This window comes from Zootoca vivipara, chromosome 1, assembly GCF_963506605.1.
Source record: "Zootoca vivipara chromosome 1, rZooViv1.1, whole genome shotgun sequence".
NCBI classification, from domain to species: Eukaryota; Metazoa; Chordata; class Lepidosauria; order Squamata; family Lacertidae; genus Zootoca; species Zootoca vivipara.
In genome coordinates this window covers 23669331-23741419 of record NC_083276.1, presented here as the reverse complement: position 1 = coordinate 23741419, position 72089 = coordinate 23669331, and the positions used below count along the sequence as shown (strand labels likewise).

The window sequence follows — 72089 nt, the reverse complement described above, 5'->3', positions numbered from 1 at the left end:
ATGGGCACTTATTTCCCCCACGCCTGACAACATTTGGGACATCGGATATGGGACAGAGATGTGGCTGCAAAGGTATTGAGAAACTTAAAATGCACCCCCATTGTTCCTTAGCAAGCAAGGCTAGGCAAAGCAGGACTTGCTCTCAGCACCAATCAGCTGAACAGCAATTAAAGGAAGCCCACAAGGATCAGATAAGAGTCTAGAGTAAAGCCAAACAGGGCTTGCTGTAAGCACAATTCATCAATCCTAGTGCCAACATGAACTGAACAGGGTTCAGCAAAGGATCTTCCTCTGCAGGTCAGGTTTAAGCCAAATCTACAAAGGAAATAAATTACTCTGGGTCACCCAATGTCATGTGATTGACAGGTGGGCAGCTCTAACTGCCTGTCGCATACCCTCCAACATTTCTCCGATGAAAATGGGGATGTCCTATTCCATAATGATAATTTTACTATTTATACCCCACACATCTTAACTGGGTTGCTCCAGCCACTCTGGACAGCTTCCAACATATATTAAAACATAATACAACATATTTTTTTTTAAAAAAAGAACTTCTTTATGCAGGATTACCTTCAGACAGCTCAGGGGTTACATAACTCCATACCCTCCAACATTTCTCTGATGAAAATAGGGACATCCTAAGGAAAACATTCCAGGATCAAATCAGAAACTGGGTCGGATTCTCTAAATCAGGGATGTCCCTAGAAATTAGGGACATTTGGAGGGTCTGGGTCAATTCAGCCCCACCACACCCTCAGGACAACCCGGCCAGAGCCAGCCCTACGGCCAGGCTGGGTGGCGCAGGGCGCCAGGGTGCCGTGCCGCCAGGGGGGCGCCGTGCAGTTGCACCCACCCGCCCACCGCACAGCTCCGCCCACCCGCCGCGCTGGAAAACGGGGCGGGGCGGGGCAGGGGCGCCGGAGGGATCTGTCGCACCACGGCGCCAGGGCGCCAAATATACTTAAGATGGCCCTGAATCCAGCATGTGTTTCCAATAGGTCTTCTGCCCATCTGTACCCATGGTAGACAGAAGTGAAAGGTCTGTACTGGCAGAATGACACATACTTTGCTCTGTCAGTGGAGACCAACCAGAGGGCAGCTGATCTGGTGAAGCAAACTGAAGGATGCCTCCACTCAATTCAACCCCCTCGCTACCCTGCAGGGTAAAACAAAGGAAGGAGTTAGCATTGAAGCCTCAGAATGAGCAGAAAGACAGCATTCGAGATTATCTTGACAGGCTGTAGAACGAGGCTAAAACTAAGAAAATGAATTTCAGCAGAGCTACTTGGCATGAGATAAGAGCTAAATGTGAATTTATCAACAGAGACAAATGTAAATTTCTGCATTTAAGTAGGGAGAAAATGCACAAACGATGCACAAATACAGGACGGGTGACACACAGCTTGACAGCAGTACGTGTAAGAAAGATCTAAGGATTTTAGTAGACTAAAAACTAAATATGAGTCAGCAATCAATGCAGCGGCTTAAATGCTATGCAATTCTAGACTGCACTAGCAGAAGTACAGTGCCCTGATCACAATAAATTGTACCACTCTGTTATGCTTTGGTCAGACCTCTCCGGGAGTTCTGTGTTGAGTTCTGGACACTGCAGTTCAGGAAGGATATTGGAAAACTGTTACATGTCCAGAGGAGGGCAACAAAGAAAGTGAAAGAGATCAAGTCTTGCGATGAAAGGTTAGATTGACTGGAGACCAACTCCAAGAGGAAAAGTTGAAGGAGTTTGGTAGCTTTAACCTGTGGTGTGATGGCATTTTTCAAATATTTAAATAGCTGTCACATAAATGATGTAACAAATTGCTCCACAGGGCAAAACTCAAATCACAAGAAAGGGGATTTAGACTAAACACTGAAATAGAACGACATCATTATTCAAATGAGCCAACATAAATCTGGTGTTCAAGGTCAGAAACAGAATTTTTAAAGGAACCTCTGTGAATTTAGCTCATGCTGGGGTTTCCCAGTAACATTGTTACATCAGATATGGATATGAAATTGGCATTGGATAACATTAATCAGGTACAAATCACTGCTTGACCTGATAATTCTGGGCTCCCCTGACCATTCTCAGTTCTTCTTCTGTAAAATGGGAATGTTTCAGCAAACTTGAGTGTGGTAGGTGTCAATGATATAATTAGGTTTGAAGTATTTTGCACATGGTGGGGGAAAGCTACCGAAATTATGTGCAATCAGTATGCTTGGCAAATATTTGTCTTATGTGTTAAAACAAGACAGCTTTTGTAAGCCCAAATCTTAAATAGGTAACTGTAGAACAGGCACCCCCAAACTTCAGCCCTCCAGATGTTTTGGACTACAATTCCCATCATCCCTGACCACTGGTCCTCTTAGCTAGGGATCATGGGAGTTGTAGGCCAAAACATCTGGAGGGCTGCAGTTTGGGGGTGCCTGCTGTAGAAGATACAGTCGCTGAGGTGGTGAATAGTTGGAGATTGTTGTTTTCAATGAGATTCACAAGTCATGTAAAATGAATGGGTCCTGTTATTTAGCAGATTTGTCAAAGTTGTAAACAGGGCCATTTTAACTATCTGCAGAATTCATACTGCCTTTTAAATGTTGCTGTTTTCATTGGCTCATGTTGTATTAAAAACATACAGCCATTCTTGCAAATGTTTTACATCTTTACTAACGTTTTGTATATGGCATAATGACCTATGAATAAGTTGCCATTTTAATAAGCTTGAAGATGCTTTCTTGCTCGAACAAATATTTATAAACATAACTGGATCGGGGGAGGAAGGAAAGAGAGTTGTTGCGTCAAATGAGTTAAAACCATCTTTACTGCAAAACCCATAAAAAGTAGTCTTATATAATGATAAACGAAAGCTCATTTCCGTAAACTCTCCCACAATATTTTGTACTAGATTAAATTGCTGCAAACTATTAAATCCAGTTCTTTGTTTCAAAGTCATTAATGTATGGGGAGACATTTCAAAAGAGAGAAGGGGGGAGACAACATCTCGGTCTGATGCAATTAAATCATTTCCATCACAGTACTTGATTTATCACTTTTAATAAAGTATCTTCAAGGCCATTTCAAAACACTCCAGAGATGGTTTATTTCACTAATTTGTTCAGGTGCAAAACACAACACTAAAACATTCCTTCCATTCGCTCTGAATGCAAGGGGGATTGCTATAATATACGAATACACTCACAAGTGGTAATATTGCTACTAATATTAAGGGGGTTGTTGTGTTTTTCCCGTTCCGTCTAATCTTGGAATGAAACAAACGACAAAGAATTTGCTGGGTGGGATCCAGAAAACCCCAGCACAAAATCAAAAATACTTCCACTTCTGCAAGAAAAGGGTCTCTGGTTCTCACCAGGTAAACCTGCCATCCTCATCCTATCCTATTCCAAAAGGCAGGGGCAAAACTAGGCTTTATTTCACCCAGGTCAAAGACCCAGTTTGGCACCTGCCAGGCGCATTTGCATACACACACACACACACACAGTCTGGGAGCCTCAATGGCACCCCTCTGAAGGCTTCACCCAGCGCAAAAACCCCAGCTAGCCCCCCCCCGGTAGCTATAGCACTGCCAAAAGTCCCCTCAGTCTGCTGGAGCGGCTTCTCAGAATATGCTTCTGGCTTTCCTCTTGACACTTATAGGAATTGTTAAGTCTATATGCAAACTTCTTTGTTGCGTCATTAAGATGAGGGTGGGCTATTGAGTTGATAGTTTCTTACAACTAACCAGATTCCATTTTCCTTTCCGCCCTCTTCTTTATATATTTATCTATTTCTTAAATTTCTAGACTGCCCTTCATGCAAGGATCACAGGGCGGTTTGCAATATAAAAAACACAAAAAGCACATAAACATTGCAACAAACCCAGTTTGGCACAATGTTGAAAAGGCCATAGATTGTTTAATTAGCCAACCACCTTGGAGAAGAGGAATGTTTTTGCCTGACACTTGAAGATACATATGTAATGAAGGCAAGACTCCCTGGGGAGAGCTTTCCGCAGATAGGGAGCCACCACAGAAAAGGTCCGTTCTCGTGTTGCCACCCTGCAGACCTCTTGTGGAGGATGCACATGAAGAAGGGCCTTAAATGACGATCACAAAATTGGGCCGGAACTGGCCCCCGGGCCATAGCTTGCCTACCCATGGACAAGGAGAACCTTCTAAACTCCTTGGAGGGAAGGTGGAATGAAACTGCATAAATGAGGTTTCTGCAATGCATGGTGGGGTGGGGGAGCTCAGGGAGCGATCCCTGGTGGGAGAATGGAAGCAGGACGCAGGTGGCTCTGTGGTCTAACTACTGAGCCTCTTGGATTTGCTAATCAGAAGGTTGGCAGTTCGAATCCCCGCAACGGGGTGAGCTCCTGCCAATCGAGCAGTTCGAAAGCACGCCAGTGCAAGTAGATAAATAGGTACCGCTGCAGTGGGAAGGTAAAGGATGTTTCTGTGTGCTCTGGCTTCCATCATGGTGTTCCGTTGCGCCAAAAGCGGTTTAGTCATGCTGGCCACATGACCCGGAAAGCTGTCTGTGGACAAACGCTGGCTCCCTCTGCCTGAAGCGAAGTGTGTGCTACAACCCCATAACCACCTTTGAATGGACTTAACCGTTCAGGGGTACTTTACCTTTTACCTTACCAGTGCAGCTAACTATTTCTGTTTTTACCAGTGAAAGAGCGCAGGGTATGAGTTCTCTCGCAGCTTGGTTGCCTCAGTTCTTCCTTAAGCAAATTCCTCCACTAAATAATTCACCCGGTGCATCTCAGATGGCCTAAAAACCTCACAAGCACCCGCTGCCAGGCTGCCTAATGGTGCTGACTACACAGGAAAAAAATAACCCACTATAATCAGGAGTGGTATCCTGGTGTTATCCTGCTTACAAAGAGTGAGCTGTTTTTCACTTGCCTTGGAAATGCTTCTAAATAAGCATTCTTCTCTACAGGTCCTAGGACGCCTTGGGATCTCTTCCACCTTATTGCATATTCGTCTCTCACCTAAGCTGTTCCCGTAAGCAATTGGTCTTGCAATGCAAAAGGAAAACCCCCATCAAGATTTAATGATCATATTTCAGAGCTTCCCGGCTTAATGGGATTTTTTGCTTTCCAGGCACTTTTGTACTCCAAGCCAACAAGTCGCAGAAAGTTAGAGCAGGTTTTGTGCTCGAGAGAGAGGGAGAGAGATGGGCAAATGGTTATCTAACATGCTTCCCAAAGAATAGGTATGATCAATTAAAGAAAATAAAAGAACAAACAGGAAAGGAGGGTGAAGGGATATTTACAGATGGGAAGGGCATTAAGCAACAGAAGGTGAATGGTTCTGGAAAACAAGCAAGCAATTGAGGAGAGCTTTATAATTAAGTAAATAAAGCTTTTTGCAAGATTGGTTGTTCTTAATGTTTCAAGAAGCTTTGTGAAATTCAGTTTTTCCCTGAAAGGTGTTGTTTGTGGGGAGAGAGTTCAAAAACGTTCACAAAAACACATACCTTCAACATTTTTACATACCTATTTACATTTGTGGTTTCCTTGGTCTGCCAATACTTGTGAAATAGTAGTAGTAGTAGTAGTAGTAGTAGAGGAAGAAGAAAGGGCTCTTTTTGCCATTGATACACTTGCTTTTGATTCTGCTATTGGAATAAGATATAGGTTATCTTCATGGATTTGAGTTATCTATCATGGGTTTCAAGAGTGTTTAACCATCAGTCTCAGTGTCCACTGTCTATAAAATGGATCTATTAACTGCTTGCTCAGTGCATATTCAGGGTCTTGTGTTAAACTCTCTGATCTAAAGATCTTAAACGTGTCTCTTGAAGAAAAAAGCAGACATGGTGGGGGGAGCAATCAGGATTGCAATCACAGCATGCAGAGAAGGGAGGTTTAACCATTCCGTCCCCTGCTGTGATCCTACAAAAATGTTCTTCTATCTATAGCAAATAACACTAGAAGAAGAAGAACCCTATTTTATTCGTTATTATTCCTATTTGCTGCATGGGAGCAATCTTTTTCAGGATTGGAGTGTTGAGAAGGAAGGGTTAAACCCGTGTTCTGTAATCCTTCCATGGGGACAGTTGCTGCAGGGAGTAGCCTGGCATCTCAGCAGAGCTGGTGGTAACCTCCATTAGCCTGCTCCCCATACAAACAGATTCCCCAGGATCCTCTGTTATCTTTTATGAGATTTCACAACACATTTAGCTCATGCAGGGATACTTCCACCACGGCCAGCAGAGTACTTTGACCCATTCATGAAAATACCCATCTTTCGTTGGAACACTCCTCTTGCTTCCAGTTTACTACTGAAAAAGTGAATAGGGAGGAGGAGTATCTTAGGTGACCAATTGATCTGCTGAACTACTCTTATAGTAGAAGTAGGGGAAGCTGTGGCCCTCCAGACATTGTTGGGTTACATAAGAGCCAACCAGATCAAGTCAATGGCCCATATAGTCCAGCATCCTAGTCTCACAGTGGCAAACCAGATGTCTGTAGGAAACCCAGAAAACATTACAACCCTTGTCTCTCCTGGCCATGCTGATGGCAGTTGGAATCCAACAGCATCTGGAGGGCCACAGCTTATCATAGAATCATAGCATTGGAAGGGAGCCCAAGGGTCATGGAGTCCAAGCCCTTGCAATGCAGGAATCTCAGCTAAAGCATCCATGACAGATGACCATCCAACTTCTGCTGAAAAACCTCCAAGGAATGAGAGTCCACCACCTCCTGAGGGAGTCTGCTCCACTGTTATACAGCTCTTACTGTCAGAAAGTTCTCCCTGGTGTTTAGTTGGAATTTTCTTTCTTGTAACTTGAAGCCATTGGTTTGAGTCCTACTCCCCAGAGCAGGGGGAAACAAGCTTGTTTTCTTCTTCCATGTGGCAGCCCTTTAGATCTTTGAAGATGGCTATCTTATCTCCTCTCAGTCTCCTCTATTCCAGGCTTGTCCCCATCCTTTTCTGAAAGTGGGAGCACCTTCTCCTGGGAAACAAACCTTCCTTCATTTGAAGACTTTTTTCTTATGGATAAAGTGAGCCATTATTATTCTGTTCTTTCTCGTGCAACATCAGGCAAAATAGTAGAGAAGAGTCACATGCAGATTTTTCCAACACAGCAGAGGCATAGAATAGTTGGAATAGTTCTTCATTAACATAATTTACAAGATGGTATACAGTGGAAATTGAATGAATTCTCCTCTTTAAAATCTTGGAAACAAAACTTTGGTCTTTCTAGCTTTAAGGGGAGACCTCAGCTGTGTACGCACTATAAGGCACATTTTCCCCTCTCCCCCCAAATGCTGGAAACTGCAGCTTCCCCTCACAAAGCTATATACATAACACTGGTCCTGAGAGATCTACACTGGCTCCCAGTACGCTTCCGAGCACAATTCAAAGTGTTGGTGTTGACCTTTAAAGCCCTAAATGGCCTCAGTCCTGTATACCTGAAGGAGCGTCTCCACCCTGACCATTCAGCCCGGACACTGAGAGCCAGCGCCGAGGGCCTTCTGGCGGTTCCCTCATTGCGAGAAGTGAGGTTACAGGGAACCAGACAGAGGGCCTTCTCGGTAGTGGCACCTGCCCTGTGGAACACCCTTCCAACAGATGTCAAGGAAATAAGCAGCTATCCTATTTTTAAAAGACACCTGAAGGCAGTCCTGTTTAGGGAACCTTTTAATATTTAATGCTGTATTGTTTTAATATTTGATTGGGAGCCACCCAGAGTGGCTGGGGAGACTCAGCCAGATGGGCGGGGTATAAATAAATTATTATTATTATTATTATTATTATTATTATTATTCCCAGCAGCTTTAACAAACTACAGTTCCCAGGTTTCTTTACAGGGGGATGTGCTTTAAATATACGATGTGTACTTAGCCATTACCATCATCCTCTTAATAATTGGTTGCATGACATCTGGTTCTCCATCAACATAGAGAAGTGGCCTGTTTGACATTTCTCTACTTGGAGATTGGAAGAATGAGAGTTTTTTTAAATGGATTTCTCACATCATAGCAGCCTTAACTTTTTAATAAAAGGGGGAAAAAATCTACCCACAAAAACAAATTAAGGAAGGAACACATGAATTGATTCTGATAATTCAGATCTGGTACAGATGAGAATGCGGTTTGTGCATTCATTCACATTTTAAATTGAAGGCTACAAATAATAATCATTTTATAGTGCCTTTGTTGGGATACATATCTTGAACAAAGACGGAGAAAAGAAAATGTTTATTCTGGCTTCTTTTAGACTAAGCAAAAATTCGTTTTGAAGCTTTCAGAGAAGGCTTTTCAAACATCTGAATCTCTCTGAAGTGATTAAACAATGCAATCTCCTCCTCTTCAGCCCAGCCCATCTTCTTTTGTCTGTTTCCAGATCTGATATTCCTTTGTGCTTCAACCTCATAATGTAACACATAACATTTCACAACAACTCAGGGGGTGGCAAGGGGAGAAAGAAAACCTTGAGATTTCTTTAGTCAAAAGTTGCCACAAACACTAGCGAATCTTTGCACATGAAATTTGCCTTTAGCTTTGTTTTCTTCTTGGATGGTTTTCAGGGCCGGATTTAGGTTTGATGAGGTCCTAAGCTACTGAAGGTAAGGGGGCCCTTTATATGTCCAGTTGTCCTTTGTCAACAACAAATTGTCACTGGTTTTTTTGTTGAATATATGTTAGGTGGTAATTTATGGACAGGTGAAGGCGACCAGTGGCAAGTTGGTGTTGAGGGGAGGCGGCCAGTGGCAATTTGTAAGGGCGGTGGGTGGCAGAATGGTGCGGGGGGAGGTTGTGTCCTAATTTGCCCTCCCAGGATGTTGGAGGGTGTGTGCGTCTGCTCTGCATATAACTTAGTTAGATACAACTCAAAGGATCCAGAGCTGAGGCAGACCATACAGGCCTCACACAAAGGTGATGCTTGTCATGGTTATTGCCTGCATTAGCAGAACTGGACAAAGAGTGAATAATTAGGACCAGAAGTCTTAATTGCCTTAATTTGGATTCATCAACTACAGCTTTCATGGACTGATCGGTAAGAGTCATTTTCAGCCACTGAAGGCAGATTGGAGCCAGTGGAGCTATGAATTGAGAGTACATTTGTTTACGTTTTGAGGCTTTCCCTCCTTTTTGTTATGGCAATTAGATATTTTTTTTAATGTATGTCTTTCATTCTAACAGAGAATGGTGGCCTTTTCAAATTAAACAATCATGTATCTTACATTTCCCTTTTATACCTAAAAAGCGACCTTTACTGAGGTTGATTTAGAATGAGAATTGGCTCCAAGTTAAGGCAAGATGGCCTTCCACCTCCTCCACCACCCTCAGAACAGCTGGTCATAGGGGGGCCTTGCCACACTGCTGAAGCCTTAGCAGCTGCCCAAGGACACTGATCTCTGATGCCAGGCTTGGAAAATATGCAAATGTCTCAATCAATTTAATCAACAACAAGAAAATCACCTGACAGCCCTGCAAGTTATTTGGCAAAACGTTGGCATTTATGAATCCTTAGCATCACTTGCACTGAAGTATCTTACATGGACAGAGCTGTCCAGAAGTTGTTGAGCTCCAACCTCCTGACCAGTCCATCACCCCTAACTATTGGTTATGCTGGCTGAGGCTGATGGAAGTCCAACAACATCTCTAGGGCACCACATTGCCTACCTCTGTCCTAGTAATAGAGGTTAATTATATAAATGTATGTTTCCTTTCTTTCTTGGATCTTTCCAAATACATGTGGAAGGCAAAGGGACCACAAGATTCAGTCCAGTAGTCTGTCTAAGTCAGGATTAGTAATCCTTATCCTCTTGGTGACCTGACTAGGTAACAACTAGTTTTCTTGATGCCAGAGCCATTGAAAAAAATGATAATCATTGAGAGACCAGAAATGCCTTTATCTTAATCTTTATCTTAATCTCTTTTTTAAAAAAGAAGAAAATTCTTGTTTTTTCCAAAAGGTAGGCAAACTTTATTCACCCCAGAAATTATATCACATAAGTAGGGTTGCCATATTTCAAGAGGTTAAAATGCAGGCACACAATGCTGTTGAGCATTCTGTATAGGAAGGAATAAGACTTCAGCATGTACTTAAGGGTATTGGTTTTGCTTGAGTCCTGACAGACTCTTGACCCCCATAATATATTGACCAAATTGCAGGTGGGGGAAACCTTTGGCTGTCCGGATGTGGCTGAACTACAACTGCCATATTCCCTGGCCATTCCTGGGGCTGATGGGCAATGTAGTTCAGCAACATTTTGAGGACCAAGTGTTCCCCACCCCTGGTCTACAGTTACCACCAGGCCTCCTCCTTCCTGTCAACCATTTCAGACTGACATTTAGCTCCAAAATGTGGTGGGCAGTAAGGCCACTGACAAAAACATGACGTCTCAAAGCAGCCATCAATAAAATTGCTTTCCCATGCCTGAGAGGAAGGCAGAAAAAGCTCAAAAGATGCAACATGCTTCCTTAGCCATAGTATTACTGCCATCTAGAGGTATGTTGTGCTCTTGTGAGACTTGTCAAAAAGTTTTTGGAAAGAAGGAGATAATAAAAATTCATGTCAAGCTTCTATTTTCCATTCTGCAGACTGATCTTTGCGATAGCTCTATATATTTCTTTCTTTAAACGTACAGATCAGACCTGCTGAAATAAGTTTGGAAGGGGACGCTTTTAGTTTTGTTTGTTTTTTTCTTAGACTGAGGTAGCACCATTAGCAGGCTTGGCACAGTTTTCAAAGACGGGGGTCAGTCTCACTCAGTGAACTGCTTATCTGTTTATAGCTGAGGCTTAGAAGTGTCTCAGAAGGGAAGAGGGCGACTCCTAGCAAGTTGCCGCGATAAACCACCTGTGATATGACATGCATTCATTAACTGCCATAAAAATAGACCACGTGCATCAATGTGTCAAAAGAGGGCCTGTGTGTTTGTGTGCTTCGGTGATATCTTTGCTCGTACACAGTTACATAATATGCTTAACTGTTTCTGTTGCATAAGTGATATTATTTACCCTCCCCATCAGCCAAAGAAAGTTTGAAGGTGTTATTATCTTTCTTTATTTCTCTAACTAAAGGCCACACACAAATACAAGAGAAGCTGCTGATTTGAGGTGCCATGAAAGGGTAGCAAATGATTAGTCATATAATTTATTGTTGTTGTGTTTTTAATACCAGAGAAGGGAGGAGTTGCCTGTGGAATTTTAGAAGAACTTTTTTTCAGATGCAACTTGCTGGAACTCAGATCTGGCACCTCTCAGGTGGGCGCCATTGTCATTATAAGAGAACAAGGGAGGTGTTCATGGTGAGTTTTGGCACCTCTTTTTCAAGAAAAACAGCACTGCGTATACTGATTCAGACCAATGGTCTGTCTAGCTCAGCATTGCGCAACAGCACTACAGGATTCCAGATTTCCCTGCCCAACCTGGAATTGCCCAGAGATTGAACTAGGATCATCTGCTTGCAAAGAGGATGCTCCATAACTGAACTACATCCTTTTCTTCCTCAGGTGCCAAAATATCATGATCGGCCTTGGGGATTATGCACTGTGATGGGTGGAGAGAGCAATTTGCTGCCTCATCTCAGGCAGCAAAATGTCTTGGCCTGTCCTCAAATGAACACACACCTTTCTACCTGAGAGGTTCTGTGTTTAAAGACTCGTGGAATTGTCTCCTTCATCTCTCAGATTAAAAAGAAAAAATAGAAGTGTCATGAACCTTAATTTTCCACATCCACTCCCCCTACACATGCCTGCCAACCATTGACTAGGTCCCAAATTCAGAGAATGGAACCCGTTCATTTTTCCACATGTCATGGAAACAAAATGATTTAAGACTTGGAATCTAACCAGTTAAATACAATTTGTATTTGTGTCTATGCTACTTTTTAAATTAGCTATAAAATGGGCACCCTGTTTGGCAGGCACACCCTCCCATCAGATGTCAAGGAAATAAACAATTATCTGACTTTTAGAAGACATCTGAAGGCTGCCCTGTTTAGGGAAGTTTTTTATGTTTGATGTTTTATCGCTTTGTTATTATTATATTCTGTTGGGAGCTGCCCAGAGTGGCTGGGGAAACCCAGCTAGATGGGCAGGGTATATTATTATTATTATTATTATTATTATTATTCCTCTGCTTTATGTGTGCATATAGGTGTGTTTGTGTGTAACCCCCCCCCACACACACACACACAACTAGAGTGTTGCCTCAGTGGTTAGGATTTTTCTTCTCTCAGCAAGCGCTGACTTGCAAAGACCAGCCAAGTAGTGTGATAAGTTTCATGAACGCAAATGATATAGCCATAAATTTACTATGGCGCAGGACTTTGTGGTGTAATAAAGCATGGTCACTTAAACACCACTTTGGCTATTTGGGACTTCATTCAGAATAGCTCCCTTGAAAGTAACTTTGAGAGGAATGAATCAAATGAATGAAAAGCTTGTCTTCCTGTAAGAAAGTACTTGTTACCACAGGGCAGCCATTTTGAGGAAGACAAGTGGCATGTCTCACTTAAGCTTTCCATGGGAGGTGAAGGGGGGGGAGAGACAGAGAGGGCAACTTCTAGGAAGGGAAGGAGGGTAGCTCAGAATTATTTCACTTTGAGGAAGTGATATATCAAGAGGCAAATGAAAATAGCAGCTTGCTCTGATGGAGAAAGGGGTTTGTTGCATAAAGAGTTCACATGATGTTGTGTTTCGGAGCTCTCCTTTTGTTTAGTAACCCTCAGAATCCCACCCTTCCTCCAAGGAGTCCTGGCCACCTTTTAAACTCTCCAGAAATCACGTGAGGTATTAGACCGAGAGAGAAGATGCTAGTCACTTGTTAGCCATCCATGCTGATGTTATAAATACATACAAAGGGGAGTGGGACTCATCTGAAATTCAAACATTTGGAGGGCCACTGACTGGACATCCCTAGAGGGACTTGTCCAAGACTAGAAATGGGTAAATCTATAAATTTCGGTTTATTATGGCTGAGTAGGATTTGAGCCTCATTTCCCCACATCTCAGCCTACTGAACACACTTACTGCTGCACCACACTGGTTCATTTGCCTCCAGGTATAGGGCAGTGTATAATAATAATAATAATAATAATAATAATAATAATATTCAGATTCAGATTCAGATTCAGATTCAAATTGTGATTGTATGTGCGTGTTGTGCAGGGAAATGCCTCCGTTAAGTTACTTTCCCCCCTGTCATCCTGATGTGTTTATTTCTATTTATCAGTGAGGTGGAATCAAGATCCAACCACATTCAGTATCACTGAACCACATCCAATCCACCGGAATCTGATACTGTATTACAGTACACAGGAAGCAATAGAGATGGGTGAAATAGTCAGTTCAGTTTCTCATTTCTTCAATATTAATTATAATTATAATTATAATTTATTATTTATATCCCCAGCCACTCTGGGTGGCTTCCAACAGAAATATTAAAATTCTGCAATGCAGAATTTGGAGAAGTGGAAATTTAGAAGGATGTCTTTCTTTTGCTTCACGTATTGTTTCTGACAGTGCAAATTAGAAAGCTTTAAATGCAAGCAACCAATTTCCTCCTCCCCCCCCCCATCCCTAGGGAGCATCGATTTGACCGGCAGCAGATGAAAACTCAGAAATGAGAGGAATAACTTGCCCTTAAGGAAAGGAGATGGCCGCATTTGTCTTTGCAACTTGGCACTTACTTGTCATTTATTTATTTGCCACATCAGCATTCTGCAGCTTTCCCCAAACTGGCTCCTTCTTTCAGAGGTTGTTGGGGGCTACCATTCCCATCACCCCATGCCATTTATTAATTTATTTGATTTATATTCTACCCTTCCCCCTGAAGGAGCCCAAGGCAGCAGACACAGCAATGATAAAACATCAACAGGGGGGGTACAAATCTACTAACCATGAAGGCTATGCTCTACATCCCCAGTCAGAGACAGTAGTCTCCTGAATACCAGTCACTGGAAACCACAGCAGGGACAAATGCTTTGTTGCTCAGGTCCTGTGTGTTGGTTTTGCAAAGGTTGGCTGTTGTAAGAACGGGGTGGTGAATGAGATGGAGCATTGGTTTGATCCAGCAGGCTCTTCTTCTGTTTATGTTTTCACTTTAATGGCCCAGTGTTGGGTTTTCTTGGCATGGAATACCACCACACACCTTGACCCTCACCCGCTTTAATAAATAGCTTGCTCACCATAGTTACAGCAAGGGTAAAAGGAAATCTATCCAGAATGGACATGCCGAGTTGATTTGTGGCATTAAATGAGACCCGCTGCTCAAAAGACAGGCTTGCCTCGCATGACGCCAGAGAACTTCTCGAAAGTAGCTTGCTTTTGAGACGAACTAATAAGACTAAGTACCCTACAGCAGGAGCATCTGTGGATGCTGAAAGGCCTCATCAGGGAGGCTGGACAGCAGAGAATTGCTGCAATCCATCTTTGTAATGAAAAACGAACTGCAGCACCCTTTCTGGACTGAGCTCTGTTAAACATGCTGTGCTAGGAGCTCGTGAAAGATTGCAATGGTGGGAAAGCAGAGATAATATACCAAAGCCAGATATGAAAGGGGCTAAAGAAGACCCCAGTGATTGATACCTCAACACACTTGATTCTTTGGAGAAGACAGCGCTGTTAATAGTTGAATCTGAAGATTGGTTCACATATGTCTCAGGGCAGTGAAATGCCAGAGCTATCCCTCAGGTCCACTCATTTACTGTGTTGTAGAGCATTTCCAGAAACCCACAGGGTGGTTCTTTTCCATTTTGTATGCAAAAGCGTTTCATATGAACGGCTGCTTGGAATCTCCAAGATTGACCTCCAGTGGAATATGAGGTTGAGACCTGCAACATATTCCTCAGTGCAATTGGTGGCATTGTTTGAAGATCAGTCAGCCATCTGGGCTGCTCAACCTTCAGAAGCACAATGTGGTAATGAGACTGGGGGAGGAGTGTTTCCTCAAAAGGGAGATTTCTCAAGCCAAGAGGAATTCAAGGGCCAAAAGTATGTGTGATGCAGGAGATACGTGCCCCTTGCCACTTTTCGATCAGGAAAATGGCCTGCAGAGGAAAAAGTTGCACACACATTCACACAGCCCTGTTGCCCAATTCTGGTGTGTTCCAACCAAAGTCAGAGTGCTCTGCTATGCAGCACAGAGGCAAAAGCAAGAAGCCATTAAGAATAGGCTGGGCTCCTGTTAGACTCAAACTCCTAAGTGCATAAGCTGAGCCCTGCTGGATCAGGCCAAGGACTCATCTCAACCATCTCTCTGTTTTCATAGCAGCCAGCCAGATACCAACAGGAAACCCAGAAGCAGAACCTAACCAGCAGGGGTGCCAACTTGAAGAAAATAAAGGGGGTGGGCAGGCAAGGGCAGTGATTCATGGGAGAGAGGTTGGGGCAGGGAGGAAGAAGGGACAGATATGAAAGTTGAAAGGAAATGGTGAAGCTCTGGACAATGTCCCTCTCCCCAACCCTCCTCCTCCTCCTCTCCCTAGTCCCCTGGCTCTTAGGGCATGTCTCATGTGGTTGAAAATGCGAGTCTGGGAGGGATTTAACTTGAGAGGAGCCTGCAGCTGGGATTGCCAACGGGAGCTTCTCTTGTTGGAAGAACACGTGGCAGACTGTGCAACACAGAGAGACTTAGCAGAAGCAGCTGGAGAACGCAAATCTCAGATTCCTCGTTTCGAACGTTGAGGTGCTGCGATTTCCTCTGCTCACTCTGCCCACCCCTCCACCCCCGCACATATACCCCTTCAAGGTTTTCATTCTCTCCCCCTCTCTCTTCTCTGTCTCTCCTCCTGTGATGTGCTTGTGTGTATTAAAGAGCAAGGTAGCAGCTGTCTTATAACAGAGCAGAATGTAGCCAGCTCCAAAAGCAGAACTAAGGAAATTTCCCATTTTGCATTTGAATATTTTATTTATTTTATTCTCTCTCCCGACCCAAAAAGCATGATACAGCTGTGGAACTATCAAGTGTGTTCTGCATTTCTTTATTCATTTTTTATTATTATTTCTATCCATTGTTGCAGGGAGGGGGGAGGGCTAATCACCACTCGTGCTGCCTTAAAGCCATGAAAACTAACACATGATCAAGGTGTTGTTGTTTTCCCACATTCACAATTTAACTTGAGCTTGCCTTTTCTATTTTCCTGATATGCTTAATAGAGAACAGCGCATTGCTGTCTACCAGCATAATGCAGAGTAGCTACATCGTTGCAGTTCTCTGTGTACATCTGTTCCGAATAGACGTTAAGCAACGTTTCCTGGGATTTATCCTTTTCACTTCCTTCCTCCATTCCGGCAAACCCAAACATTGTAATACAACCTTGCTCCATATTTCACCGAGCCATATTGAAATATGCTCCCAGTATTGCGGAACCATCTGGGCTGTTGGATTGCAATGGCTAATTACAAATCTTTGGGATATTTAACATTTTGGCAGCCTGTTTCCTTCCCAAGGGCACTCAATGTTGGAATGAGCACTTATGAAAGGTGAAGCTGTAGGCTCCAGGAATGACTACATCCGCACATCTCATCCTTCCTCCAAGAGACTCAGGGTGTGCCATCCATAGGGATAAAGTCCAGTTTATCCTGAGAACCCTGTAAAGTAGGTTAGATTGACTGAATGACCCAAGGTCACCCAGTGAGCTTCATGGGCAAACAGGAATTTCAATTAAAGCTGGGCTGCTCTCCCGCTCCCTGTGAAATCAGGAATAGATTTTCTGCTTCTTTCTTGTGTTGGTTGTGGGGAGATAAAAAGTTCCCAGTTTGTTGGGGGAAGGAGAGATCCCATACTGCACTTTTGTGTTGTGGTGGCTGAGGGTTTTGTATTCCCCATCAAAAGTGTGCCACATCCCATTGCTCCCAAGGCAACCAGGAAGCATTGCAAGGTGCTCTCCGTTTCCTGCCAACCACATGGTTCTGAGTGGCACAAGGCTTTAAATAAAAAAAGAGAAAGAAATGGGGGGGGTGTTTTCCTCTTGCAAGTGGTCAAAAAAGAGCTGGCTGGATTTGTTAGCCCAGTTCTAATTTGAACAGAGGCCACCCAAACCAATTCCATAATGGCCATTGGTCCAACGCATCAATCAGGGCCCACCCTTGATGTCGTATTTACCACAAGTGATATGAAAGATGGAAGGAAGATAGGGGGTGCAAGGCGCTTCCTTACCATGGTTGGATTATTACCTTGTGAAGACTGGACTAGCAGTGCTCTGGAAAAGGCTGCATTCCCCCTACAGAGGCAAGTGCAGAGTATGGGTGTGTTTCTTGATCCAGCTCTGTCACTGGAGGCCCAGGAAGCCTCAGTGGCCAGAAGCACCTTCTACCTGCTGCGATTGGTGCAACCGCTACAGCCATTCCTAGACCAAGAGAGCCTGACCGCAGCAGTTCAGGCACTGGCGACTTTAAGACTAGATAACTGCAACACATGGTATGTGGGGCTTTCCCTGCACAGGATATAGAAACCAGTGGTTAGTGCAGAGTACTGCTGCACTGTTGATGACAGCAGTGAGACCTTGTTAGCATGTAACACCTTTGCTCAGTTTCCACTGGTTGTCCATTTGCCAAGTTCAAGGTGTTACTATTAGCATATAAAGCCCTTAACTCCCTGAGAATCATTGCCATGTTCCTCATACAGGTTCCTCATAAATCAATATTTTAGTGTGACAGCACCTACCATTTGGAACTCTCTGTGTATTGATATAAGGCAGGCAGTTTCACTGTACTCTTTTTGGTACCTGCTTAAAACATTTTTGTTTAAGCAAGCTTACCTAGACATGGAGAAGTTACATGTGTTTTATCTCTTTTTAGCTCCTGTTCATTTCAATCATATTTTGAATGCTTCTACATACCCGATTTAAGTGTTTGTAGGTAATTGTAATGTTTCATTTTGTACTTTTGTATACCACTTATAGTTTCTCTTATGATCAAGTGGTACATAAATTTTGTTCCATAAAAATGCTATGTGCTACACTGATTTACCTACACCTACACTGAACAAATACAAGATGAAAAACAGGTGATACGGACTTCCCACTTTTATTCTGTGCAGCTGCTGAATGTTATTTTAAATGAAGACATTTTTCTAATGTACCTCTTGTATTTTGATTTCTGTTTGTATTATCCTACCATGTTTGTTGTTATCTTGATTTCTGTTTGCACATTTTGTGTGTGTGTTTGTGTGTGTGTGTAAACTGCTTAGGAGATTTTGCCAAAATGTTAATCAGTGTATACTTTATCCAAATAATGCAACTTCTAAGGCTAGACCTGAAGACCCAGTAGATTTGGATTGGGCTCCCTCTTGTGGACAAGAATCCGGATATTCTTCAAAGTGTTCCTATATTTCCAACTGATTTTGTTTTTATTTTAATTGTGTTGCCAATATATGATTTATTGCTCATTCATTGTAAAATGCAGACCACACATGTGGTGAAACCCTTCAGCGTATATTCCTATTTAGTGAAGAAGGCTGTGAAAATACAAGCCTCTTTGGGTCTGAGATCAGACTCTACAAAAGAGGAAAGCTTACCTCTGAACCTTCAGGAAAAGCGACAATTTTTAAAGCAGTACCATAGACATATAAAGGTTTTAAAGCAGCATTTATTTTTCCCATTTGAAACATGGTGGTAATGAGCTTTGTGGTGGTCAACCACCATATGCCAGCTTTTTGCTGTAACATCAAGGCAATTCTTGTTAAGAATCATGAAAAGTCCAAACATTCAGCAAACATTAACCTGTTGAACACATTCACAACCCAGCAAAGTTTAGTCTACCGTTTAATAAATTAACAAGAAACAAATATTGTTATTATGCTACATTTAGTACATAATGCAAAAAAAGAAATTATCTGCCCTAGCACAAAAAGGGTGAGAAATCTTTGGAATAAATGCAGCCAATCAGTCATGACCTTACATCTTCATTGCTTATGGTGAAAGCCCATCAAGAAGGAAATGCTACAATGAACATCTTTATCTGCACTTTTGAATTTGGTCTGAATTGAGTTCTGCCTGACAAAAAGCCCTGTCTCTGTCTCCACCATCACCTTCCTTACTTCGCACCCATGTCTAGCTGGTGGACCTCATAGCTCTACTATATCCTGCAAGCCTGAAATTTGCCACCATAGATTAGCAGTCAATACAAGCATTACATGTCTCAAGGACAGTTCACAGTGATTTCTCTGGTCACCAATAAAGTTCCAACCAGACTCATGCAAAAGTATTGTTTGTACGAGCTATTTTCTCCTTGCAGGACACATATTTAACTTGACTCATATGAAGGTTGTGATTCCCACAAATGGTGCATGGCTGAAAGCTTGGCAACTTCAAGTGCTTTCATACTGACTTGTGCAAATTGGCTCTTAGGATCGTGAGGGTGGGGGGTGGGGATAAACATTCTCCCTTGATTTTTCATCCACATTACTTTTACAGATTCTTTCCCCCTTCCATTTACCGAAAGAGGCAGACAAGCTTAGAAGAGAAGCCAAAGAGGCAAGGCAAGTTGTGGGGTTATCAAACCTTCGAACAGTGACAGGCACCATCGACATATTTGCTACACTGCCATTAGCAGAGGTAGTTTAAAATAAGGCACTTCATAAGGAAGCCAGCTAGCAGCTGGCTTTTCATTAAAAACAGATATATGAATTAAGACTTTAGAAGAGGAGGAGTGAAACCTTTCATTTCCTGGAAGGGGACATTTAAATCCGTTGAGTCCCTTATTCCATCACCTCAGATAAAGTATGAAAGAGGCAAAAGGATCTTTCAGTTCACAGCACTTCATAACAGCCAGATACACCAGGCACTTCTGAAAAGGAATGGACTTCATAGCTTTTGAAACAGTTGAAAACAGCAGTTTTCTGAGGTCTCGTCTCTGTTGCACATTTCTTAAAATGAGGCTAAACAGTCACAATTCCCACCAATGAAACGACAAGGACTGTGCTCCAGTTCCATTTATACGGGGCGAGGGGAGAGAGGGAGACTTTCTGCCAAGTGAGAAAACTGAATTCTGAGAAAATCCTAATTAGGACGACACAAACGCATTTACACTTTAGAAGAAAGTTGAATTCATCCACAAAAGCTGTAGGGGAAACGAAACAAAAATTCTGTACCAATGTCAATTACAAAATGACGACGGCAACAGGGTTGAAACTGGCTCAAGTTAAAAGGAATCAAGAATCGGCTTGTCCAAGTATGACGGGTGTCTCAGCTGGCCTGGACATGAAAGTTGTCAAATTGTGTAAATTCATAAGTGTGCGTCCCAATAGCTGCCCATCCGTTTCCAGGATCCGTTACAGTGAGGTTCGCCCAGAGAGGATAGCCGTTTAACATGCCAGACGCATTGGTGCCCTGTCAAAAGTAAGGGGAGAACATTAATGTACAGGGTCTGGTGTGGATTTCAGTAAACTGATTGAGAACGAGGGCTGCAAAGCTATCTGGAAACTGCTTTGCAAAGTGAGTTGAAGTGAAAGACATCCAAGTGTGTTTCCCAATGATGATGGAGGATGTGACTATCAATGGTTACTACCCATGGTGGATATGTTCTGCCTTTCATTGTTTTTGCTGCAGGAGACTAGCATGGCTGCACCTCTGGAAAATCCTATATATTGATAGCAAAGCAGGTTTTCCAAGTGTGGATTCTTATATAGCCAAAACACCATCATCTACATACAAGATGAGAGATGCTCCAGGGTACACTAAGGTTTCTGCGGAGGGAGCAGGGTTGGAGCAAAACAGTCCAGGGAGGACAAAGCCTGCTTAGTGGCTATGGAATGGAATATCCTGAAAAGAGGTTTGGCTGGCTGAAACCCTGAACTAAAGCACTCCTCACTCAGCATTTTCATTGTAGGTTCCATCTGTTATGACGGACAAGTGGTATTAGCAGGTCATCAACATTTATCAGGGGAATACTTCTCATAGCAATTTAAATGATAGCTATTTTAGGCTTATAAGCTATTTTAGGCTTATTGCTATTTTAGAACTCTAAAGAATTTAAATGCCATCCCTTGCTATCGGTCAAAATTAATCTTATTTTATACTCCAGCTTCGGTGCTTACCGTAAGAATCAGAGTGAGGGTATGCCATGCCTTGGCTCGCACACCAGACAGTCCTCTCATCAAGACCTCTTCCCCACCTGGAAAAAGAAGAAAAGAAAAGAAAAGAAAAGAAAAGAAAAGAAAAGAAGAAGAAGAAGAAGAAGAAGAAGAAGAAGAAGAAGAAATTTTCTTTATTTGGGACATGCCCTAAAATTATACATTACAGTGGTACCTCTAGTTACGAACTTAATCCGTTCCGGAGGTCCGTTCTTAACCTGAAACTGTTCTTAACTAGAGAAGAAGAAGAAGATTCCGTACAGGCACACTATTTGAGGGCCTATGCACATGCCTCAGAGGCCTTCCAGATTTCAAACCTCTAGAGCCTAGATCTAAGATTATGGTGTTTGTTTGTTTGTTTGTTTTTGAAAAAAACAACACCTTTGTACAAAGGCCTTGTAGGCCATGGACTCTAAAGTCATCCATTTGATCAAGCAAGAGGTGACTTGATATTTTACTCACAGCAGCGCACCCATATCACAGGGTGATGGCCTGAAAATTGCGCCTACACTGTGCCCTTTCCTCTGCCATGTATGAAGCATCAGCCATCAGTTGCTTCAGGCAACTTCTAAGGACATATTTTTGCCCAGGTGCTCCCTGGCCCCTAAAGCACTGGCCCCTTATTTATTACTGATTTTTTTGTCTGTTTTGTATGCCACTTAGGGATTTTTTTCAAAAAAAATAATAAACCACTTAGAAACACTTTCAATATTTCAAAGCAGCTAGCCCTCCTTCTACACTTGAGCATTTAACGCTGCAAATAAGAACCATTCAGAACAGTTTTTGGTTGAAAAAGTTTTGCTTTGATTGCTCCGTGTCAGTTATGATTATTATCTGATAAACTAGCAAAGGCACCTCGGCTTGAAATCAAAATCAAATGAGGGGTGGAGGAGGACACCCAACAGAAAACAGCAATTACAAGTAAGAGAACTATTGCATAATGGATTTGCAAGCCTCAAACCCTTAGAAATGCCATTCTGCATTACCTACTGCAGGATAAGCTGCAACTATTTAATTGTTGTTGTTTAGTCGTTTAGTCGTGTCCGACTCTTCGTGACCCCATGGACCAGAGCACGCCAGGCACTCCTGTCTTGCACTGCCTCCCGCAGTTTGGTCAAACTCATGTTCGTAGCTTCAAGAACACTGTCCAACCATCTTGTCCTCTGTCGTCCCCTTCTCCTAGTGCCCTCAATCTTTCCCAACATCAGGGTCTTTTCCAAGGATTCTTCTCTTCTCATGAGGTGGCCAAAGTATTGGAGCCTCAGCTTCACGATCTGTCCTTCCAGGGAGCACTCAGGGCTGATTTCCTTCAGAATGGATAGGTTTGATCTTCTTGCAGTCCATGGGACTCTCAAGAGTCTCCTCCAGCACCATAATTCAAAAGCATCAATTCTTCGGCGATCAGCCTTCTTTATGGTCCAGCTCTCACTTCCATACATCACTACTGGGAAAACCATAGCTTTAACTATACGGACCTTTGTCGGCAAGGTGATGTCTCTGCTTTTTAAGATGCTGTCTAGGTTTGTCATTGCTTTTCTCCCAAGAAGCAGGCGTCTTTTAATTTCGTGACTGCTGTCACCATCTGCAGTGATCAAGGAGCCCAAGAAAGTAAAATCTCTCACTGCCTCCATTTCTTCCCCTTCTATTTGCCAGGAGGTGATGGGACCAGTGGCCATGATCTTGGTTTTTTTGATGTTGAGCTTCAGACCATATTTTGCGCTCTCCTCTTTCACCCTCATTAAAAGGTTCTTTAATTCCTCCTCGCTTTCTGCCATCAAGGTTGTGTCATCTGCATATCTGAGGTTGTTGATATTTCTTCCGGCAATCTTAATTCCAGCTTGGGATTCATCTAGTCCAGCCTTTCGCATGATGAATTCTGCATATAAGTTAAATAAGCAGGGAGACAATATACAACCTTGTCGTACTCCTTTCCCAATTTTGAACCACTCAGTTGTTCCATATCCAGTTCTAACTGTAGCTTCTTGTCCCACATAGAGATTTCTCAGGAGACAGATGAGGTGATCAGGCACTCCCATTTCTTTAAGAACTTGCCATAGTTTGCTGTGGTCGACACAGTCAAAGGCTTTTGCATAGTCAATGAAGCAGAAGTAGACGTTTTTCTGGAACTCTCTAGCTTTCTCCATAATCCAGCGCATGTTTGCTATTTGGTCTCTGGTTCCTCTGCCCTTTCGAAATCCAGCTTGCACTTCTGGGAGTTCTCGATCCACATACTGCCTAAGCCTGCCTTGTAGAATTTTAAGCATAACCTTGCTAGCGTGTGAAATGAGCGCAATTGTGCGGTAGTTGGAGCATTCTTTGGCACTGCCCTTCTTTGGAATTGGGATGTAGACTGATCTTCTCCAATCCTCTGGCCATTGCTGAGTTTTCCAAACTTGCTGGCATATTGGGTGTATCACCTTAACAGCATCGTCTTTTAAAATTTTAAATAGTTCAGCTGGAATATCATCACTTCCACTGGCCTTGTTATTAGCAGTGCTTTCTAAGGCCCATTTGACTTCACTCTCCAAGATGTCTGGCTCAAGGTCAGCAACCACACTACCTGGGGTGTACGAGACCTCCATATCTTTCTGGTATAATTCCTCTGTGTATTCTTGCCACCTCTTCTTGATGTCTTCTGCTTCTGTTAGGTCCTTACCACTTTTGTCCTTGATTATGGTAATCTTTGTACGAAATGTTCCTTTCATATCTCCAATTTTCTTGAACAGATCTCTGGTTTTCCCCATTCTATTGTTTTCCTCTATTTCTTTGCATTGCTCATTTAAGAAGACCCTCTTGTCTCTCCTTGCTGTTTTTTGGAAATCTGCATTCAGTTTCCTGTATCTTTCCCTATCTCCCTTGCATTTTGCTTGCCTCCTCTCCTCCGCTATTCGTAAGGCCTCGTTGGATAGCCATTTTGCTTTCTTGCATTTCCTTTTCCTTGGGATGGTTTTCGTTGCTGCCTCCTGTATAATGTTACGAGCCTCCATCCATAGTTCTTCAGGCACTCTGTCCACCAAATCTAAATCCTTAAACCTGTTCCTCACTTCCACTGTGTATTCATAAGGGATTTGATTCAGATTGTATCTTACTGGCCCAGTGCTTTTTCCTACTTTCTTCAGTTTAAGCTGGAATTTTGCTATAAGAAGCTGATGATCTGAGTTACAGTCAGCTCCAGGTCTTGTTTTTGCTGACTGTATAGAGCTTCTCCATCTTTGGCTGCAGAGAATATAATCAATCTGATTTCGATGCTGCCCATTTGGTGATATCCATGTGTAGAGTCGTCTCTTGTGTTGTTGGAAGAGAGTGTTTGTGATGACCAGCTTGTTCTCTTGACAGAACTCTATTAGCCTTTGCCCTGCTTCATTTTGAACTCCAAGGCCAAACTTGCCAGTTGTTCCTTTTATCTCTTGATTCCCTACTTTAGCATTCCAATCCCCTGTAATGAGAAGAACATCCTTCTTTGGTGTCATTTCTAGAAGTTGTTGTAGGTCTTCATAGAATTGGTCAATTTCACTTTCTTCAGCACCGGTAGTTGGTGCATAAACTTGGATTACTGTGATGTTAAAAGGTCTGCCTTGGATTCGTATCGAGATCATTCTGTCATTTTTGAGATTGCATCCCATTACAGCTTTTGCCACTCTTTTGTTGACTATGAGGGCCACTCCATTTCTGCTACAGGATTCTTGCCCACAGTAGTAGATATGATAGTCACCCGAACTGAATTCGCCCATTCCCTTCCATTTTAGTTCACTGATGCCCAGGATGTCAATATTTATTCTTGTCATCTCATTTTTGACCACATCCAGCTTACCTCCACTCATGGTTCTTACATTCCAGGTTCCTATGCAATATTTTTCTTTACAGCATCGGACTTTCCTTTCGCTTCCAGGCATATCCGCAACTGAGCGTCCTTTCGGCTTTGGCCCAGCCGCTTCATCAGCTCTGAATCTACTTGTACTTGTCCTCCGCTCTTCCTCAGTAGCATGTTGGACGCCTTCCGACCTGAGGGGCTCATCTTCCAGCGTCATAACTTTTATATGCCTGTTGTCTTTGTCCATGGAGTTTTCTTGGCAGGGATACTGGAGTGGCTTGCCAGTTCCTTCTCCAGGTGGATCACGTTTAGTCAAAACTCTCCACTATGACCTGTCCATCTTGGGTGGCCCTGCATGGCATAGCTCATAGCTTCTCTGAGTTATTCAAGCCCCTTCGCCACGACAAGGCATTGATCCATGAAGGGGAAACTATTTAATTAAGCATGCAAAATCCATTTTAAAGGATACTCACTGAGATCACCTGTGACTCGGTATGTACCATCAGGAAATACCCAGAAGAAAATGCCTTTAGCAGCTTTGATGTATATCCCACCTCTGTCCACTCTTCCCGCAATGAATGCACCTCCATCATCTGATTCTATGTAAATGTCGCAAGTTATTGTTAGGTTTACCCTGCAAAAAGACAAATGCAGTTCTCAGCACTGGAAAAGTGTCGGTTTTGGCATTAGTCTTCCAACAACAGAGGTGCTGTGCTCTTTGTGGTGCTTAGTTAAACAAGAAAAGTTCCAACCACTTCTAAGTGAAAACATACGGTATTTAAGGACCTGTATGCATGAGTCCTTGTCAGGGAAACAGGCAGAGTATCAATGAATAAACATATTGTAATAATTATAATGCAGTTCTTCCTGCACTTGTTTTGTATTTAGAAACTACAGCTGGTGGGAGAGGTGGAATCTGGATCAGTACTGTGGCACAACAGAGGTTGACTCTCCCTGCCCGCCCCCCAACATTTTCCAAGAGCTGCTTAAAGTGAAGAGCAACTGCACCCAAGGAGGCACCCAGTCCATTCCTCAGCTATCCCTGCGCAGGGCAAATAACAGAATCCCAGGGAGCGGAGGAAGAAGATAGGAAGGAAGGGAAAAGAGACACCTAGCCAACTGCTCTTTGTTTTTATATGTAAGCCACCCTCAAATGGAGTTGTATCCAGTGCTTTCCCCCCCCTGGAAAAATAGGTGCTGGTACTCACCACGAGGCTGTTACAATAAGTGTCACACTTTTTTAAGGGGGGGGAGTGCCAGAACACATACCATTGAGTACCCCCTGGAAAAAAGCACGGGTTGTATCCAATTACATCCTTATGCAAGCAAAATGATTTTCACTTGCACAATTGAACACCACTTCCTCTCTTCCTCCCCACCTACTAAATCTACTCCAGAGGGTTAGGGAAACCCAAGAGCAGATTTTTTGGGGGGGGGTGGGGGCACACGGGGAGGAAAGAGAACGGTAGGTTCTGTTGTGTGAGCAGTAGTTGTTCCAATCGTGCAGTGACGTCACTGAATACAACCCAACATCTTTATTATAGAGCAAAAAACCAAACTGATAAGAAAAACTAAACTGCAGGGACTGCAGCACATTTATAAGCGCAGAGCTCCAATACTGAAGAGATAAAAGGAGTAGCAAGTAATACTCTGAACCATAGTTCATTCACAATCCTGTAACACTCCGATTTCCAAACACACAATCTAAGGCAGTTTTCTTTTTAAGTTCAACCATGCATGCTCATTAAATTCACACTCTGCAACACCTTGGTTTCCATCAGCTTCTTTTCACGTAGTTATGCTAAAACAACAGCAGGTGGCAGCCTTGAATCACATTAAATACTGTACGTCGCCATGCAGCACCTGGTTTACATAACCACAAAAACCCAGCAAACAAAAAGACAGCTTGCAATTCATTGGCGAGGGATGCCCTTTTGCATTCACTGATGTTCAAATCTGCATATCGCAGAAAATAAAATCAGTGCAATTACTGGATTGCACTGCAACTTTACACCAAGCTGGAAATTCAGCGGGTTGCACTGCGTTTAATTACATACCATTTGTAGTTGCCAATAATGCTGATGGGATGCTTTGATTCAGTAACCCAGGTTATAGGCCTCTGCGTCACCACCTGTCGGAGGGTGAAGACGTGCTCCCCTGGATCGGAAACGTTTACAAAGTACTCAAACACCCCAGTCTGATCGGCAAAGTTTGGGGCCTCACTGAAAGGTGGGTTGCCTGTTGGGAGAACAGAAAGCTCACTATTTCACTCGCCTGCACTACGAAAGAAGATATGACAGCTTCTCTCAGCCCCACCGCAACACCAGGGACGCAGCAGGCAGAACCTGACACAGAGCTGACATCCCCCCAATTTGGTAACAAACTGAGTGTTTCATTAGGGTCATCAAAGTTGAAGAGGACACCTGAAAGCCTCTCAGGAATTGAAGCCCATGGAGGATCCTCAATCCTAACCTGCAAGCAGTTCCGGCACTGGATGCAAATCTCAACACGGATGGCTGTTTTTGACCTTGCGGCAGAGCTGGGGAACCGTCTACATTCTTTTTCTGGTCTACCTTCCAAGGGCCATGTGGCAGTGGCAGGCGGAGCCATACATGTAAACGTTACCTTTACAAAGTAGGCTACCTTCTACACACACTCACACTTTCCTCTCCATCCTCAACCCTGTCAAGCAAGAGGCTTTATCAGACACATCACAGCCAGGCAGAAATGCTCAAGGTCCAAACAGATCCAGGGAGGTGTGTGGCTACAGAGAATCAAGAAGGCCAGAGGAGCCAGGGCTGTGGGTTGCAATTGGCCCCCAGACCTGAGGTTCTAGCACCCCTGCCTTGGGGGATCAGAAGTCTTTCCTGAAGCTGAAGGTCCACAAAAAGAAACTTGAACATCCACTGAGTATATGCTGGATACTCCGCAGGTCAAACATTTGTGTTAATGCCTCATTATGTCTCAATCATGTATGCTTGAGAATTAATACTATTGATAAGGACCCTGTGCTAGCCTGGGACCACCAGATAATGTCCCATCCCACCTCCTGACCCCAAATAATGACTTCCAAGTATTACTTACGGATATTGAAATCATCCTTGTAATTGGAAGGAAATGGCTGGGATGCAGGAGGATCTGGGAAAGGCTTCTCAAAGCCTGCTGTCAAGGTTGTCAAAGTATAGACCTCATCCAGACCCAGATTTAGTGTCAACACACCTTCAGAAACCTGCGTGGAGAAAGGATGCACAAGAAACTTTGGAAAAGCAACTTGAAATTTATAGCATTTTATTCTTTGAAAGAGAACTATTTGAAAATGATTCATAGATGGCATTTAACTCCAAGTAGGCTGGCCAAGATTTACAAGACGGAACCAGATAGGTACTGGAAGTGTAAAGAGGTGAAGGGAACATTCTTTCACATGTGGTGGACATGTAAAAAGGTAAAAGAGTTTTGGGAACTGATTTATAATGAACTGGAAAAAAATGTTTGAAATTACTTCTCCCCAAAAAATCAGAGTCCTTTCTGCTGGGGATACCCCAGGCTGAAATCCTCAGGTGTCAGAAAAGGTTATTTATGTATGCAACAACTGTGGCCCATGTTTTGTTAGCCCCAAAATGGAAAGTGAGCAAGGTCCTCTCTAAAGAGGATTGGCAACCTAAGTTGAAAGAATATGCACAGCTTGCAGATTTGGCATATAGAATAAGATAGCAAGAAGAACATACGTCAAAAGAAGATTGGAAAATGTTTATTGAGTATATGGAAAATAACTGTGTACAGCTCAAAACGCTGGCAACGTTAAGATAAATACAACAGAGTAAATAATTCTTGATGGACGTAATAGTGGAAAACCGAATGGAATGGTTATTGTAAAATATGCAGGGTCGTAAGATAGGCAAAATGAATAATGGAAAGAGAAGAAGGGAAGACATTGGATGAAAATGTAATAAAAATGATAGAGAGAGAGAGAGAGAAATGATGCACAAGTGGTTGACTAGAGGCAGGAAATATAGATGAAATCTTTCATCTTGAGTGCAAGATTAACACTACCAGGTTGACTAAGCTTTAGCCACAACCTCTAGATGTGACATTTTACTGCAACAATACAAGGCATTATAGGTAAGTACAGTAAGGCATTACATTTCAGGCTTGGGACAGTAGTGAGTTTATGCAGTAAACAGAATCAATATTTAGCATGTTGTGGACTCATCAGGCAATCTTTATTTATAGGCCTGGAGAAAAGATCACAAGCAACATGGATTTTTCTTCTTCTTGAAGACTGCATTTTGTTATAAATTATTTGATTAATTCTATAAGATTTATATACCGCTTGATGGTAATAAAACTTCAAAGCATTTTACAAAAGAATAAAACAATAAAATTATTGGTCGGGGGGCAGTTGAAAACAACCATTTAAAACATTAAAAAAAATATTTACAGTCAATGATAAAAGACATGTCAACATTCTACATGTCTGGATAGGCAAGAATCAGTGCCAGTTCAGCAGATCAAAGCAATCGAGCTGACATTTATGGGGTAAGGTGATCTCGCAAGTAAATTAAGGCACACTTACATTTATGGGTCCAAGAGACTGGAACAATGTGGAGTTGGGAGAATTAAATTCAAGTTTAGAATACCACATGTGAAGAGATTTCAGCTTGCTCTGAGGAAGGGGGAGAAAACTTTTGTGAGTCATCTTATAAACCTTGTGGGTTTCTGAACGTGTTGTAAAGTGCAATATACAAAAGTGACACTCGATGGCAACATTGAGCTATTCCAAATTCAATGTCTTTTTCAAAACATATTTTTTTAAAAAAACATTTTTACAACAGATTTTATACGTGTGTAGATTCTAGCTTAATCAGGAATGGGGCAACTGTGGCCCTCCAGATTTTGTTGAACTACAACTCTAATCATCCACATCATTGGCCATGCTTGCTTAGGCTTATGGGAGCTACAGTCAAAGAGGTTCCCAATGCCAGAGCAAAGTAGAAGTCTTCCTCCTGGCAGATGTAAGGCCCACATAAAAATCATGGGCTGGTGACAATATCCAAACACCATGGATCTAGAATACCTAGCTGCCTACTGTTTTAATATTAATTTATTCATATACAACTGTTGTGTGGGCAACTCAATAAGAATGTATAGAGTGTAAGTCTGTAGTGGCAAAGTCCGCCCTTTTTAAAACCATTTTTTATTAAACACCTCAAAGCAATTTAACAATAAAACATATACAAACATTATCATATATTAAAAACAATTTCAAATTTGGTACGAGTCAAATCTCTGCTGAAAAAGAAAGGTCTCCAGCTGCTGCCAAAAAGGCAATAGAGACAGCAGCTGTCCAACATTCAGTGGAAGGGTAGGTGCCTTAACCCTAAAAAAAATGCATCATACAGAACAGAACATCATACAGAATACTAATGAGTGATCCAAAGCTGTGATCAACTCCCGTCCGAAAATCAATGTCCCAAATGTGAAGGACGTGCGGATCCAGAATTGGCCTCTACATTCACTTACAGACCCATTGTTAAAACAGTGTTTATGGAAGACAATCTTACTCAGATACGAGTGATCACCAAAGAAGAAAGAAGAAGAAGAGTGATCCAAAGCTGTGATTGGCTGAGTATAAATAAGTAGGATTATTTATATATGGTGCCTAGCTACATAGACACTTCAAAATAACAAATATGGATCACACACACAATTATTCCAAGATTCTGTTTTCTTTATATATCCTACTGCACATATATTGCACATTAGTGGCAGCACACAGAAGTGAGAGGCAGCAAATTAAGTGCATGCCATTTACTTACAAAGGATCCTTTGAGGTGGAAAGTTGCTTTCTGTGGTGACACAAAGTAGGGAAATAGTGGTGGCCTGATGCACTTGGAGTGGTCATGAGTCTGAAAATGAACAGCAAGGAACTCACATCAATCACCATCTCAACTCAAGACAATATATTATCTGAAACTAATACTCAAAAGACTCACATACTGTATTAACAACACAACTAGAACTCCATGTGCTGCTTAGGAGCTATGTGCTGGCTCTGGCTGAATTCCAGGTCCTGAACGGGGCCAATTTGGGTTGACCCAAAATTGAGCCAAAATGGGTTAAGGCAACCCTGGATCACTTTGGGGCTGTTAAAAGGGGAGCAATAGGGAGGTCAAAAGGGGGCAGTCAGTTGCCTGCATGTGTCCCCATCCCACATTGCAATCCCAAGCTTAAGATTTTAAACCCTAACGGACCATGGCAGACCAGCATACAGCACAGGTACCTTTAAAACACAATTGTTTTAAATAGCTGGAATACAGTTCTGAGCTAGGTAGATGTTGGCAGAGTGTGTTAAGAGAGCATTACCATGGTTTCAATGATGATTGTGAGGTTGCCTTGCTTATCAGTCAGAGACACGTAGCTGCCACCTTTTTCCAGATGCCCATCGGCTTGCAGGTAGTACCAGCCTGGTTGTGTGAAATGGGTAGTGTGTGCTGTGTCAAAACAGAAAAAGCAGACGAGGTTGTTTTTTCTTTCTTTCTATTGATAACATTACTACAGTTTTATCTTTTTTTGCAAACTGCATTGAGGGTTTTTGCTTTTGCAAAACTGACATCAGCAAAAAAAAGTGGGGGGAGGAAAGAAAACAATGAAAAAAGTAGACAGTCCCCGTCCCCCCCAAACATCCCCCAATTCCAAAACTAAGATAAAAATCAGGAGGGTCAGAGGCCCAAGGAAGGTGCCATAGATGTATCTGAGCACTGTGGTGCTCATGGACACCATGTTGGGGACCCCAGCTCTACACACACAGGTTGACGCAGAGAGGTGGGGACTGGCCCTAACAGTAGGCAGAGTGATGCAGCCATCTCAGGCAGCCAATTTGGGGTGACATGAAATCATTGCAGGAAATATTTATGTATTTATTGTTGATTTATTTTTACAAGACAGGAGAGGAACTTGTGGTATTTTCTGCCCCGGATACCAAAATAACTTTGTTGGTCTTGGGTACTATGTACTTTAGGGATAGAAAATGCATCATTTGCTGCTGCACCACAGAAAGCAAAATGTCTAGAGCTGGCCCTATGTACACACAGAGAGAATTTGCTTAGTTCTGCCCCCCCCTGGGGAAAACATGGAATCTTACTAAAATTTAATCATTGAATTAGGCTGCAATCCTAACTCCACTTACCTATTGCTATTGGGACTACAGCTCCCATGAGCCATGACCACCGCCAAGTTGGCTGAGGCTGATGGGAGTAAACCTTGTTAAATTCAATAGGGCTTCTGAGCCACAGTTAGGGCTGCTCTGTAAAAACATGTGCATGCATGTGTGCATAGCATGAATACGTGGCATTTCTTTTTATCATGCTGATCGTGCCTTGAGCTGGCCCTTGTTCTGCCCAAACAAGTTAATTTCCAAATACACCATAACCTTTCCCTTCCAGCTCTTAGTTAACTTGCCAAGAACATCACTACTACAAAGGCTGTCCAATAAGTTTGAAAAATTGCGTCACAGAGCAGCAATTCAAAATACATTTGCAATTCAACCCCATGCATATCTATGCAGAAGTTAGCCCTGCTGGGTTAAATAGTTTGTATGCCCAGTGCTGCGGCTTTTCTTAATAACTTAGAAAAGCCACAATTGAAAAACATACATCTCATTTCAAAAAGCTCTGTCTAAAAAAAGTACCTGTTATCCATATGGGAGGGTTCACAGTGTAATGCCCACTCCATGGTTCCTGTGCTGTCATTAAACCACACCGGTCAAAAGGTAAGTGTTCATAGTAACTAGCCACCAAATTCCAAGCAATAGTGCTGTGTGATATAGGGATAAAGAATACAGGAATTAGTAAAGAGAATCATGTAAAAAATTGGTCTAGCATGCTATGGTTAGACCAGTAAATATACTGGGAATATATTTGTCTATGAGAAAGGGCTGTAGCTCAACGTATGTCATCAGTATATTGCTGACAACGAACTCCAAAACTCCAGATTACTTGTTAAACAGCAAGGACAAAATCGAACCCCCACAATGAAGGCTCTACAAGGCTGAACAGCACTCCCCAAGCATCACCCTCTGGAAATGACCATCCAAGCAGGACCCGACCGACTGCAAAGTGGGTGACACCCACCCCCAATGCAGACAGCCGCTCCAGAAGGATACTATGGTTGATGGTGCTGAAAGCCGCTGAGAGATCGAGGAGAATTAACAGGGACATATTTTCCCTCCGTCTTTCTCCCAACAAGAGGTCATCATGCAGGTCATCAACAACAACTGGAGGTAACATGTGAAGAGGGAAATTAAGACTTATCTAAGCCACAATATCAAGTGTTTGAGCCTACTTCTTCTGTTTTGGATAAAAGTGAACCAGATTGTCAAGAAATACAAGTTTCAAGCCCACAGGGATTTCATTAGCTAAAAAATGCCAAGCTGGCAACCAGGATTTCCAATTACTGGTAATTAGACAAGGTTTTATTCTACCTTGCTTCTCACAGGAGATGATAGATAGATGACAGAGATAGAAAGACAGATAGATGATAGATAGATGATAGACACACGCACACACATATCTATAATTCTATGAAAGTCAAGACATACGATGTCATTTTCCCATTCACGAAATTTTGGTTCAGGATTCGAGCCCAGCAACCTGCCCCCACTTCATCATTGAAAGTGCTATAGTCTTCTGAAGCCCAGAGTTTCTTCTTTGTCTGCAATGCACTAGGCACCGTTTCCGTCCCTGGGTAATGAGCCCTGGATATGGAAAAACAAAAAGCAAGGAAAAAGTGCATTTTAACTCCAAGCAAGCACTCTTAAATAAACTCGATTGCAGTAAGTTTAAACTTTAGAAAACTGTAGTTTCTTTTCTTTCTTTCTTTCTTTCTTTCTTTCTTTCTTTCTTTCTTTCTTTTGCAGTAGTTCTTCTTATCAGTCCTTTCCCCCATGGAGGAGAGATTAGGATCCAAACACCTCTGGAATACATTTAACAAATCACTGATCACCCAGTGAAATTGGGTGTCTTTAACTTGCTGCCTTGCAGACATTGTCAAATTCAGCTCCTATCTGTGCCATAGAATGACCAACAATCAGGGATGATGGAAACTGCAGTCCAAGATGTCTGTAAGGCACAGGGCTGGTGAAGGCCAGGCTGCATCATCCATTTGGATGCAATACACAGTTAAGTCCATGACCCAGAAGAACAGAATATTTGAACCTGAAAGTATCAGGGATTTATTAATTTCTGCCAAAGACTGCCATTTAACTGTTCTGAATACTGAATTGTAAACTGCTGTAACCAGCTCTGGGACCTGCTGGTGAAGGATGGCTAATAGACTGAATAATAATAATTCACATCTCAAAACTTGGAAGGGGAAAAATATCAATACTTAGCATCTACATAGCACTCTGGACACTCAAAAGAGCTTTGCATACTTTCTCATCCATCTTTGCAAGAACCCTGCAAAGTAAGTCGTTATCACTGTCTCCAATCTCTCTCTCTCTCTCTCTCTCTGCCTCTGGTGGGCTCACAGCAGAGGCAGAATTTAAACTGCATAGGTTTACTAACTCTCAGCCGCCATTCCTGACTCAAAGTCAAAGACCTTAAGGACTATAATGTCACACAACAGGGTTTGGGGTTCTTGTTTCTCAAAACAGGAACCCCTGCCTCACTCCGAGCATGCCAAGTTGATTTAGAAACATGGAAGTGCTGAAACATGCAGCTATCCCTAAGAACTTTCTACCGTGTTTCCCCTTTTTTAAGACACCGTCTTATAACTTTTTTCCCTCAAAAAAACACACAGTGGCTTATTTTCAGGGGGTGTCTTTTTTTAAAAAAAGTGCTGGTACAACTGGGACCCACTGGCTCAGGACGCTCAGTGCTCTCTTCTGCGCGCTGCTGGGCGCATTGTTGGCGCTGCCAGTTCCGAGCGCCTGCAGGGTGGGGTGGGGGTGGCAGTGCTTTAAACCCCCAACCCTGTAGAAAGCAATGGAAGTTATGGACCGTAACAATCCTTAAGAGGCGCAGGTCTTAAAAAACCCCTGGTATCCCCCTTGAAGCACAGCCTTCCAAAGTCAGGGGGGAAGAGGTCTGTTTAGACAAAGGAAAGAATCGGGGGTGATTCTGCGCCCTGGGACCCACAGAACTACTTTAAAAATCCCAACCTGGGGGGGGGGCGTCAAATAGTGAAGCCCCATAGCCCTGTAGCAACAGAAGGCACATTCTGAAGCACCCGAGCTGTTCGGTTCCATAAAAAATCCAGGAATTGTAAAATTAACAACAATAATGGGGGGGGGCACTCTATCCAAAGAGTTAAGAAGGAATGGGAAAGTGTTGAGTTATATATGGAAAAATATGGAAAGGAAAGTTAGTTAAAGATAAAAAATAAATAATTATCGCAAGGGAAAAAATAACATCAAAAAGGGTAATAATATTAAATATAAAATAGACAACACAACAGAAAAAGCAAGTATATGACTGAATGAGATCGCACAGGAGTGAGGGAAGTGGGGAGAGAGGGAGGGGGTAAGGAATGGAAGGAGGCAATGGTTGGAGGAGGGTATAGGGGGATGAATTAAAGGAAAATTAAGACTGAGAAGCGCATGGTTTTTGTTTTTTAAAGATGCAAAGGCTTGCAATCAGCCAAAGTATAGAGCCCAACTTCCAGGAGACTGCGATCTACTTGCGGATTTATAAACTGGAGGTGATCTACCCCCGTTTTATTGGTGTTCAGGTCAGAGTTGTTTTTAGAGAGAGGAAATATCCCATTTTTGAGGTTAAAGTAAAAGTTCCTGACCTTTTTTTTATAATGAGGAAATGCTGCTAAAACTCCGTTCTTCATTCCACGAAGGGGAGAGGGGGCGGGGCCGGGTGCTCAAAGACAAAATAAATGGAAAAGGAGATAGCGATCAACTACAGCCTCCTGGGGATCGACCAGCCTCGCATTCATGCAGCCGCTGGGAGAGGCAGGGGCTGCAGCCGAGTGCTGCTTCGCAAACAAACGGGGGAAAGTGCTTAGAACCCAGAGAATCCAGCTGAAAAACACGAAGCAGCAACAGCAATTGCACACACACCATCCCAAGCCAGCACAGTAACCAAGTCCCAAAAGCAAGAAAGGACTCAGCAAACACTGCTGCGGCCGGCGTTGCTGCTGCTGACTCGGGGAGCTCAGTGCTCTCTTCCGCACAGCGCCTATCACTATGGCTTATTTTCGGGGTACGGTTTATATTTCTCAAATGCTTAGAAATGCTGCTATGGCTTATTTTATGACTACGCCTTAAAAAGGGGGAAACACGGTATCTTCTGAAATCTTGAACTCCAGTTATCTTATTGTTTTAACCTAAATCACACCAATTTACCTCCCACAACACACACAAACAAGATTCAGATCTTAACTGAATATAGTCCACCTCCACAATCACCAGTTTCAAAAAGATATGCAAGGCAAATTTTACTCACTGAAGATATAATGTCACCACATGGATTGGTCAGGCTGATCAAATCAGATCTACATGGCAACCATTCACTCTACCAAAAGGGAACAACCAGAACTAAGGAGACCTACCGCTATGAATGACAGTCAATCACATGCAGGTATAGAGCCTGACAGGCCTCCCTACTGTCCAAAGAAAACAGCTTTGGGAGGATGTGATTTTCAGCAAATACTTCCTCCACCAGGAATCTTGGAAGGAGGGGAAACAGCTTGGGGAGGTGGGTGGCATGATTTGAAGCAATGAGGCACTTCTCTGCTCAAATTCTCCTCTCCCCCTTTCCCAGAGCAAAGGAAAAAGGAGAGGGTTGTCATGTTCCAATTACATCAATGTGTGTGTGTAGTTCAGTATCCCTGAAAGCATTCTATGGATCAGGGGTCAGTCCATCTTTGCAACAATAGGTCATCCTCCCAGATCCATGTGTATGGCAGGGGTAGTCAACATGCTGCCCTGCAGATGCTATTGGGACTACAGCTCCCATGAGCCATGACCACCGCCAAGTTGGTTGAGGCTGATGGGAGTTGCATTCCAACATCTGATGGGCACCCCACATCCTCCCCTTGGCATACAGGATTGCTGCTAAAGAGGCACGTGGCCAAAATTTTGTAACTGCTATGCTGATATTCCAGAAAGCACACCTTTTCCAAATTTGCTGTTTTCCATCATTTGCCATAATTTTTCAGAAGGGATTATGGGTGAAAAAATCAGCTTTGAAGAGATGTCCTACCCAATGATATCGACTGCTTCACGTAGCTCAGAGTCAACCCGCATGAAAAAGGAAATTGGCTCCCAGAGGTTATCGCTGGCTATGATCCTCACCCGCTGCAGCTCTTGTTTATCCAAAGTGTATCTTAAAAGCTTGGAAAATAAAGAGATGAAAAGGTAGCATTCCCACACACAGCGTTTTCCAAAAACCAAGGCTGCTGTGCTTCTTTTGGTACACAGCAGGCATATTATGTGCTTCACTCTCCTGAAGGCTAGGTATTAAACAGGAATTGGAAGTCTGCTCTCAGATTTGATCTTGGGAAGCAAGAGAAAGAACCCTGCTCTCATTCACATCCATTGATAGACAAAATCAACCAAGTCAACCGTCTCTCTGTGCAATAGCCCTGACACAGGATATTAGCAGCTTCTAAAGTGCGAGATTGAATGCTTGTGCCAATGTTACTTTAAGCTGGGTTTTAAGAAGAATCAACAAGCAATGGGAGAGGGCACAAATTACAGCTTTATTATTCTGCGCCAAGATTTTATCACCTGTTCCTCATCTCCATGAGAGAAATCTGCACAAATGGTAGAGTTTCAAAAACTGCAGACAAGAACTTCACCAAAGATGGACTGAATTGGTATAAACAGACTATAAGGTATCACTATTAAACAAAGCTCATGGGAGACCTTTATGTACAGCCCAGGTGACCAACATGGTAAAGGTAAAGGACCCCTGGATGGTTAAGTCCAGTCAAAGGTGACTATGGGGCATTCCCCTTCAGGCCAAGAGTCGGCGTTTGTTCAGAGACAGCTTTCCGGGTCATGTGGCCAGCATGACTAAACCGCTTCTGGTGCAACAAAAGCCAGATTGCATGGAAACGCTGTTTACCTTCCTGCTGCAGCGGTACCTACTAGTAGCAGCAGCTACTAGTGTGCTTTCGAATTGCTAGCTTGGCAGAAGCCGTGACAGAGCAATGGGAGCTCACCCCATTGCGGAGATTTGAACCGCTGATCAGCAAGCCCAAGAGGCTCAGTGGCTAACTACGACATCCTGTCAACACTTGCAAGGGGAAACAAAGTGGCCATGTTATTCTGCTGCAGCAAAGACACTGATACCTCTTTCAAAAGATTAGTAGTTTAAAACAACAACACCTGCAATAGACCCATAAACCTAATTGAACAAAAGGTCTTCAAAATAACTTAGCTGTTATACAAAGAGAGCTACTATGGTTGCTGGCATCTGTCTGTCTTGAAAGACAATGGAGTGCACCTCCAGGGGTGAAGTCAACCGCTGCATTAGCAGAACCAAAGTGACCTCCTGGGATGCAAGCCTGGGCAGTGTGCATGCAGTGTGCATCTGGGCTACCCAGATGACAAATATCCCCTTCTCGGTCTCACTGATATGGTCCAAAGGAAAGCAGAGTTGAGGGAAGGAGGCATACAAGTCACCATCCAACCATCTTAAGAACATTCATCGTTATCTACTTCCTTCCACAAATACAACTAATTTTCTGCAAAAGTAGGATTAGTACATATTTGGATGGCACCTCATAGAAGTTCCTAAATATTAGATTACTCCCAATATTGTAAATGGAACCAACCTCCAGTTGGACCAAGACAAAGAATTCAAATTCATACCTAGCTTTGTCAGGGGTCAATGCATTTTGGCTGGCCTTACCAGCGGAGCTAAGCATTTGTTGTTGGCAGGACCCCACTCCTCCAAAGGACAGGGTCCAACAGCTTCTCTGAAATGCGGCACATGGTCAGAAGTCAGAAAAAAAACCTGCTCCTCTGAACTTTTATGTTTGGAGTAAGGGGGAGAAGTGGGAACATGAAAACAAGTTCCACCTCCAAAAGTACAGAGCTGGGGTTATGCAAAGTATTGCTCTTCCTCTGCACCTCACTGGTACTCCAACCAAGCAACTTCCAATGGGTGCAGAGGCTGGGCAAGCCAGCACACCTCCATCTCTTCCTTCCAAATCAGGAAGAAACTTTATTTTTATTTCTTGCAAGCAAGTAAAGTTTTGGAGTAGAGAAAAGATCAATTCAGTAGAAATGTCTCCTGGACACATGCGGCAAATTCAACACCTACTGCACACACAACATTCATGCTAGAAGTGACTATCACAAGCAGAGTTGCTACAATCCAAGTAGCTGACCTCCTGAACAAACTCTATGGAGCCCAACCAGAGCTCTCTATGCTTAAGCCAGTTACTGCAAAGGCTTTGGGGACAAAAGCGAATTCTCTCCTCTCCCGACTAAAGCCCAAACCCATTTTCAATTCTCATTCATTCATTCATTCATTCACAACTCATTTATTCAAGAGAATGAATGAGTACTCCATGGTGAACTTATGGCAAGACACACTTGGCTCCCAAGGCAACATCACTGCGGTGGCAAACAGAGGACATTTCTATTTTCAAACACCACTAACGTTCCACTAGGTGGCCTCTCTGAACAGCAGAAGAAGAATCTGAAGGGAGGGGGAAGGGCTCAGTCGCTAGAGCATCCAATTTGCATGCAGATGGTCCCAGGCTGAATCCTCAGCATCTCCAGGTAAGGCTAGGAGGGAAGATGCCTGAAACCAAGCAGAGCTGCTGTCAGTCAGCATAGACAACACTCAGCTAGATGGACCAATGGTCTGACTCATTATAAGGCAGCTTCCTACGCTGTGTAAATAACAGGGAACTCAAGGGAAGAGGGAGTGTAATATAAATGTTATGGATATGAGATGTATGTAATGATAGAAAAAGAAAATTTAATAAAAAAAATAATAAATAAACAAAACAAAACAAAATGCAGGTGGAGTTTACTGAGCCAGACCATGAAACTACAGGCAAAACACTAAAATCTGGTGCATTTAAGAATTCTGATTTCCTCGTACAATTAAGTGTAAAGGTCCTAGGAGTAGGCATGTCATTTTTAAAAAATAAATGGTTATAGTAAGGTTAGGAGGACTTTGCATGAGACTAGTTTTTGGAAGTCTATCTGCATAGCTACATCTGCATAGCCGAGGCCTAAATGAGCATGTTCAGAAAAGCAAGACATTATCTATGGCAATCTTTTCCACCACTCAGTAGCAGGCTGTAGGTTGAGGCTGCGCTGCTCACCTGACCTCTCTCCAGCTGAGTCGCTGTTGCATACTGGAATGGAGAGGCAGAGGAAAGATCAGTGCAGCTGTGACTCAGGTGAGCAGCATCATTCCACACACAGTGCCTGCCACTAATCACACCCAAGTATAAACCTTGAGCTGCTCTTCTCTATGATGCCTAACTACCATTTTTCAATCAGAAAAGTTATTCCACGGCAAGTAATCATTTTGAAAATCCTTAAGTTCTTCTGAGGGCTGACAATGTGTGTGTGTGTGAATGTAGCTAACTAAATTATTAATCCTGTTGAATGAATCCACAATTGGGTCAAATGTGACTACCAGCTGAATCGCTTTTAAATTAGTCAGCAGAGAGTTAATTGTTGCTGTGGCAATTTAGTAACATTAGACAACTCTGCAGAACAGGTACAATAATATGAAAAACAATGGCCCTGATGAGTGCCCCAGATTTGTTGTGAACCGCCCTGAGATCTACAGATGAAGGATGGTATATTTTATTATTATTATTATTATTATTATTATTATTATTATTATTATTATCATCATCATCATCAAAATTCGGGTGCATGAAGACACCATTAGGAGAAGCCAGCTTCTTCCGAACTACTAAAAATATCCCCTAATTAAAATAACTCTTTTGTTTAGGCTAAAAGGTGTAGCTTCTGCTTACTGGTTAATTAGCCGTCACAAAACAGATTTATGATCCAGCCCTATGTAGCCTCACTTAGTTCAATGATGCTTGCCCCCTACTTAAGGGGTACATCAGAAGAGGAACTTTTATTTCTCAAGTTTTCCTCCCAAGAGATGTATGGCTTTAAACAATGTAAAAGTAAGAGCTGCCGCAAAATATTGTTGTGTGGAGTGTTCCTGCTCAGTGCTCTTCACTTCCACCCAGTTTCCCAATTTCTCCCTCCCAAGAACCAGCCAGTATTCCATGGGTACAGAGCATGGCCAGTGGTTGCTGTGCAGGGGCGTGGGAAGGGGGGGCAGGGGGCGCTCCGCCCCGGGTGTCTTCCCTGAGGGGGGAGTGACAAAATCCTGGGCGGGCGCAATCGCCGCTGTGCCGATCGCACCCCCTGGCCGGGCTGCAACGTTGAATCGCACCCCCTGGGCACGATCACCCCGCCCCTGGGTGCACGGCATGTGCGCCGCTCCGGGTGCTCGAGTGCCTAGCTCCGCCGCTGCCACTGTGCTGCTTTGTGGGGTTATCCCCCGGGTATTCCTTAAGGTTCTTTCCTACTTTGGCAGATTTTAGTGCCCCCCCCCAAGCCTGCTGATACCTCTCTCTTATGTGTGGGTTGGGTTGTTTAGGCTACCTAACAATTGTGTTCATACCCGAATGTCAGAAACAGAGGGAATGATGGCACTTCCACAAGCTTATTTTACAGACCAAGCAAATATCACAAACCCAAGGGCGATCGTGCTGATATATTGGGCGATCCCTTTTTGAAATGAGCATTTCCCTGTTGGAAAGGCATGTTAAGCATAGACTGTCACTAGGAATGTCCAAATGGCCATAAATTTTCCGTATACGACATGAATTTGAATATTAAACAGGTGTTGTCTTTTTCAGCACCTACTGAAGACCTTCCTCTTTCAAAATGCCTTTGAGTTCAGCTTTGAATGGGAGTTCTTTAAAGGTATTTTTAAAGTGTTTCATGGCATGTCGTTTGCTAGGTTCCTTCGGGAGGAAGGGCTGGGTACAAATTTGATTAATAAATAAATGCAGGTAATGGATACCCTGCTCCTCCTCCTATAGAGCACCTAGAAGAGTTTCACAGCTAAGAAATACGGAACACATATATAACAAGGGAAAGGCACACATTAAAAGCACATCTACAAATGAAATTAAAAATAAGGAAATATGAAAAAGAGTAACAATACAGTAACAATACAGTAAAGTAGTAAAATATTACTGCTTTAAATATTAAAACCATGTTGAAAGTGAAGTTTACAGCTCAGAGAAAAGAAAGGCCAGAGAGAGAGCCTGAAGGATTTCTACAATGAGAGTATGCCAAAACCACACTACCACCACCGAAAAGACTGTAGAAGATATATTTAAAAAAGGATGCAGACACCAAAATAAGCAGCAGCAGCAGAGAAACACTAGACAGGTTGCACTAAATGCACAATGTCAAGCACAAGAGCAGAGGTCGCAAAAGGGGCAGCATAGCACCTCAAGTATGAGATGCAGAAATGGCCAAGCTTGGATCCAAATTTCCTTCAGTTAATGGTCAAACATGGATGCAAACTTTCCTCAGCTCATATGGAACTGTGATCAAAGGCACAAAGGAATCACCATCACCAGATAGGTGGGGTATAAATAATAAAATTATTATTATTATTACCCAAGGCTTCCACACTTACCCTACTATCTCAACCGAGTCATTAAGATAGGGATCAACTAGCATTTCATTTGCAATGTCCCAATCGCCATCAGCAGCAATGATGCCAACCTTCCTTAAACCCACTCCGTCCATGGTTTTGCGGAGCACCTTGGTAACAGATAACATTACTTGACAGATACACAGCTTTCATCAATGGGGAGAGTGTGACATTATCTTAACAGATCAAATTAAAGTGTGAGGGCTGTGAAATGATGGAAGAGCTGAGCTTCTACACACACAGTTAATCTGCCCAAATGTCACAGCTCTCAAATGGAATCCTGAACACCCTTACCTGAGAGCAAGCCTCACTGAATTCAGTGGAACATAACCCTGAGCGGACATGCATAGTTCAGCCAATTAACTGTGTGAAGCCCAGGAAAGGGACCAGGAAGAGACAGAGCACTCCAATATATACATGAAATGTACTTTCAACATTTGGATAACTACTGCTTTAAATTGTGCTCCAAAGCTCCCAGTTCCCCAAGTTATTCGTGTATTACCAGTTCTTAATCATGGAACCTGTTGTTAAAACAAGGACTTCCGGGGCTTCAACTTGAAGGGAGTGCCTTGGCAGGTGTACAGGTTGACTTTCCTAGCCACCAATTAGCCACAGCTAATTCCCTTACATCTGGTGATACATCTGCCCCCTTCCAACACACTGTTCTGGATGTTCTCCCAAGCCAATTTCAGGACATGCACAGAGAGCAGGGAAACCCCATTGCACAAATAGATGGGACTCATTTGATGAATCTCGCCCATTAAGACACATCATCATCCAATTTAAATAATGTAAGAATTTTAACTGAATTGTTAATGACCGAGAAAGCAGAAACGCTGGAGATTTGAAAATCCTTGGCAGCTCTCCATTCTTATCATTAAACAGGCATGACACCCTGAACTCAGAAGTCAATTAAGTGTTTGAGAACTCCGTTCTACATTCACTTAGCAGCCAGCTTCTAATACCATGTTTTAAAACAGGGGTGCAAAACCTCCAACCCACAGACCTGATTAGGCCCACCAGATCTTCCCTTTTGGCCACTTCTACCTGCCCCACAGATGAAAGGAAACCCCTGGCTCAGCTGAAATAGGTTTGCAGGGGCTGCCAATATGTGGTGTCTGAAAAACAATCTACAAAGCACTCTGTCATGGGGTCTTGCAGAATGCTTTGCAATACTGGTAGACTTCACAAGACCAGACAATCAGTCAATTGTCAGGTCTTGAATAGTGCTTTGAAAGGTACTTTGTGGGCTGTGAATTTGCCTGCACTGTTTGATTTCAAATGGTGCAGAGTGGAAGGGGTAACTGATGTCATTGTGATGTCAGGTGATTGAGAGGTGAGCAGCCCCACCCACCTGCCAAATTTGGTCTTCAACAATGGAGGGGAGGGAGAAGATCCTCCTGGCCAGATCCAGTTCCCCACCTCTACTTTAAAGCAGAACCAGTAAAAAAAAAATCCATTTGTAAAACCCTATTATATCCTTCATTGTTAATCTTGCAATCTCCAATTTTATGCAATGCAGAAATCATTCATACAACATAAACCACTCTACACATACAGAAAAGATGATAATCTTAAATAAATATTTCTGTCTCATACAGATAAGACGTCCCATGAGTTATGTCCATTATCCTACATTTAATAAAGCGGACTAATAATACCACCACCACTTAGAAACTGACTGTAATTGAAGTGCATCCCATGCAGGGCCGGCTCTAGGTACTTCCCAGGGAATAAGCTCCACTGAAGTCAATGGACTTATTTTTGAGTAGATATGGGGTTGTCTAGTAGGGCACTATGTCGGATATAAAACGAGGATGGGCAGCCAGTTGCCCTCCAGATACTCTTGGACTCCAGCTCCCATTAGCCCCAGCTAGCACGGCCATTGGGTCATGGTCAGAACTGATGGGATTTATAGTCCACAATGTCTGGAGAGTAAGTGGTTCCTCCCACCTTTCAGTTCTTGGCCTATTAGTGCTGCTGTCAAACCTTACTTCAGAGAAATGGAGGAATGTTCAATAAAAGATAAATCTGTAGCAGTGAGACAAGTTAGCTTAAGAGACACATCTGTAAAGGACAAATTTAACTACACTAGTTTTCCTAGCAGAGTTCAGCTTGGGCAAACGTGCATTCAGTCACTTATAACTTTCACTGCAGTCCCTTGCTACCAGACATACACACAAAATACACACTTTTAACATATCCCTTCATTTTACATTATAACTGTAGTAGCATTTCATGTCTTCAAAAATGGGGTTCATTTTAATTTGCTGTGCATAGCAAGACACTCTTTGTCAATAAACACTATGTATTGTATGCAATGGTTGAGCAAGTAGCAGGCTCAAACCATGGTTTAATGGCTTGTTTCCATGAAACTGTGGCTTGTTTCCCAGTTCAGAGGGAATGGGAGACTATGGTTAACTGAAGACCTGATGTGTCTGCTCATACCTCAAAGGGAGGAGTGAAGGGGCGATGTGCACAAGCAAAAGGCTTATTTGCTAATAAACGATAGTTATCGGCCAGAAACTGAAGAAAGAATAAAACCAACACTGAGAATCTAGAGACCCCCTAGTCCAGTGTTTCCCAAGCAGACATCCTCTTGATGTATTGGAATACAATTCCCATCAGCTCCAATCAATATGGGCAGCAGCCAGGGATTATGGGAATTGTAGTCCAAAACATTTGGGAGGCATCAGCTGGGCATGTTTGGATTGCAGCCATTTTCTATGCATCTTTATCCATTAAAACTGCCTTAGGAAGCTTTGCTACCAATTAGCAACAGAACAAAAACAAAAGCAAGAACTGTAGGTAAGCTGATAAAGGTAAGCTAGTGCAGAAATTCTGCCCTCTTCTACACACATAGATACACATACAGAAACACCAGCTGTGCTGTTCTAATGTGTCCAAGCAAAATTGGGAGAGGATGCAGAGGGAGAGATCCTGTTGCACTAGTACAACTTAGCTGAATTCTGCTAGAAGTTCTATGTTACACATGCTAAGAATGCATTATTTTAAAAATGGATGTCAATTGATCAGTTGACCTACCTTGATATATTTGCTGCTAAAAGACCGTTCATTCCAGATCTAAAAATACCAAAATAAAATAAAAAAACAGAAGTGATACAAAGGTAAGAGAAGACACACTCAAACCCAATTCCTGGCATGCCCTTTCCTGAGCTTACTGGGCTTAAGCCTGGAGGGCCAATGGGCAAAATGTTTTGCTCCTGGTACTTATGAAGCCTCAGGTTTGTCTAGGTCTGATATGCTGCAGAAAAACTGTCCAGGCTTAAGGATCTGTACTGGAAGCTACGCTCTCTGTCCTGGCCCAACGTGTGGTAATAATGCACACAGAATGAAAGGCAGCCAGTGGTGGATGGCCTACTAGTAAATCTCTGGGTGATTAAAAGTAGATCAGAAACAAATTCTGACTACCAACTGTTCAACTTCAACAACAACAACAACAACTTAAATGAGGAAAGCAGGAAAAGGAGGACTGAAAATTGGGGTTAGGTGGAGGGAAGGAACATAAGTTCAGTGCAGTTCTGGTAGTAAAGAATGGTTTAATTGTAGCGCCTTCTCCAGGTGTTACAGGTAGGAAAAAGGATGCATGTGTTTGCGTATAAATGTGTACACAAAGGAAATGTACGTATGTCTTTTGTACCAGGCTCTGACTGGTGGATCTTGAGGTTCTAGGACAAAAAAACAAGGCAAATCCCATAAGCCTAAAGTGTGCGCACCTTTGTTTCCTAATCATTATTTTAATAATTGGGGGGAGGGGTGTGAAGTAACCCAGTGGATTTTTTTAAGGAAAATGGTCGAAGCAGACTTGTATTGGATGACTTTGGAATATCTAACATGAATCATGTTCAAAAGTATTTAAACAGGAATTCCTTTACTAACCCCAATGTAGTCAATGTCCAAATCATGAAATCTTTTAGCGCCTATAATCCAGGACACAATATAATAAGCAGTCACATCCGGATGATCATAGGGCCAGTTCTCACCCCTCCCAACCCATCCTGGGAAAGCCCAGGGCAACCCTGTAAAGAGAAAAAAACAAGCATAAAATTAATACAACGGAAAAGCTTAGCACACAGCCCCTATTCTCAAAATAGGACAGTTCAAACTTAAACCTACCCTGCAAGAGAGGCATTTGGGGTGTGCTCAGGCTACAGAACAATCCATACATTTCTTTGCTTGTGTCTGAGGGAGGCCCTCTCCTGCAGAGTGCAGTGCTCAACTGGGTATAAAGGGGTGAGATTATCTGCTAGGTATCCGTGTCCCAAACTATGTAAGGCTTTGTACACCAGTACCAGCCTCCTGAGTTTAGCCTGGTGTCTAGCTGGCAGCCAAGGAGATTAAAAAGTAAGTTACACTTATGGGGATGTTAATCCCAAATCCAGTCTAACAATCATGGCTAGAAGCAGGTAGGGAAACTGGTTTGGGCTAACTAGAATATCTGCACTAACTATTGGCTCTAAGGGCATGCCCATATGAGACATGAGGGAGAGGGGAGAAGAGAAGCACATATGCCCAGATAACAAACCAAACCATGGTTTGGCGATCAGGCAGCACTAAACATCAATTTTCTTTCGTTGGTAAGTTTTGATTCAGTATTTCCACGGTTCCCCACAAATATAACTATAAATCATCTTTTCATTCTCTCCAGAAATGTGTGCTGACAAACAATACCCTCTGCTACTGGGTCTTCCCTTTCTTCCTCCAGCAAAGCTGTGGGCTTAAGTGCCTGCGGAGAAAGGCTGCAACCAACAAACCAGCACTCTTTCTGCTATCAGGCCCTCCTTTACTGTATGCCACAAAACAGTGCTTTTCACCCAGTGGTACACCTCATGGAGTTATCAGGAGGAACAATTACAGTCAGGTGACCAGCACTGCTTCAGGCTCGTCCTGGGCTTCCTTCATATTCGGAGTGTGCACTTTCTCAGAACTAATGCATTTTTCATGAAGCACTCAGGAAATGACAGGTTGATTGTGTGGGCAAAGAAATGCAAAAACAGGAAGGTGAGGCAGCATGCCGTTGCAACTGGCACTTCTGAAAGAGGAAGATTCTGCAATGCATGGGAAATCTGTGTTGCCTAACTCTGTCATGGGAAGACATTTGTGACATTATGAGTGGAAGGCTTTCAAAAGAGGCAAACGGCAGCTCCAGGCATCTAGTCTTCCTTGTTGGTTGTCAGCCCTTCCAGGTAATGCTGATTTTCTTTGGGACACCCTACAAGAGACTATACAATGCACTGCTTGCTCCTGGGGCTTCACCTCAGTCCCCAACCAACATCACAATTTAATTTTTCAGAAGTGTTAGAGGTTCCTGCATATTGTATTTTTACAAACAGGCTGGATTTCTTCAATAAGGTTTCCTTGTCAATTGCAATGGTAATTTTGGTATCAAAGCATGCGGTATACAGTATTGGAGTTTTATATAAAAATAATAATGTTCTCTTAACACTTCCATCACACTACATCCCCAAAACTTCCCTTTCAAATTTAAGAGGATTTTATTATAAGTTTATATAACAGAAATGATTTGGAATGGATGCGGGGGATTCAAACTACAAAATCCCTTAAGTGTGTGTTAATCATGGGGTGCTGACCGAAACCCAATTTTTAGTGAAGGGGGGGAGTATTTTGGGAGAAGTAAAATGTTTACAGTTTAATCATTATGTAAAAGTCTTCTCTCTTTTTTTAAATGAATGAATAAATAAAGCCTGACAGGTCAAAATTGCTCCATCTGGCCACCAACTCATTCCTATGTAAGCAGTAACAACAGCAGAGGATGCCTTCTTTTCTCCCCCACCCCCACCCCACGGTTTTTTTCTTGGTAGAAGCTCATGGCTAGTGAGGAAAGAGAATAACCACCAGCCTGGGTCTGAATGACATGCAAAGCCAAACACTGGCTAACGTCAGCACAGGATAGGCCTGAAAAGCATCCGCTCCTCTCTGAGAGCTTGCAAATTCATATGGTCCTGGTAAATCACAGTTTGGGCTTGCAAAGTTGTGCGAACCCAACCTCTCTCAAACACACAACACATACTCTCCAAGCTGAGTAAATTATTATTATTTAAAGCATGCTGCATGTTACATTGGAACAAACTGGTTTAAAATGAATCACAAAGGTACTCTCAAATTACAGGGTAAGAAGGACAAAACGTCAGCTCACAGGTCTGCAGTTCTTACCGATCAATTTAATATTAGGGTTTCTCTTTTTAGCTTCTTTCATCAGCCACCATTCATAGCCCCGGAAATAATTTTCATCATCTTCATAATGCATGTGGGATGGTTCAGTCCCATCTACAGAAGGAAAACAAAACTGTAACTCAGCAATGTGTGACACATCCTTTGCTACATCAATCTAATACATTTCGTTAGACATGTAAACTATATGTGTATCATGAAAGTGGACATGCAATATTATTCTTACACCAATTTTAGCACCCTGGATAGCATCAAGAGAAGAAGGAGATTAACAACAAATGCAGTTCTCTGTACTTATACACCTACATTAAGAACCTTGATCTTCTATAGACATTCCAATGCCTATCCTGTAATCACAGGTTGTAAGAACTTAGTGAGTGGAAAGCTATACTTTAAGTCAGGTTGTTCTGGGGCTTATCTGCTGAAGAATCACAAGCACATGAAACATGATGGCAAAAAAATACTAAAATCTGAAATGTAGACGAAATGTGGTGCCCAGATGGCACCAGGTTATGTTGCAGGGTTCTTCAAAAATCATAGCAACCATTTTTTGACAAAGTCCAAAGATATTATAAGCTGAAGTTTGGCATTCACCCACTCATGACTCTGCACTGAAATAATGCTACTAAAAAAACAATGCTAATTAAATGTTCTAAATATAAATCAGCTGTACCATCCAGCTTACGCAGTGCTTTGCCAGCCCAGGATATGCATGCCTCATTTACAAGGCAAACTATTCTCTGTTTATGATCTATGTCCAGTTGCATTAGATTGAGAGCTTCATGTAATATGGAACAATAATAACACCATTCTAACTATTCTTAATAGCTACATCTGTCAACCTCAACATCCTCCAGCTACATATATAGCAATAATAATATTATTAACACCATATCTATGTCACCTAATTCATATAAAATACCTCTAAGCAGTATACAGCAAATAAAAAAACCAAAATATGCAATGAAACCATAAATACAACTCAATAAAACACTGATCTTTGTTGATCAGTAATTGGGAGCCCCACACAACACCTCTCAGCTTCCCGTCTCTCCCCTAGGAACAAACAAACAAACTCACAGGTCACCTCAGCATCTCTCACAACAATGAAGATCCCCTGAACATGCTGGTCTCACCCTTGTCTCTCACTGTAGGTAAGGTCACCTTTGGCCCTCTAGATGCTGCTGAACTACAATTCCCACCATCTCTGGCCACTGGCCAATGCTTCCAGGGGCTGATAGGCATCGTGGTTCAACAACATCCAGAGAGTCAAAAGTTCCCCACACCTGCTGTAGGGTGTGCGGGCAGGCGCCAAGATGTGAGGGAGCCTCCTCAAGCTGTCCACAGCTGTGTCCTATTCAACAGTGGATCAGCAGCCCTCCACACACACAGGTCCAGGCTACGGTATAATTTGTAACAGTAGGAACTTGGGGGGGGGGGTGTTTCATATATGCTTCCGCCTACCCATTTAACAGCACCTTGATATGCTTACTTGGAAATAAGTGCTAATGAAATCAATGGATTTACAGCAAAGTAAAGCATGTTTATAGCAGGAGGACATCCAATTTTCTGGAGATATTCTCCAACTTAATATGGAAACCACTAGGCAACAGCTCCCCCTACCATGCAAAAACAAAGCACCATACACACAACAATCTTAATAATATTGATGATGATGATGCTAATAATAATAATAATAATAATAATAATAATAATAATAATAATAATGTGCCACCCATCTGACTGGGTCACCCCAGACACTAGGGGTGGCTCCTAACAAAATATTAAAAATGCAATAAAGCATCAACCATTAAAAATTTCTCTGCCTTCAGATGTCTTCTAAAAGTCAAATACTGTAGTTATTTATCTGTTTGACATCTGATGGGATGTACACACAGGTACACAGAACAACTGGGGGGGGTACCACCCCCACCCTGCTTATCAAATTATCAACATAACTCTGGGGAAGGGCAATTATATCCCCATCAAGGGGCTTGAGAAAAATCTCCACGAGTATTTTGTTCCAACCATAACAGAATCAGTTTTCCAGAACCTAGTAAAGAGGCACAATCAGTATATCATGCAAAGCTCGTGGTGAGCAACTTGGTTGACAATGTTTAGAACTAACCAACCAGTAATTACAGCATTATTACAATGTTTTGTGGTTAAATCTCTTTCCTCAACAGCTCATACCTGTGGACTGTGCATCTCCGCCAATCTCCACTTTGAGGATTTGTAAAGCGGCAGCAAAATTTGGCTTCAGGGGAAAAAGAAGAGGAAGCAGTGTTAACATTTATGCTATGCATGGATCACAGTGTATCATGTAACTAGGAAATAATTTGCAGTCATGACTGTGGTACTGACTTATCACATACTACGATGCTCAACAATCATTACTTCTTTGATTGAAAACAGAGATTGTGTTTGCACATGATATGCCAAAATAGTGGCTGTGCAAGCATACACTGCACATAATAAGTCAGACTTCAGAGCCTTTGAGACGCTGGCAGTCAATATCCCGCAGAGGATCAGTTCTGCAGTGCTAATGGAACTAGTCACCCAGCAACACCAGCACTAGGGAAAGGGATTTTAATACATCTTTACAAAATAACTTGGTACAGAAGCCTATTATGCCTTCACCTTTCATCAGCCTTTCCCCTCTCCGTGCGCTGCAAAAATGAGCCTTGTGGCCCTTCTGCAATTGTTTTCTCCCAGCTTTGCTCATACAGTTGCAATTACTTCAAATTGCTTCATGTCAAAATGCAAGTAGATAAATAGGAACCACTACAGCGGGAAGGTAAACGGCGTTTCCATGTGCTGCTCTGGTTTGCCAGAAGCAGCTTTGTCATGCTGGCCACATGACCTGGAAGCTGTACGCCGGCTCCCTCGGCCAATAATGCGAGATGAGCGCACAACCCCAGAGTCGGTCACGACTGGACCTAATGGTCAGGGGTACCTTTACCTTTACCTTTACTGTTCCTTCCTACAATTAAGTGGAAAGGGAAACAGGCTATGAAACACACAGCACTTTCTCCAGGCTGGAAGGAACCCCACAGCACCGCCCTGAGCCCTTGCCAGGATCATTACATTGCTAATTACCAAAAGCAGAAGAATAATTTAGTTGCTCATTTTATCTCATTCCCTCGTTCTACATATATACCGTATATATATATATATATATATACACACACACACATATATATACTGTACATACTATTGTTACGCAAAATTTTGCATATTGCAAGGAAGTTTCTTCTGCAAGGTCAATTATTTTGCAGCTTAATAGATTCCCTCAAAGAACAATAATCCCAATTACATAAAATAATCGCCTTCAATATTTTTTAAAAAAAATTATTCACAGAAGCACAATCATAGAATCGTAGAATGGTAGAGTTGGAAGTAATCTCAAGGGTCCTCTAGTCCTATTAGCCCTCAAAGAAGCCACCCAGCACAAGTAATAAGCAAAAAAATAGCCAATAAGCAAAAAAAATAGCCATTTGCCATGGTTTTGAAACTTGCCGGCTGTCTTCACATAGTAAACAGTGTCACGTAGTAACTACAAAGAGGGCTTAACCTCTCGGAACAGATTCAAATGACAATTCTGCCCTGCCAATCTGATTGAGAAGATGTTAAAGAACTTGGTTGTTGTTTTTTTGTAAACCTCTTACTTCTTAGAAATTTATTCTCCAGCATCAACAACAGGGCTAGCCTGACCTGATGGGGGACTTCCACAGGGCGGGGGGGGGGAGGGGACACAGGATGCAGGAATTTGAATTTCAATCCAAGTCATCCCTGAGACTGTTTTGTGTGCAGTACTATGACTTTGTAGCAAAATACATATACTTAAACACTTAGCTGAATTTTAAAGTATTATCTTATTAACTTTTTTCTTGTACTTCGATGTAGATTGTACCATTATTGGGAATAGTTTGAAATAAGGTTTTCCCCCTAACCTGTTTGATTTAACAATTCTTGTTATTTTCTGCTCCAATCAATAAACTTTGAAACTGGGGGAAAAATGATAATGGAGGAAATATATATTTATCCCACAACTTCCAATAAAGGGTTTCAGTTTCTACATCATTCCCATTTGTATCCCACCTCTGGGTAGTTCCAATGCCCTCAGAAGGCTGTGTGAGGGGCAGCCCATTATTTGTAGTAGTCCCTAATTTGTGGAATTCTCTCCCCATAGAGGTGCATTTGGCACCCTTATTATAGTTTCTGATGCATGCTGAAGATGCACATCATCACTGTAGCCTTTGACGTACATCTTTAGGATTCACTCTGTTCTTTTGACTGCAATTAGTGTTAAACAATTTTTAATATAGTATTTTAAGTTGTTGAAGTGCACCCTGGAACCTGATGGTGAAAGGCAAGCAATAAATTGAACTAAAAAGAATTTTGCCTGAAAAGAAATAAAAAGCTTATCATATTCCTCAACACCATTTTGTCACAAGCAGCACAAATAATCTTGAAAGCCTCATTATCACCCCATTCATTTACCAGGAAAGACCATAAATTTCCCAGGCACTCCAGAAAATGACATTCTTGCTATGAAAAAAGCCCCAGCACTGTGCTGTTCACCTTATTCATTCACCATTTCAGCATTGCCCAAATACCCAGGCTGTTTCTGTAAGTACATTTCTTACATTCTATTCTGAACTGCAGTCTTTCATCAACATTCTTAATGTTGAAATGAAAAGCAGTACATCTCAGTTTCACAGGTTTTATATAAATTTAAGTATGGTAAAGAATACTTGTCAGCATATTAACACATGGAGCAGCCCTTGAAGGCAGCCCAGAATGTAGCTGCCAGAGCACTAAGTGCCACGTCAGTTATGAAACACCCTTCCTTACAAGAATGGTTGAGATCTGCCTTACTTTCTTTTCAGTGCCAACTAAAGACATATTTGTTCCAGAATTTGGAGAGGTTGAGAAAGTCAGTTGACACCCAGGATAGAAGCACCTATATGGAATTTTGATTATGCATTTTATGTGCTCTGGTTCGGCTATTTTTATGTGATGTTTTATAATGCAACAGCTAACCCTAGGATATCAAACAAGGCTGGATAAGAAAAACATCCTAGCTCAAATTGTTACATCTTATTTGCCAGCCGTATAAAGCAAACATCAAGCATACACCATGGCTAAAAAAAATACAAGTTGATATTAATGTACTGCTAAGGTTTGGGTCATGATATCAAGCACTGCATACAGGTTTTATATAAATTTAAGTATGGTAAAGAATACTTGTCAGCACATTAACACATGGAGCAGCCCTTGAAGGCAGCCCAGAATGTAGCTGCCAGAGCACTAAGTGCCACGTCAGTTATGAAACACCCTTCCTTACAAGAATGGTTGAGATCTGCCTTACTTTCTTTTCAGTGCCAACTAAAGACATATTTGTTCCAGAATTTGGAGAGGTTGAGAAAGTCAGTTGACACCCAGGATAGAAGCACCTAAATGGAATTTTGATTATGCATTTTATGTGCTCTGGTTCGGCTATTTTTATGTGATGTTTTATAATGCAACAGCTAACCCTAGGATATCTAACAAGGCTGGATGGCTAAAACATTTCTTAAAGAAATTAAAAAACGGTCAAAAAGAGGTTGATTCAATGACTGCCCTAGGTCAAAGTCTACAAGAACAGCAATGCCACACTTACCTTAAAAAGATAATCCAAAATCTGAGAGCGATAAGGTTCTGGGTAATTCACCAAAAGCCGGGAAGTAGCCTAGAAAAGAAAAAAAGGAAAATGCTGGAATTACTGTTTCTATCTCTATACCGTAAAATGTAAAAATCATACACTCCATAATCTGATAGGTGATTGTTGCACACACACCTGGGCTCACACCCCAAACCGGAGCCAGTTTCACCAACCCCTGTTAATTGTTGTTTAGTCGTGTCCGACTCTTCGTGACCCCATGGACCACTGTCCAACCATCTCATCCTCTGTCATCCCCTTCTCCTTGTGCCCTTTTGCATAGTCAATGAAGCAGAAGTAGACATTTTTCTGGAACTCTCTAGCTTTCTCCATAATCCAGCGCATGTTTGCTATTTGGTCTCTGGTTCCTCTGTCCCTTCGAAATCCAGCTTGCACTTCTGGGAGTTCTCGATCCACATACTGCCTAAGCCTGCCTTGTAGAATTTTAAGCATAACCTTGCTAGCGTGTGAAATGAGCGCAATTGTGCGGTAGTTGGAGCATTCTTTGGCACTGCCCTTCTTTGGGATTGGGATGTGGACTGATCTTCTCCAATCCTCTGGCCATTGCTGAGTTTTCCAAACTTGCTGGCATATTGGGTGTAGCACCTTAACAGCATCATCTTTTAAATTTTTAAATAGTTCATTAGTTATTATTAAATTTATATACCGCCCATCGCCCAAGGATCACAAAGCGGTTCATAATATAAAACCAAAAACCAAAAATGTGTAATGTAGCAACGGACTGGAACAATAAACCTCCCGACTAAACATCAGGAAGAACTTCCTGACCAGAAGAGCTGTTCGACTGAGGAACCGTCTCCCATTTCGTTTTAATTAGTTTTTATAGGGGGGGGGGGGTTGTGTTACAAAGCAAACAGATACACAGGGTACGGTTATAAGCAGAGGTTGGGTGGCCAGCTGCCCTGGATGCTTTATAGCCGAGACTCCTGCATTGCAAGGGGGGTTGTACTGGATGACCCTTAGGGGTCCCTTCCAACTCTACAGTTCTATAGGATCCCCCAGCCCACACACACGCGCGCGCGCATTTCCCGCGCATGGACCCTCATGGACCGGGGTGAGGCGCCTACAGACACCTCCCCACCTGCCCCCGGGGGTAGCGGCAGCCACCGCCGCTCAACCTACCCCGCCACCGCTGAGGGCGCCGATGCCGTCGAACTCCCAGGCCAGCCCCAACGCGTCGTCCAGCCGGTAAACGCCGCTGGCCGAGGCCAGGCTGCAGCCCAGCAGCGCGAAGCCCCACAGCCCCCAGGTCATCCTCGCACGCTGCGCTGAGACGGGGACAGGGCAGGACGAGACGAGACGAGACGGGTGAATGAATGAACGGCTGACCGACCGGCGGGCCTGCCGCGCTTCCAGCCTCGGGACGAAGGTGCAGCCGCGTAGCCTCAGCGCTGCTCTGCTTCCGACCGGCTCCTGTCATAAATCCTGTCAGCAACGGCTCGAGCGGCTCGAGGCCTCCACTCCCCCACCCGAGCACGGTCACGTGACGCGAGGTCACCTGACGGCTGCGTCGCCGTTGTTGTGTTTCGGCGAAAAGAAAGAGGTTTTTCGCGCGTTCCGCGGAATGCTGTTCCCGGCCGCCGCCACCCCGCCCCCTTCTTCACCTCCGATGACGTTCCCGCTGCGTCATTGCAGTCACGTGAGGGGACTATCCTGTTGATGCTGGGTGGCTTTTGAAGTTTTTGTTTTTGTTTTTGCTGTTAGGAGGATTGCGCGCTGCAGGCTCTTTTTTTCGGCTGTCTAGCATCCCACGGCGATTTGTCTTTACTTACCCATGTGCAAAGGTCGCCCTTCCTCCAAGAAGCTGGCTGGGTGTCCTTCGTGGGCTGTCAGCCTCCACCTTTACCTCGCAGGGTTGTTGTGAGGACGAGATGGGGAGTTGGGGCAGTGAATTCTAGAACTGCAGAATTGGAAGGGACCCTACCCCCTGGCAATGCCGGAGTCTCAACACGTGACGCCCCTCATCCCGTTTGAAACTATATCCATATAAATGGCAATAAAATGAATGACTGGCATGCAAATAAGAAGCTCTGGATTCTTTTCTCTTCTGCACGTACACACACACATACCACCACTGCCCTCCAGTCTTATCCCAATAATTCTGTGAGGTAGGATTGGGCTAACTAACCTGAGAAAGGACTTGAGCTTCGTGGCCTGTGTCATTTCAGCTCAGGTCTCCCTAGCCCTAGTCCTGGTAACGTTAAAAGAAGGCTTGAGTTCAGTGGGGCTTGCTCTCGAAGGAAGTGTGCATAGGCTTATACCTTGATCCTATGCACATTTACTTGGAAGTAAGCCTGTTTTCTCTTTTAGGGAGATGATGGGAATCCGCCTCCCAAAAATATTTGTGTGAACAAGTGTATACTGCTGTTCTAAAGGTCTCAACCCCTCCCACTGGTCTATAGAATAAACTGGGAAAACCAAAGAATTTTAATTTTACCTTCAGAAAGTGTCAGGAAATATAAAATATGTATAATATATAGATAAAATAAATATATATACTGTAATATAACTGCAAGTACTTGGCAATCATTTTAATGATTTCTATGCAACATTACACACATTTTATTTACCATGCAAACTAAATTGTGTGAATTTAACCCAAATATATTTTGAATTCCCAAGTCATGTTACAACTTATTAGTACCCCACATGTTCGGAATTTGAGAACTGAAAAATTCAACACACCCAACAAGCATCTTGCACTAGAGATCCCCAAAACATGGAGCCAGCACAGAAAAGTAGAACCATATTCACTGTGAGCTTAAACATCAAGATTTGGTTAATCTGATGCAACCTGGTTTCCTTTCATTAGCTATGTGAATACGCAAACACGTACTCCATAAGCCAACCAGGTTTCTCCATGGCGTGGGAATTTGCTACAGTCTTATTGTACTATATTCACTTTATTGATGTGTTATGGTATAAATGTATTGACTCTGCTCTGAGTTCACCACTATGGTATTGGTTGATTCATTCATTGTTTTGTATTCAGGCAAAAATCAATTAAAACATAACAGATCAAGGCTTGGTGGTTTGTTTTTGTTTTGTTTTTATGCAATGCTTCTGCTAATTGATGTACATTCCAGCTGTTGAATGTTGAAGCCTAAGCTCATTATTTTAAATTACAGGTGTGCACAGTCAGCTAAGTGTCATTCTGGTGCTAAATATATACTGTAGTGTAAATACTTGAGATTGCACACAGTCATGAATCAGTCATGAATCATATGTGGCTTGCAACATATATGCCAATCAAAAGTCGATTATCTCTTGGGAAAGTGAGACTGGGAACTATTGTGTTTGAATCACCACAGGGTGATCAATTTATATAATAATAGTAATAATTTTTTATTTATACCCCGCCCATCTGGCTGGGTTTCCCCAGCCACTCTGGGTGGCTTCCAACATAAAAATAAAACACAGTAATCTATTAAACATTAAAAGCCTCCCTGAACAGGGCTGACTTCGGATGTCTTCTAAAAGTCTGGTAGTTGTTTTCCTCTTTGACATCTGTTGGGAGGGCGTTCCACAGGGCAGGCGCCACCACCGAGAAGGCCCTCTGCCTAGTTCCCTGCAACTTGGCTTCTCGCAACAAGGGAACCGCCAGAAGACCCTTGGTGCTGGACCTCAGTGTCCGGGCAGAATGATGGAGGTGGAGACGCTCCTTCAGGTATACTGGACCGAGGCCATTTAGGGCTTGAAAGGTCAACACCAACACTTTGAATTGTGCTTGGAAACGTACTGGGAGCCAATGTAGATCTTTCAAGACCGGTGTTACGTGGTCTCGGCGGCCGCTCCCAGTCACCAGTCTAGCTGCCGCATTCTGGATTAGTTGTAGTTTCCGGGTCACCTTCAAAGGTAGCCCCACGTAGAGCGCATTGCAGTAGTCCAAGCGGGAGATAACTAGAGCATGCACCACTCTGGCTAGACAGTCTGCAGGCAGGTAGGGTCTCAGCCTGCGTACCAGATGGAGCTGATAGACAGCTGCCCTGGACACAGAATTGACCTGCGCCTCCATGGACAGCTGTGAGTCCAAAATGACTCCCAGGCTGCGCACCTGGTCCTTCAGGGGCACAGTTACCCCATTCAGAACCAGGCAATCCTCCACACCTGCCCGCCTCCTGTCCCCCACAAACAGTACTTCTGTCTTGTCAGGATTCAACCTCAATCTGTTAGCCACCATCCATCCTCCAACCGCCTCCAGGCACTCACACAGGATGCATTACTCTATCAGTATGCATTACTCTGTGAATTTTGCACATTTCTTTTAAGTCTGGGATAGCCAACATGGTGTTCTCCAGAAGATCAGAAATTTGATTCAGTTTGCATTTTAATGTGAATCTACCTAATTTGTATTTTCCAAAATGTGCAAACTGAAACTCAGCCATCCTTCAAGATTCACACTTCTCTGAATTTTGTAGTGCAGTTTTCCAGCCAAGTAATGTGCACAAAAATGAATAAGCAAATGTAAAGTGTGCATAAAAATGCATATATTTCTGAAAATTGGCAAGGGGGGTGGAATAGCTCTGGGAAAGGGCCATAGCTCAGTGGCAGAGCATCTGCCTTTCATGTAGATCCCAGGATCAATCCCTTGCCTCTCCAGGTAGGGCTGGAAGAGATCCATTCCTGTAACCCTGGAGATCTGTTGGCAGTCAGTATAGCTCTGGGAGGAAGACTTTTCATTGCCTACAGACAGCCACCCAATCTTAAACAACTCATCACCCACAATAATACCACTACCAGACTTAACATGGATACTGGTACCAGAGCCTGCAATAAACCCAGATGCCAACTTTGCTGCCACATACACCCGGACAACACCATTACTGGCCCCAACAACATCAAACATACCATCTCAGGACTATTTAATTGCTCATCTTCTAACATTGTGTATGCCATCAAATGCCAACAGTACCCTTCAGCTCTCTATATTTGACAAACAGGCCAAACTCTACGCCAAAGGATAAATGGACATAAATCTGACATCAGGAATCACAAGACAGAGAAACCAGTAGGAGAACACTTCAATCTCCCAGGACATTCTATACTACATCTCAAAGTAGCAGTCTTATTACAGAAAATTTTCAGAAACAGACTGGAAAGAGAAGTTGCTGAACTGCAACTCATTACCAAGCTTAAAATCATGGAGAGACCTGGTCTGAATAAAGACATTGGATTCTTATCTCATTATACATGATAAAGCTTTCTTTAGCCATCTCACCCCTTGCTTTTTCCTGCAAGACCAATTGCAGTTGTTAACAATCGTCAACAGGTTTACCACTCCTATCAGCCAATCACCCATTCCCACCACCCATCTAAGTAATACCCCTCCCCACCCTCTGACTATACTTAAGGGTCTGGTGACTTCTGTTTCAGTGTATCTGAAGAAGTGTGCATGCACACAAAAGCTCATGCCAATGACAAACTTAGTTGGTCTCTAAGGTGCTACTGGAAGGATTTTTTTTTATTTTTTGTTTCGACTACGTCAGACCAACATGGCTACCTACCTGTAACTAGTGTAGACAATAGTGAGCTAGATGGATCAATGGGTCTGAGTCTGTATACAGCAGCTTCCTACGCCCCTATGAAAGTAACATAGAAAAATGCATTCAATTAAGAAAAATGTAAACGTCAGAGAAAACATGCTTTGCGTAAACATGTGTATTAGGTCAACCCACATAGAAAATGTGTAAACTAGGAGAGAGAGAAAGACCCTGAATCGGGTGTGGAAATGTGGAGAGCTAAGCTAAAGAGGAGAAAAATGAGAAATAGAGAGAAACCAAAATTGAGAGCTTTCACCATCTCTAATTTGGGCTTTTCTCCCTGCCCTTTGTTCTGCTCTTTTGCCCCTCCTAGGCTCTGTCTCCAAGCCTGTATCTGCACTGTTGTCTTTTTAAGGTTGGTAATCCTTTTTGGTCTCCATCCCAGTATCAATATTTTTGCCCAGAGGCTGTGCTTGCTTTTCAATGCTTTTCCTTATCCTCATTAGACAGATTCATTGATTAGACAGATAAAGGTGTTGATTAATGTACAAATCAAGCTTCTGCTTTTACCAAGGCAAATGGGTCGATGAGTTTTCCTGAAGTCATACATTGACAATGTGTCAAAACTGGGTAGATAATTGCTTCTAATCTACTACAGCAAATGGTTTAATGCCTTGTATATTGCAAATCAAGGATGAGTCAGGCAAGCCTAAGTAACAGAATCATAGAATGAGTTGGATGGGACTCCAAGGATCATCTAGTGCAACCTCCTGCAATGCAGGAATCTCAACTAAAGCATTCGTATCAGATGACCATCCAACCTCTGCTTTAAAACCTCCATTGAAGCAAAAATTGGGAGGGGCACAGGAAATGGAACAGAAGCCCTCCACTGCAATATCCTGTGGCACTGAAAGACCTTTTTGATTCAGAGTTTCATTTCTCATTTCCAAAGCCAGATGTAATGGAAAATATAGTAAATAGCAGCTTCTGCTTTCATGCAACATGAAATGTTGGGAGGAATTTTGTTAAGCTTCTGTTAAGCAGAAATGACACATTCCTGCCCAAATCCACAAACTAATAAACTGTTAAAGAGGCAGAGATGCAATTATCTTAATCAGACTGTCAACTCAAAGTTTTTTTCCTTGTGGAAGGAAACTATCTCCCTCTCTCTTTCTTCCTATGCACCCCCTAAATTTGCCCTCCAGAGCACATTTGGAGATGGTGTGGGGCAGAGGAGAGGAGGGAAATTCCCTTGCACTAGCACAAAAAATGTAGGTGAATGCCGCCTACTGATTCTAATGGTATTAAACACACCCAGATCTGTCTTGGATTGTGGTCAAGGAGGATATGTTCATTTGTTAGCCAGCTGTGAGGGACAAGGGATACAGGGAAGTCCCTCCCATCTTAAGTTCCAGCCCATCCCCAAGCGCTGGAGAGAGTAAGGAGAGCTCTGCCTCCAGCGGAGAGTCAGGAAGTGGTGTCCGAGGCTCAGGCAAGGTTGTGGAGCCGCAGGTGGGACAGGAAGTTGGACGCACGGGGGGAGGCCAATCCCCCCAACTCCCGAATTGCGACGCAAACGTAGGGGGAAGAGGCTGGGTCTGCCAAAGCTGTGGTGCTGGAAGAAAACGCGCCAATCGCCATTCGGGAGTTCTGACACCTCACCTTAAGGATGCATTTTTACTGCTCTGAACACTGTAAATAATCAGCACTTAATAAAAGCCTTAAAAGACCATGCTGGAGTCGTTACTCTAGAGTAGCCATACCAGGCCCTCTGACAGCAACTCCCGAATCTTTTTTTGGCTACTTTGGAGTGCAGCGATGAGCGCTCAAGAGGCTGAGCATTGGAGGCTGGAGGCCGAAGCAGCGAAGCAGGAGCTGCAGAACCTCACAGCGCACGCACAGCAGCAATTGCATGCCGCTCAGGAGGAAGCGCGAGGGGCGCAGGAGGAGCTGAACAAGCTGGTGGACCAGGTGAGGACAAAAGAGGAGACTGAGAAACAGCTAAGGGTGATGGTATTGGACCTGCAGAAAAAGTTGGAAGAGGAGAAAGCCGCTAGAGGTGGGGGGGCGCCCCAGCCGCAGCTAGTCCAAGTGAGAAGGGGACAGAGCCTAGTCACCAAGTTCAGCGGCGACCCGAGGGAGTACCTAGGATTCGAGACAGAAATAAATTATGCGCTGGAATTGCATGCAGCAGAATTCCCAGATGACGCGCACAGAGTCTCCTTTATCATAGAGCATTTGACGGGGGCCGCCCGGGAATGGGTAAGACCGCTCATCGCGCAAAAAAATCCTTGCATGAAGAACGCAAAATTATTTCTAGAAGCCTTAAAAATAATGTACGCTAGCGACAGTGAAATGGAGGCCACTAAACAGGAGCTTCCTAACTTAACACAAGGAAAATTGACAGTTAGGGACTACTGGGCGAGATTCACCATGCTGGTGCACAAACTGGGGTGGGATCTGCAAAGTGAGCCAGTGAAATCAGCCTTCTACCTGGGTTTGCATGCAGACGTTAAGGATGAGCTGGCAAGAGGTCCTAGACCGCAGACTATGGATCAGTTAAGCAAAGCGGCGCTAGCGGTGGGGGTGAGACAGGAATCCAGATGGTATGACAAACAAGCGACGCGCGCAGCAAAACCTTGGTTCCCACGCTCCCAGTACAGACCACATCACCAAACCCCACCCCAGGGACCGCCCCCAGACCCGCCCAGACCAAGCCCAGAGCCGGAACCGATGGAGATCGGGGGAGCGCGCGCGCGGGGGCTTTTCAAACCCCGGCGGCGCCAAGACGCAAGGAGGGAAGAGGCGGGAATTGCTTTCTCTGCAACTCCCCCCGGCATCGCGTCAGAGACTGCCCTCATCGCAGAGAGTGGCAAGGAAAGGCGGGAACGGTTGTACCTTCCCCCGCTGACGCAGCACCACAGCAGGGAAACGAGACAGCCTGGCTGCAGGAGACAAGGGGCAGCAGCCAGGCACAGTCAGCAGACAACAGCCCCAGCCCGCCCACCCGCACAGAGAGGAGCAGAGCCAGCCCACCCCTCCCAGAGCAGGAGTGGTTCTAGAAGTCACGCTAACGCTCCCAAATGGCTATCCCCTGACAGTCCTCGCCTTAATTGACAGTGGTGCCTCAGCCAACTTCTTCTCGAGAAACTTTGCAGAAGAGCACCAGATCCAACTTCTGCAGCTGGATTTTCCCCTGCACGTGGCCACCATTGACGGCAGAGAGTTGCTGGGAGGGGCCATCACTCATCAAACCCCCCCCCATGAGAATGACGGTGGGAAGGCACTCAGAGACACTGGCTTTCAACGTCACAACCATCTCAGACCCCCCCATCGTTTTGGGAATGAGCTGGCTGGCGCGCCACGACCCCTCCATAAGTTGGCACCAGAGATGCATCACGTTTGGGTCGGACTTTTGTCTGGAACATTGCATGCAGCACCAACCAGGGGAGGGGCCTCCGATAGCCACGGTGGCCACCATGCATGTCAAAGGGGGTGAGGCGATACCCAAGCCGTACTGGGACCTGCAGGAGGTCTTCAGCGAAGCGGAGTCCGACCACCTACCCCCACACAGGCCTTTTGACTGCCAGATCAACCTGGTGCCAGGGGCAACGATACCCCCAGCCAAGCTGTATGCCATGTCAGATCAGGAACTGGAGGATCTGCGCGCTTTCATCGACAAGAACCTCAAGCGGGGGTTCATCAGAGAAAGCAAGGCAGCAGGGGGCAGCCCGGTCTTCTGGGTGGACAAGAAAGACACGCAACAGCGCCGTCTTGTGGTGGATTTTAGACGACTGAATTCAGTGACAGAGCCAGTGGCTTTCCCCATGCCCAGAGTGGATGATCTCCTGACAGCGGCACGCAGGGGCAAGATTTTCACCAAGCTAGACCTAAGAGGGGCGTACAACTTGATCAGGATCCGGGAGGGCGATGAATGGAAAACCACGATGTTCACGCCTCTGGGCTCTTTTGAATATCTGGTGATGCCCTTCGGGTTGCAAGGGGGCTCAGCATGCTTCCAGGCCTTCATGCACCACGTCCTGGGGTCCCTCCTCTTCAAGAACTGCTTGGTCTTCCTAGATGACATCCTTATCTATTCCAATGACCCAGTGCAGCATGTGAAGGATGTCAGGGAGGTGTTGCAGCGCCTGAAGGACAACCACCTGTATGTGAAGCTGGAGAAGTGCAAGTTTCACACCAAAGAGGTGGACTTCCTGGGCTACAAGCTGTCAGACAAGGGGCTGGCGATGGACAAGGACAAGGTGCAGGCCATCCTGGACTGGCACAGCCCCAGGACGCGCAAAGATGCCCAACGCCTACTAGGCTTCGCTAACTTCTACAGGAAGTTCATCAAGAACTTCTCTCGTGTCACGGCTCCTATCACCGACTGCCTGAGAGGCAAGCAGAAGTTCCGGTGGACACCAGAGGCGCAAGCAGCGTTCGAAAGCCTCAAGAGGGTATTCGCTTCAGACCAGCACCTGTTCCACGTGGTGCAGGATGCGCCCCTACGCCTGGAGACAGATGCTTCGGACAAGGCTCTGGGAGCGATTCTGTTGCAACTGGACGCCAACAGAGAGTGGAGACCCTGTGCCTTCTTCTCCAGGAAGCTGACCCAGCCAGAACGCAACTACACAGTGTTTGATAGGGAACTTCTCGCGATCCACGCTGCGTTCCAGCACTGGCGACACTTCCTGGTGGGCGCCAAGCACCCCATCCAGGTGTGCACAGACCACAAGAACCTGGAGTTCTGGAGAACTGCCAGGGTGCTCAACCAGCGGCAGATACGGTGGGCAGAGTTCTTCTCGAACTTCAACTTCTCCATCCACTACATCCCGGGGGAGCAGAATGTCAGGGCGGATGCCCTCTCCCGCAAGCCAGAGTACATGGAGGAGGAGTTGCCACCAGCACCCAGGCACATTTTCCCCCCATCAGCATGGTCATGCGGAGCAGCAGTGGTGAGCGAGGCAGAACTCACAGCACTGACAGCAGCTGATGAATTTGCCACCCGCATCTTCAGAGAACTGAGAGGGGGGAGGGAGCAGGCCAAAGACTTTGAGGAAAGGAGGGGTTTGCTTTTTTACAGGGGAGCCCTGTACCTGCCAACCAAACAGCTGAGAGGTAAGGCCCTCAAGCAGATGCACGACAACCCAACGGCGGGTCATTTCGGAAGGGACAAAACCACTCACCTAGTCATGAGACACTTCTGGTGGCCAGGGGTGCGGGAGGATGTTCGGGATTATGTAAGGGGATGTGACACCTGCCAGCGAGCAAAGGTGGTCAGAGCGCCACCAGCAGGTTTGCTGGAGCCATTAGCCACACCGCACAGGCCGTGGGAAGTAGTGTCCATGGACTTCATCACAGACCTGCCGTCGTCCAGGGGCAAGACCGCAGTGTTGGTGGTGGTGGACCTCATGTCCAAAATGTGCCACTTTATACCGTGTGCCAGGGCGGTCTCGGCAGAAGAGACGGCCAAACTGTTTGTTGACCACGTATTCAGACTGCATGGATTGCCTTTAAGAGTTATTTCGGATCGTGGCCGCCAATTTGTTTCCAGTTTCTGGCGGCGGCTAATGAACCTCCTGCAGGTGGAGGTCAGTTTGTCTACGGCTCGGCACCCGCAGACCAATGGACAGGCGGAGCGGGTCAACGCCATTCTGCAGCAGTACCTGAGATGTTACGTCAGCCAGAGGCAAACGGACTGGGTGGATCGCCTGCCACTGGCAGAATTTGCCTACAACAATGCGGTGCACGTCTCCACAGGGGTGTCGCCCTTTAAGGCCAACTACGGGCGCGACCTCAGATCTTTCCCGGAGAGGGAGGGGGAGGAGGAGGAAGAGGGCCCACAGGCAGAGGATTGGGCAGAGGACCTGGAGACGGTGCACCAGCAGCTCAGAGAACACTTGGAGAGGGCCAAGGAAGCGTACAAGAAGGGGGCAGATCGCCACAGGCGACCGGGAGAGGTCATCAGGGTGGGGGACAAGGTTTGGTTATCCTCGGAAGGTCTTCCCACCAGGGGGCGATGCAAAAAGTTAGCACCCAGGAGGCTGGGCCCCTTCACGGTCACGCAACAGGTCAACCCGGTAGCCTTCAGACTAGCACTGCCGGAGGACATGAGAGTGCACCCAGTGTTTCATAGATCACTGCTGTCACCGTACAGGGAAAGTACCAGGTTCAGGGACAGCGATCAGCCTCCAGAGGGAGGGGGGGAGACGGGAGACGCCCGACAGCTCAATGAGGCAACTGAGATTTTAGACTCAAGGAGAGGGGTGAGAGGGCTGGAGTACCTGATAGCATGGGAGGACACTCCGCCGTCCCACAATGAGTGGATACCGGCCACGGAAGTACCTGAGGAATTTTTAGTGGAAGAGTTCCACGCCCTGTTCCCCCACAGGCCCAAGCCCTGGCACATGGAAAGGGAGGGGGAGGGGGAGGGGCGGGAGGAAGGGATAGCAGGCAGCAGCTCTCCATGGAGATGGGAAGCGGAATTTGAGGACACGGAAGAAGAGGTGTGGGTTTCACCGAGGTCAACGACGTCAGAGGCAGGAGAGGACTGGCAGAACATTTTTACTCCCACCAGCTCTGACGCCACTGACTTCTTGGGATTCCCGTCTTCTCAGGGGGAAGGAGAAAGATCGCAGGATTGGGGGGAAATTTTTACACCCACAGGCTCGGATGCCACAGACTTCTTGGGGTTTCACTCATCCCCAGCAAGCAGAGAGCCACTAGGGAGGGGGGGAGAGGAGCCTGGGAGGGGGGTGGATGTGAGGGACAAGGGATACAGGGAAGTCCCTCCCATCTTAAGTTCCAGCCCATCCCCAAGCGCTGGAGAGAGTAAGGAGAGCTCTGCCTCCAGCGGAGAGTCAGGAAGTGGTGTCCGAGGCTCAGGCAAGGTTGTGGAGCCGCAGGTGGGACAGGAAGTTGGACGCACGGGGGGGAGGCCAATCCCCCCAACTCCCGAATTGCGACGCAAACGTAGGGGGAAGAGGTTGGGTCTGCCAAAGCTGTGGTGCTGGAAGAAAACGCGCCAATCGCCATTCGGGAGTTCTGACACCTCACCTTAAGGATGCATTTTTACTGCTCTGAACACTGTAAATAATCAGCACTTAATAAAAGCCTTAAAAGACCATGCTGGAGTCGTTACTCTAGAGTAGCCATACCAGGCCCTCTGACACCAGCTATGAAATAATATCTTCTGAGAAACAGATTTGATAAAAAATTGAGAGTAAACTTATTGTCAATTGAAAATCAGTGGCAATAAAGGGGTTTCATATATGTATATCTATGATAAATCTCATTGCATGTTTTCCCCCTAAGTAAGTGAAACCTACAGTATTGTTGTACACATCCCAGTCTTCAAGGAGTGACTCCAGGAGTACGTGTGCTTTCCCAGGGTTTGGTTTCCTTCGAATGATGATCAGTGGAAACTGTGGCATCTTTAGTTCCCCATTAGGCTTCCAAGGAAGCACAAACACATGTCTCTGTCTCTCCAGATTACAGCATCAGTCCAAACTCTCTCACACACAGATATCCCCTTGGCCTGTGATGGTATTCCTAAGATGACGGAGGTGAGGAAATATGTGTCCTCTTCCTGGACAGGACCATCACTTAGTTGTCACTATGGCAACATGGCTCACTTTTTGAGATGTTGGTGAGAGCACCTAAGAGAGAGACTGCTCTGGCTGGTTCAGCAGATTTTCTCTTGTAGATGTTTACCTCTCACAGAGAACATCACAGGCCTTGAAGAGACCCACGAATATCATCCAGACTGACTCTCCAACCCTATAGAAATCCTTTTAGTTCGCTCTTTGGTAAGGTAAAGACTCGGTGAATCTTATGGCCCCTTTCCCTGTACAATTCGTATTGGTGTGAAAAGATTTAAGCTCCGGATCATGTGGGCAGAAAAGAAACTATGGTTTCCTCCCATCACCACCAGCAACTGCAAAGTTGTTTCCTCTTTTTCCTTACCTCTCAAAGCAGATTTCTCTAGCAATTTCCTGTCTCTGCATGAGAACTGGTTCTCATTAGAGTACATTGTCTTCTGAGGGTGAAGTGTCTAAAGTAACAAAAACAAAGCAGCAGAGCAGGGTCACAACAGAAGTAAGGTAAGTCCTAATTCTTACAAAATACTAACAGACTCTCTTATATTGGTACTAAATATGGTCTGCTGCGTGGTTTTAACTAGAAATACAGGTTTCAGGTTAGGTATAAAGGCTGAAACTACGAGATCTGTTTGAGATCATCAAACAGCAGTGCCAACTTGGCCCTTTGACTGTGGGTGCCCGCGACTGTGGGTGCCATGCAGCATGCATGGCCCTGGCACTGAAATTTATGGGTGCCCGGCACTTTTATGGGGAATTTTGTGGGTGTTTGGGCACCCAGCACCTCAGGGATTTGGCATCTATGTCATCAAACAAAGGGGTTCCCTCTTGACAGACAATGACACAAACTGTTTCAAAATACATTGATCGGTAATTTCTACTAACTCTATACAAACAAACAGATCAGTAATGTTTGTTCTGGCCCAGGCTTTGGAGCATTGTATGGATAGACTGGCCGGTGGCCGGCAGTGAATGTAACACAAGGTGCAACTATGTTGATGTGGGTGGGTGAACGGCAACTGCTCCATGGTCCTTTTTTACAACCAAGAAGTATATAAATTTCATGAATTAAAAAATAAATAAATTAGTGGATCCCTCCACTAGACTGTTTTGGAAGCCAGTGCAGGGCAGCTAGCATCTAAGCGGATGATTAATAAAGAACAGCTTTGTAATTGTCCCCTTTTTCTGGAATCTGTCCCTGGTAAATCTCCGTCCTCCCTTTCAGAAAACGCCTTTCTGCAATAGAGTGATGGCCACCAACACAGGCGGCTTTCAAAGAAGATAGCTCAGTCAGTAGAGCATTAGACTTTTAGCTTCATGCAATGTGCATCAGAGGGGGGGTAAATTAAAACACCATGGAAAATGGGGTGGGAAGTCAAGAAAAGACACAATTGTTATTTATTGAAGTATATATGTTAATTGTTTCAAAATTCAATTTTAAAAATTGTTATAAAAAGAGACCCTTAATCTCAGGGTTATGAGTTCGAGCCCCATGTTGAGCAAAAGATTCCTGCATTGCAGGGGGTTGGACTAGATGTCCCTTATGGTCCTTTCCAACTCTACAATTCTGAGAATATGAATTTATGGATTAGACAAATTCATGGATGGTAAGGCTATCATTGATGGGCATATTCATCCTCCTTTGTGAGAGGTAGTGTGCCTTCGAATACCAGCTGATGGGAATCACAAGTGAGTAAAGCCTTGTTGCAGTCAGGCCCTGCTTTCAGGGATCCCATAGGTATCTGATTTGCCACTATGAGAACAGAATGCTGAACTCGATGGGCCATTGGCTTGAACAAGGGGGCTCTCCTTGTGTTCTTAGGCAAAAGTACCCCTATTCTGAGCTCAATTTTATGACTGCAGTCCTAAACACACTTAGCAGGGAAGTAGATCCCAATTAACCTAGTGGGATTTTCTTCTAAGTACACCTGTTTAGAATTCAGTGGCATAGCACAGGGGTGGTTGCCCCAGGTGCAAAATTTTTAGAGGCACAAAAATTTCAACACCTGGTGGCGCCTCAATACAGCTGTGGGTTTCCGTTGCTGGGCTCCATTGAAAATGGCTTCTTCATGCAAACCAGGAAGTGACCTTTCCAGACAACAGAAATCTTCTGTTTTATCTCTGTGACTGTGATCTCCTGGGTGATGCAGATGCCGTTAGGCAGCCTCCACGCGATCCTGGGCACTGGCAACCCACGTTACACCACTGTTAGAGTTGCTCTCTGTAATGGCCAGTTAACTAATACCCCCCTGCTTCAGAAGCCTGCAATAGTGTGTGTGTGTGTGTGTGTCCTGGAAAACAACTTCACAAGTGCAATTATTATGAACCAGTTTATAACTCTAAAAAAACACCTCCAGGGTTGTATCCTGTGCTAGTCCTGCTCAGAACAGACCCACTGAAGTTAATGGATCTGAATAACTAATAACGTGCCTTTCCATGGGTCTACTCTCAGTAGGCCTGGCCTAGCAATTTCAAACAAAAGTATTTCTGCACTTGGAGAGTGCAATTGTTGCAAAGGAACCCAGACAAATGCTTCTTGCTGGCTGCTCCCAGACTTTGGAACCCCCTTCCTGAAAAAGGCTCCCTCCTTTCTGTCCTTCTGTCCTTTTCAATTTCAAAAGGCCTTTGTGAACGGACTGTTTTAAAGGAAAAGGCTGGTGCTGTGGGTTTTTTTATTGTTATTGTTATTGTTTTTAATGGATCTTTGTATATTATTCTATTTCTATTAGTGTTTAACTACATTTTAATGATAGTCTTTTCTATGGTTTCAGCTTGTTCTGTTTTATCTGTGTAAGCCGCCTTGAGTCTCGGGCTAGGAAAAGGGCAGGATATAATTCTCTTCCTACAGTTATTTTCCCCCAAAACATAAATCCATATAGATTAGCTTGGAAAGTGACCTTCCTCCCCCCCCCCCCACACCCTCGTGCTACTGCATTTATTTTAGCAAGTGTGCAGTGTGGATTCTTGAAGATCAAAGCACTAGGGTCTACAACCCTGATCAAATGACATATATCCACTCCCATTAATGTCTCACATTACTAGTGTATAGTGTACACCATTGCATCACACACACACATGCTCTACAATTCAATGATTCTATGATTCCACAGTAAGACCAATGCAAAGAATTTATCTACCTTCTCTGTGACCTCTCTGTCCTCCCTCAGGTATTTTAATCCCCCCACATTTTTTCTTTGTCTAGACTTTTTTCTGTCTCATTGGCTAGATTCCTGCTCATGGTACATTTAAATAAATGTTTGCTTCTCTGCTTTTTGGAATTTTCTTCACACATTCTTCCTATCCTTCCTTTCAGAATTTTAAAAGAGGGAAAGAGAAACTAAAGCCACCCAAAATGACAGATGCGGTATCTTTAATCATCTCCATCCCTTTACTACTCTTTTTTGCTTTGAGCGTCATTGACAATTGTCTTGATCAGAGTAACCAAACAAACCACCTAATTGCATCTTTTGTTTTCTTTCCGTTGCAGCAAAGAAACAAAAACTAAAAGCAGTGAATTGCTTTTTGGTGAAGGGTGACAATCTGGACCATAAGAACCTATTATCTGCTCTTCTGTGACCCAAAATTGGACTTGAGACAACTAGTAATTCCCTTCCATCTGGAGTGAACTTGTCTTAATCGAAAGAATGGCCTGTAATAAATCACTATGCAATGCAACAACATGTCTTGTAACTCACGAACTAGACCAACATTTGTTTCCTGTTCTCTACAGCATTTTGATTATTTTCAGTATTCCTGCCAACTTTGCATCCCTTTATATATCCTACAGCCAAATAAAGGGAAAAAATGAGCTGGGCATCTATCTTTTAAGTTTAGCTTTAGCTGACCTACTGTACACTTTGACCCTGCCTCTATGGATTTATTATGCTCGGAATGATGATAACTGGGAGCTTTCCAAGCAACTTTGCACTTTTTCTGTTTTCCTTAAGTACTTGAATTATTATACCAGCTCAGCATTTCTCACCTGCATTTCCATTGATAGATACTTAGCTGTAGTCTATCCATTGAGGTTCCATTATTTGCGTACAAGAAGATTTGCCTTGCTTGCCTCTGTCTTTGTTTGGGCCTTCGAAATCATGTCAAACTATCAGGTTTTAAAGAACGAAGACATATTTAATGAAACTTTGGAATCCACAAACCACAGCCGCCATACATTTTGTTATGATACATACCCTCTAGTAAACTGGCAGGCCCAACTGAACTTCTACCGTGTGGTTGTGGGGTATGCAATCCCACTGGCCATCATGGTCTTCTGCTATCAGAAAATATACCGAGCCGTAAAGCACAATCAAGAGACCCAAAACAGGGACAAGAGGAAAATCAACCACTTACTGCTGAGCATCGTCGTCACTTTCTTTTTGTGCTTCACTCCATATCATGTTGTTCTGTTCATTCGCAGTATCGTTGAGCCCTGTGAGTGTGACTGTGGCTGTGGCTGTGACGCTGCCCAGAGGATGTTTATACCTTACAGGATTACAACTGCACTGACGAGTTTGAACTGTGTAGCTGACCCAAT

The 72089-nt window shown here is 43.8% G+C and overlaps 2 protein-coding genes across 3 annotated transcripts in view; one reads left to right on the top strand and one right to left on the bottom strand.

The window, feature by feature from the left end:
• Positions 1-18541: 18541 nt before the first annotated feature.
• On the bottom strand, positions 18542-56004 carry GALC (galactosylceramidase). 2 transcript variants are annotated; one of them, XM_035107697.2, is made up of 17 exons: positions 55600-56004; positions 54418-54486; positions 50946-51009; positions 48735-48848; positions 46440-46579; positions 45585-45623; positions 42522-42649; positions 33452-33607; positions 32543-32667; positions 31219-31346; positions 30672-30761; positions 29429-29518; positions 27940-28084; positions 26913-27093; positions 25329-25489; positions 21009-21085; positions 18542-20301 (listed from the first exon to the last, which is right to left on the bottom strand). In XM_035107697.2, the coding sequence occupies exons 1-17, from the start codon at positions 55729-55731 to the stop codon at positions 20158-20160; spliced, it is 1983 nt and encodes a 660-aa protein (XP_034963588.2). In that variant the 5' UTR covers positions 55732-56004; the 3' UTR covers positions 18542-20157. The 2 variants fall into 2 exon arrangements, with proteins under 2 accessions (XP_034963588.2, XP_034963578.2); XM_035107687.2 differs by lacking the exon at positions 42522-42649 and adding an exon at positions 37068-37198 and having other exon boundaries at positions 55600-56003.
• An 11958-nt stretch (positions 56005-67962) lies between these two features.
• The window catches only part of GPR65 (G protein-coupled receptor 65), a 4752-nt gene continuing 625 nt past the window's right edge, over positions 67963-72089 (top strand). Inside the window, exons 1-2 of the mRNA XM_060277684.1 lie at positions 67963-68059; positions 71043-72089. The exon at positions 71043-72089 is cut by the window's right edge and continues 625 nt beyond it. Of these exons, the coding sequence (XP_060133667.1) occupies positions 71200-72089 (890 nt within the window). The 5' untranslated portion in view covers positions 67963-68059; positions 71043-71199. The remainder of the gene's footprint in view (positions 68060-71042) is intronic.

Coding starts and splice junctions, on each gene's coding strand:
- GALC (XM_035107687.2), bottom strand. CDS start 55,731: ATGACCTGGGGGCTGTGGGGCTTCGCGCTGCTGGGCTGCAGCCTGGCC. Junction 33,608..37,067: donor GAAGCAGTCGATATCATTGG/GTAGGACATCTC, acceptor TTCCATATCCAG/GGCTCATTACCCAGGGACGG. Junction 30,762..31,218: donor CAATCATCATTGAAACCATG/GTAATGCTCTCT, acceptor GTTCATTTTCAG/ACTCATGACCACTCCAAGTG.